The sequence below is a fragment of the Castor canadensis genome, chromosome 9, assembly GCF_047511655.1.
Source record: "Castor canadensis chromosome 9, mCasCan1.hap1v2, whole genome shotgun sequence".
NCBI classification, from domain to species: domain Eukaryota; kingdom Metazoa; phylum Chordata; class Mammalia; order Rodentia; family Castoridae; genus Castor; species Castor canadensis.
This window is the reverse complement of record NC_133394.1, coordinates 37,439,316-37,511,404: the sequence shown is the minus strand read 5'-3', so window position 1 is coordinate 37,511,404 and position 72,089 is coordinate 37,439,316. Positions and strand designations below refer to the sequence as shown.

The following is a 72,089-nucleotide window of genomic DNA, read 5'->3' as shown; positions in this document are numbered from 1 at the left end:
CCTCTTCTTAGCTCCACTTCAGATAACTCACTACATAACAGTCGGAGTGATCCTTGTAGAAAGTAAGTGAACTGGTGTCATGTATCTCCTCACTGTCTTCCAAGGACTTGCTGTCTCATTTAGAAAGGAACTCCAAATCTCTCTTATGGCCTACAAGGCTGCCCAGGGCTAGCAGTTATCTACCCCTGGCCATTTCGCCCTCACTAAGCAATGTGGCCTTCTTATTGGACTGTGTACATCTCAGGAATGAAGCACAGAGCCTTTGGACTAGCTGTTTCCTCTGCTTAAAACTTGCATCCCCCAGACGTTTACATGCCTGCTGACCTTCATACCTTTGCACAAAAGTCTTCTTGTCAACAAGCCCTCTTCTGATTGCCCTTTCTAAAATGATCTGACCTCCCCTGACCCTATCATTCTTTATTCCCTTCATTTTACTTCATTGTGCTTTTAAGCTCCTGACAGATTTTGAATTTGATGATTACTTTCTTGCCTGGAATACATTTATATGTCAGTGTTTTGACTATTTTATTCACTGCTCTATTCCCTTCAGAGTGCCTGGCACATAGTAAGCATTTTTACTGGGTAAAAGAGTAATTAATGAGAGAATCCAATAGCACATAAATTTAAAATTTTATGTGAAAAGCAGTTGTAGTGGGTATATACAATTTGTTGAAATGCACTGAAGATATTATAATTAATATTGATAAATTTCACTTTATATTATTCTTCAATAAAAAACCCTAAACATATTAAAAGTAATTATGGCCTAAAGAAATCACAAGTTTTTTGGCAGTACTACAGGTTGAACTCAGGGTCCTGTGCTTACTAGGCAGGGACTCTACCACCTGAGGCATCCCCCCAGCCCTTTTTGTTTTATTATATTTTGAATAGGGGCTCGAATTTTCACCCTGGCCAGACTGACCACAGTCTGACTATACCACTTTCCCACCTAGCTGGGATGACAGGTGAACTTTTTGCCTGGATTGGCCTCAAACTATGATCCTCCTGATATCCACTTACAGAATAGCTAGTCTTATAGAAATGAGCTTCTGTGCTCAGCCTGAAATCACTTAATTTGATGAAATTTGTTTTTAGACTAACATTAGGAGCCCATGATTCTACCATCTTTAAAAGTGTATTACTCTAGATCAGTTAGACTTTCTAATCTCATTTCTTACTATAAAAAGAGACATGCATTCATACATACTAAATAACATACATTATCCTTTCTATACTCCCAAGAGTTTAGCATAAAGTCTCATAAAGGGCTTACTAATGGTTGGCCATTTCAATCCACATGATAAAAGAGAAAATGAAGCAGGTTGTCTCTAGCAACCACAGATCCCAGGCATTCCCTACCCCCACCCCCACTTCTCATATGAAGAGTCAGCAACAGGGATTGTGATTGGGAGGGGGGCATTGGGGCCAGAATACCTTGCTCAATCAACAGACAACCACTCACCAGTTGGTTGCTAGTGAAGTTGGGAGGGCTTCCTAATTTTTCTAGTAAACCTCATATTTCTTCTGTTTAAAATAGAAGTAGAATAATCACTATCCTGTTCATTCATTGGCATGCTGTGAAGAACAAAGGAGCTAACTCACAAGCACAAGCTCTGGTCTCTTTTTATCATAGGACTGTCTTTCTTCTTTCTGTGAGTACCAGTGTACAAGGGTACTCAGAATAGTTTGGACCTTCTTAAGAGATACAGGAAGATGGACAGATCTGGGCTTTCTTGTTTATGGATGAAAGGAGACAATATCCCTTCAATGGAAGTGAGGCAAACCAGGTGACAGGAAAATTACCCTGGCTACCACTCTTAGATTGAACACTTCCCAAATGAATGTCAAGAGTTTGAGTGACAGATACAAAATCATCTCCCAAATTCTTAACTACTTGTGGGGTTCAGTCAGTAGGGGCTGATGGAGGAAAAATGACAGAGAAGCCTGCTATAAAGCATGCTTGATTTCCCACCAAAGCCTTGCACAGTATTAAACAGACACTTGGTGCCTGGTGTGAAGTGTTGTGCATGGATCACTGCTGTTAGTGTTAACTCCGACATGAGGACACACATCCCTGGATTGGATCAGATCAGCTGGATCAAAACCTATCCCCAGAAGAGCCCATCCCTTCTGAAACCAAGGGATCTGCCCAAAGACACATTAGATTCCCAGGGGACTGGAGGAGGAGGAGATGCCAGTACAACTATAGTAATACTGTTTTGTTTATTCTTGGCTTACTAAGTGAAGCCTTGTACAGAATGCACAGTTAATTTTATTTGCTGGATTAAAGTAAATTAATGGCAACAGGGTGAGCTAAAAGGCAATTAAGAGGCATTGGCTGAGACCTCAGAGTCCAAAAGAAAGTAGATTACCTTCTGATTTTACACTCAGCACTCAAGAGACCACTGAGAGCTGCTCTTGACCTCACAAGTCTGCTCTCCCTTTCCTCAGCCAGGCATTCATTGGGCTAGAAGAGTCTGTTTTAGTGACATGGCCACAGATCTTAAAAAGAGAACAAAGCTGCTACATGTTTTCTTCTGGGTTGAAACCATTTTTAGAAAGGCTTTGGTTTTAGGTTTTGAATTTATGTAGACACCAATATTTCTGCTAGCATGACTTAGCTTTTAGTGGTCCCATGCAGACATGAAGCAAGCATCTCCATGGTAACAAATATCTACCAGGGTGAATCTTTTCCCGTGCCCTAGTAGTGTGAAGACCAACAATTTGAGACCCAGTCCTGACAAGTTTGGGAAGAGGTGAGGACTGATGAGCTGACAAAGTTAAGGGGCTGCTATCCAAGGGGAAGTACAGTTAAAACAGTTGAATATCAAAGCTAAATATAGTATAAATTATTGCACAATTGAATTTGCAACCTGAGGTTTATACCCAGCATACTTGGCTTGATTATTTTCAGTCAATATGTTTTTGAAATAATTTCTTTCTAAGTTAGTTCTTCATTAAGTGTACATAAAGTTTAAATAAAATGTTCTATATTTTTTAAATGGCATAAATCATTTTTTTCTCATTGTACACTTCTTCTATGAGAATAATTTACCTGACACATAATAATGTTCTATTATGCTGGTAGTCAGACTTTACATCTCTGTGATCAAATACTGAAAAAATCAACTTAAGGGAGAAAAGCTTTGTTGATTTTTGTGAAATGATATGTTAATAGATAAAAAAAGCCTCAAATTCAAGAACTGGATAAAACAAATAATGAACAGATATTAAATAGAATAAAGCTAAAGTGTCATATTCCTAAGAGTTACTCTAGTCATTGCTATTTCAGTGTATGGGTTATAAATGTCCTCAAGAGAAAAAAATAAAGTAGATTTCCATCTCTGTGTGGATGATTGCTGATCAGACATCTATAAAAAGTGAAACATACACATTGGCGGGCATTTGGCTTTTAGTGAGTTTATTATCTACTTTTGCTGATACTAAAACAATTCCCTTTAACAAAAACTATTGGTATATCTTAATTTTTAAATTCACAGATATGCAAAAGAATTTTGACACAGAAAATATATTAGATAAGATTGTAAAGAATAACAATAACCAGAATTCATTAACTAACCCTGATGCCTACATTACAAGGAAAAGAGGCTCAGTCTATGTTTCAAGCCCAAGTCACTGTTGTGACCTTCATTCCATTCCCCATGGGTTGCTAGTTTGTAATAGTGAAGAAAACATTTCTGTTTTTAAAGAGTACATTTTTTATTAGAATGATTAACATATGGTGATAGTTTTTCACCTCAGATTATTTGATTTTCACTTTTTTTAGGATTTGGAATATGATTAGAGAGCTAGACATGAAATTTTGTTTTCCCCATCTTTGCTATGTAGGATATTTGAAAAGGTGGCATGGCATATTTACTAATATCACAATATATTGGGGTCACTAGCCACAATGATATAGTATTTAAGAAAGTGAGAGATCTGGGGCCAAAAAGTAGAGATTCAAAGAGCTCTTTTGTATCACCTGCATGATCTTATGTTACTTAAGCTATCTGTGTTTCAGTTCTACCATCAGTTTATATAAACAAAAAGGAATAATCTATCACATATGGTTGTTTTTGAGCATTAGAGGAGGTTACAGACATAAAGCATATAGAACTGGGTCTAATCCATACCCAGTAAGTATGATTTATTACCACCTCAGATGACATCCCTGGCACTAGAAGCCAATTAACAGGAATGGAACATTTCCAATATTAACTGATGCAAGTCACACATTGTAACATATTGCAGATCTGCAGAAGACTCTTAAGAAAAATCTAAAAATAATCTTGAGGTTTAATGGCCATTATTAGTCTCACTTTTCCCATCTCCCCAAAGAAAGAACTGTTCAGTTTATTATGGAACTGGGAATATGAGAATCATTGAGAAGTCAGGAATTGGCAAAGCATTTTGAAAAGGGACAATATTAGCTCCTATAAACCACTCATTGGACCTAATTATTCTTGGTCAATCTTCATTATCTTCCTTACAGAGGCAGATACTATAGAGTACAGCATTCTCACTCTCAGATCCCACTGACCAATGTGAGGTTTTTAATTGTTCCATCTTATGATATTTTAAAGAAATCTGCTATATATTCAGTGACTCTATGAGGCCTTGACTACAGAAAGAATGGGAATTAGGTACCTGTAAAAATATTTATTTAGTAATAAATGTAGATAATAATATGTATTCTAAAATATAAATTTCAGAGAATAGAGTTTATTGTAAACCATGACCAATTGAAAGAGCTGTATTTATATTTTAAAGAATAACACTAACAATGCAAGTTACATCTCATATGTGAGAGATTTTTAACTTGACACATTGAACTAGAAATTATGTGTAAGTAACACTGAGTAGGTTGTAAGCAGCAATAGTACGTGAAAAGAGAGAAAGGATGATAAAATGAGGGAGTTAGAAGTGAGTCACTAAGAAACAAAGATAAGAGATGAAAAGGTAAAAGGACAACAATGGAGTCAGCAATATGGTGGCAAAGATGACAAAGATGACTTCCTGTGTGACCTGCAGGCATCCACTTCATATTTCATCTTAAAATTCTGCTTGACAGACTCACTCTTTCCATCTCTTTCTGGCAGTATTTTACTGCAGTCTGAATAGATACATCAGTTGCAAATGTATGAATAAAATCCACTTGGTCACACTTCTACCTAGCATGATGTCAGCTGATTTGTGCACAGTCACTTACCTGTTAATGAAGGGGTTGTTCTGAGAAATGTGTTGTGAGGCAATTTCATAATTACATAAACATCATAAACTTACACAAATGAGGATGGCTATGATCTCAGTCAGTGCTACAGTCTTATTTTTTGTGATGTAATTTTAAGCTATTTTTCAAATAGGCTATTACATTTTTGCCCTGGGCTGACCTAAGACCACAATCCTCCTATGTATGCTTCCTGCTTACCTGAAATGACAAGTATGTTTCACCATACCTGGTTTGTGCATTGAGATGGGTCTCCCTAACTTTTAGTTTGGTCTGGCCTAGAGCTGTGATTCTCCTGATTTCTGCCTCCCAAGCAGCTGGACTAACAGACATTAGCCACCACCCTGGCTCAGTGATATAATCTAATGGAACCCTTTTCATATATGCAGTCTCTCATTGATTGAAATGCCATTATGCATCCCACAACTGTATATATATATATATATAGATAGATAGATAGATAGATAGATAGATAGATATATCTATATATATATCTCATGCATGCTCTGACATCTCAAAAATTATTCATTCTGGAAGCTTATCAGCAAAATTTTTGAAAGTAATTCTTAAAATTTTTTTCATAAGACTCCACAGTTTAAAAAATCCTGAAGATGAGGAATACTTAGCTTTGAGAAGCTAAAACTATCAACAAGTACTAAAATAAGACTTTTCAAGGTTTGTACTAGTTACATTAAGTACATTCTCAATATCTTGAGGGTTTCACAAATAATATCTGAAATCTGGCATACTATGTAGTATAATAAATATTAGACAATAATGAAACCAATTTCAAAGTTAAGAGTGACCAACTTTATGTAATCTGGTATAATGCTTTTTGTAGAAGAAAAACTATAAATAATCAGAAACTACCCAAACAATGATTACAAAAGGTCTGTCACACCTGTTAGAATAATTAAGTGAAAGGAAACACATGACTTAATCACCAATAAAACTGTCAACTAATAAGATCTCAAGTTTGTTACAAGCATAAAGCAGCAATTTTACAGTTATAATCACTTATATCCCCCACCATAAAATCAAACTAAGCACTTATACATCAATACCTTTTGGGTAAATAAAAAGAGGTACCATTAATCTAAATTAAAACCAAAAAAGATTATAAATTAATAAATAAATCTCTCATTGAAGAATTAGTTCATTATTCAAATAACATAGTCTTTAATCATTTATTCTTTAGTTAAATATTAGTATGTATATAACCCTATAGAATCTCTCTAGTCTTTAAAGCACATAGCCTGAACAAAAGAGACCTTTTAGTCCACAACTGTATAATCTAGACCAAACAAATAAATACAAGTCAATGATAACTTTTATTGAGGCAAAAGTATTTCTGCATGGTATTTCATCATATGGACATACTATAATTTCTTTATCCATGAGTAGACATTGGGGTTATTTCTACTTTGGTGTCATTATAAGTGAAGTTAATGTGCATATTCATGTACAAATTTTTATACAGACTTATGCTTTCATTTATTATGAAATATATATATATATATTGAAATGGAATATTGCCTTTTATAGAGGCACTAATCCCATCCAGAGAGCTCACCCACATAACACAATCATCTCCAAAAGGTCCTATTTTGCTAATCTCATCAACTTGAGAGTTAGTATTTCATTTTACAAATCTGTTGGGGACATAACCATTTAGTCTGTTGCAGTGAACTCATTCCATTTTGGTTTTCTTTAATTTTCTTCAAAAGCAACTTTAGTTTTCAATGTATAGGTCTTACACATCTTTTGTTAAATTTATTTCTAAGGTCATTATATCCTTTTACTTGACTGCTGTGGTATTTTTTTCCATTTCAACTTGTAATTGTTAACATACAAAAATACGGATTTTTTGTATATTGATTTGGGAGCTGTAAACTTGCACAACAAATTAGCTTTAAGAGTTCATAGAGGGGGTGGGGGGAAGGAGGGAGAAATGACCCAAACAATGTATGCATATATGAATAAAATAAAAATTAAAAAAAAATGAGTTCATAGATTACACTGAGTTTTCTACAGGGACAATCTTGTCATCGAGAATAAAGAGTTTTTACTCCTTGCTTTACAATATATACATCTTTTGTTTTGCTTTTTGCTTTCTTTCTTTGCATGGATAAAACCTAGAGTATTGAATAGAATAACAAGAGAGACAATTTGTGCTCCTTTCTGACTTCAGGGAGGAATATATTCAATTTTTCATTGATTATAATTTTGATTGTAAGTTTTTTGAGTCATTATGGGGTTAAGGAAATTCCCCTTTTTCCCAGTTCTGAAAGATTTAAATTAGAAATGGATACTGGTATTTTTCAAATGCTTTTTCTACATATTTTTTTCTACATATTTTCATGATCTATTAAATTGGTAGATTTTCAAATTTTTTTTTTCAACTTAGACTTGGTTTATTGCACTGCTAAGCCCTGGAAATACAAAACTTTACCGGGAAAGGATAGAAATTTGGGTAAAAGATCAGTGGGACAGATATTTTCTTGGACCATAAGGTTGATAGGCTTGAAAATAATAAAAACATGCTGTTTGCTGGATAAAAAGGGCCTGCTTTATGTGCGTATACTTTTAGTGCAACTTAACATTGTAATTTCACAATGGTGTAATTTGAACAGTACGAAATTTTTTTTTTCATATGGGAAAACAAAATGCCTTTGAAAATTCTTTGTGCTGGGGGTTTGGCTCCAACAGCAGAGCCATTCTTTGCAAGCATGAAGTCAAGTTCAAACCACAGTCCCACACATACACACACAAAAATTATTTGAAGCTTGGACACAAATTCCACATCTGCATTCCTCAGGATCATCCTGTATCCAAGTTCAGATGCATGGGAGGCTTCAATTCAGCCTTTCAGAGATGACATTCCAGCCCTCGTGATTTCATCAACCAGCAGAATGTTGGTGGCAATCACAGTGCAGGAATGAAGAAGCTGTTTCTTCACACAGTAGTTATCCCATACACCCACTTCTGCTGCTACCATTGGCTCACCTGTGTTCAAGTCCACACCTACAAGTTGACCTGATTCTGAATGTTCTGCTTGAATTTTAACTAGTGTTCCCTGAAGGTCAAAACCTGAGTTCTGAGCAAGAACCTCGGGAATAATGAGCGATGCATCAGCAAATGCTTGGACTCCAAGATGGGCCCTGCCCCTTACACTGGGCTTATATTTGATCAGGGCTTCTGCTATCACCACTTCTACTGCACCAGCACCTGGAACACACAGCCATCATCAATAGCATTTTTGACAGCCCTCAGGCCATCTCTTATTGCATCTTTGATTTGAATGAGTGTATGCTTATTTGGCCCTTTGACCAATAATGTGACAGAACGGGGATTGTTACATTTCTCAATAAAGGTGAACTTTTCTTCTCCCAATGTATACTCATAGACAAGTCCTGCATATCCCAAATAGTCAGGATTTAGGTCATCAAAAGAATTTAGAGCTACTCCACCACAGGCAAGAGTCAGCCTCTCCATATTCCTCCTTTTAGCTCTGTGCAGAGCTACTATGCCTTCTTTTGCAAGAGCATCTAAGGAAAATGGGTCAATTCCCTTCTGATTAATAACAACAAATCCTTTATCTGAGTCACCACAGACTTTTTCAGTTCTATTATTTTTTTTAACTCTGTCCTCAATGAATTTTCTTTCAGCTCTTACTAGTTTTTCTCTCTCTTCTGCACTCTTGTAAAAAAAGCCAGGATTCACTTCTGTCTTCTCATATTCTAATGACACATTGTATGTGAGGATGTAGATATTTTCTATTCTTTTCTTCATATCAGGATGCCATGCCCCATGATCCAAAACAAGCCCTCTGATTAAGCTTGTGTCTCAGATTTATGTTTCATTTCCATGATCTCAACCATGAACAGGTCAATAGGTTCATCTTTTTTTTAATGGCCAAAATGGAGTCCACTACAGCCTCTGTTAAGACATCTGCAAGTTCAGCATGAACTTTAGTACGAAGAGATGTTCTGGCCACATCTATAAGGGTTTCCCTGTCCATCTCTCTGCTTACTTTGATTTGTTCCAAAAACTCAAGGGCTTTTTCCTTTGCAGCCTCAAAACCTTCAGTGATTATTCTAGGATGAAGACCCTCAGAAATGTAGAGATCTGCCTGCTTCAGCAGCGCTCCAGTGATGAGGACATTGGAGGTAGTACCATCACCAGTTGTCATCCTGGGCCGTTGCTACTTTTGCTATTAAGGAGGCTGTTGGATGTTGAATTTGCATTTCGTGAAGAAGCACGTCTGTCTTTGGTCAGCTTGATGTCTCCAGAGCCAGAAACGAGCATCTTCATGGTGCCCTTAGGCCCCAAGTTGGTCCTCAGCACTTCCTGCAGGCCCCGCACAGCGCTGATGTTAACCGACAGCGCCGCCTGCGCTTGGGCCACTTCGGCCTTGGGGTTCAGTGTCTTCACGGCCGCCATAGCTGAAGAACAAGGCCGAGACCAGCGTGAGCAGTACGCAGACCCGGCTCAGCGTGGCCCTAGATTTTCGAATGTTAAACTCAACTTGAATCCTAGGTTAATCATGGTCACAATGCATATTACTTTCACATGTTGTATTTGACTTTCTATAATTGTGTTAAGAATTTTTGCATCTATGTTTATAATAGACACTGTTTTGTATTTTTCTTTTTCTGGTTTTGGCACAGGGTAATGCTGGCTTCATATAATAGTTTGGAAAGCATTCCCTCTTCTTCAAATTTTGGATGACTTTACATAAATTTAGTAAAATTTTCCAGTGAGACCATGTGGCCATGTGGCCATGGTGTTTTCGCTGTCAGCAGGTTAGTAACTACAAACTCTGTTCTTTTAAAAATATTTAATAATGGGCTATTCAGGTTATATATTCCATCTTTGATGAGTTTGTATCTGTTAAGGAATTTGTCAATATTATTTATCATACTTGTCACTGTAAACCTATACACAACATTCCCGTAGGATTTTTCCAAATATATCTATAATCTATAATGATTTTGCTTTTCTCTTTCTTGGTATTGGCTATGTATGTGTCCTCAATCTATTTTCCTTGACTAGTCTTGTAGAATTTTATCAAATTTCCTAATAGTCTCAAACAGTCAATTTTTGGTTTGATTTTGCTACTACTATTATTTTATGGATTTATGCTATTGTTTTTATTCTTTTGCTAACTTAGGGATTAATTTGGTTCCATACTAATTTCTTGATCCATAAATCATATGACTTAATTTCATAAGTCAAAACTTATGAAATTAATGATATTTATTCTTTCTTAAAATGTGTTTAGTGCTAGAACTTTTTCTATATTTATGACTTGGCTGTACTCCATAAATTTTAATGACTGTGTTTTAGTTTCATTCAGACCAAAATACATTCTAATTTTCCTTTGTATTTATTCTGTGAGACATAGCTTAAAGTATGTTATTTAGTTTCCCAATATTGGAGATTTATCTTGATTATTTTTAGTAATTACTAATTTGATTCCATGTGATCACAGAACATTCTTCATATGATTTTGATGTTCCTAAAATTTTACTAATCAGTTTATTAACTATCTTGATAAATAATCCTTGTGCACTTGAGAAGAATACGTAATGTGTTGCTGTTTGCTGGAGGTTGTTAGAAAAATAAGTTAGGTGAAGTTGGGTGATGGTGTCCAAATATACAAACTTCCTAATATCATTTCCTCTTTTTTATTAAGTATAAAGAGCAAGTATTTACATTTCCACCTATAGTAGTGAGTTTTATCTCCTTCTTTTATATGTATCTCAGTCTTTGTTTCATGTATTTAGGAGTTCTTTTATTGGGTTCATCAGTGTTTAGAATTATTGTGACCCTGCAGTACCAAGAAGTAAGATCCTGATATAACAAACACTAAAACTGAGAAGTGGCTCTGGAACTGGGTAGTGGATAACAGCTAGTGTTTCTGAGGTACATGTCAGAAATATAGACATTAAAAGAAAATAAGGGATCAGAAAGAAAGAAGAGAGCTATAGGGAAAGCTTCCATGATCGTAAAGAATACACAAATAATCATGAAATACAGATGGTAAAGAACATTCTGGTAGTGGCTCATATGTAAATGAATAATATGTTATTAAGCTCCTGAGGAAAGTTTATCCTTTCAACAGAGTTACAAACAAATTAGTTGAATTGTGTTTATGCTCAGAGTTTTATGGATCGCAGAACCTGTACATGATGAAACTGGATATTTTTCTGCTGTGATTTCTAAGCAAAGTGTTGAAGCAGTAGATTGGCTTGCTTTGACTCTTAAAGTAGAATAGGAGATGGAAAAAATGAAGAAAGACTTGTTGAGTATAAAGGAATCAGAACCTGTATTTCTAGAAAATTCTCAATGAAGCCATATTGCAAAAAATGAGAGAGGCTGTTCATGAATTTGTTTTACCATTTCATCAGAGGCTTGGAATGCATAAAGTTATACCTGCAGACGCTGCCAGTTTGAATTAAAGGAGACAGAAAATGTGGGTCAGAATGAGGTCTATTATAATTTTGGAATTGTATAAAATAAGACTGTGGAGTCACTCATATGGGAACATGTACCATGCATGAAGAAAGGGAAAGGACAAGAAAAGTGACTTAATGATCATCACTCATGCTTCTTTAACTGTTGGTACATAGTGCACAGGTACAAGGGACAAATCTGCCCAGGGGAAAAACTGGTTTCAAGGTATGTACTACAGGGAGTCTTGGCACCACCGACTAAAAAGAGCACAGCAATGCCACTAGCCAAGGGTTGATGTTGCCACCCCAGAGTGACTGTAGGGGAAAGCATCAAACCAAAAAGAATTATAATCACACTTTCATATCTAATGGGATTTTCCCTGCCAGATTTGGGACTTATTTAAGAAGTATTATCTATTCCATCTTTCCTATTATTCCCTTTTGGAATGGGAATATGCTTTATATGCATACCCTACCATTGTATCTTGTAAGCATATATCTATCTAATTTTCCAGGATCATAGCTGGAAAGTAATTTTACTTCAGGGTGAATTTTAACAGAATCATCACCCATATCAGATTTAGAATTGTACTTAGATAAGACTTTAGGCTTAGACTTTTGAGTTGATGCCAGAATAAGTTAAGACATTGGGGGCTATTACGAAGAAACACATTCTGTATGTGAGAAGATTATGAATTTAGGGGAATCAGGGATGTAACATTATGGACTAAATGTTGGCTCCTACTCTTAATTCATGTATTGAAATCTTCACTCCTGATTTGATGGTATTAGGAAGAAGGGTCTTTGGAAGGTAATTAGGTGCTGACAAGGTCAAGGTAGAGCCCCTATGGTGCTATTCATGTCCCATTAGAGGAAGAAACAGAGGATTCTGTTTCTGCCATATGAAAATATAACAAGAAGATAGAAATCCTGAAGGAAGACCTTAACCAGGAACTGAATCAGCCAGTACCTTGATATTAGGCTTCCCAACTTCTACAACTATGAAAATTTCCTATCTTAATAATACCTATCATTTCTATAATTTGATATAGTAGTCCATGCAGACTAACACAATCAGTGATATGGACTTTTTTTTTTGTTTTTTGTTTTTTATGGTTTTTTCAGTGGTACTGTGGTTTGAACTCAGAAAGTACTCTGCAACTTCAGACACTCGGCCAACCCCAGTCAATAATATGTACAGCATTCCTTATAATGTAAGAAGTACCAAGGTTGGAACTTCTTATAAAAGATGGAGTCTTTCCTAGCACTCAACATGATGCCTGAGCAGCCACTGAATAAACCTGTGATATTGAAAAACGTTGATGAAGAAGACATCTCACAGGAGGGTAGGATAAGCAAAGGTTTTGTAGGTAACCATTAGTCTGATGTTAGGAGAAAGTTTACTTTGGCTGAAATAAAAAAGGAGAATATGAATGGTGGTTCTGCTTCTTATAGGATTTTGATAAACAGAAAAAAGTATGAAGATAGATTCTAGGAAGAAGGAAAGGTAAGGAAAGCAATGTAAAATAGAAAGCAAGAGGTAGGTAAAACAGTATATAAATCAATTTTCTGGCAACAGTAAATTCATGTAGAGATTACAAAAGGTAACAAATTATAGACATTTGTACAAAATTGTGTGGGGACTTAAACTACTGCATTTGAACATTATCGCAAAAGCCATGAAAGAGTCTTCAAGAGGGTACAGACATTATATGAAATCTTTACTCTGCTGAATTTTCTTTGCTTTTTCTCCAAAGCTGAATGGACTATTGCAGGTTAAGCCCCATAGTGGTTTACAGCCTAAATGCCATGATCATACTGACTTTTTCAGATGTTATTATCCAGCACTGACAGCTGGACTGCTTCAAGGCTATGGCCTCCTTCATCACTAACCAAACCCAGGTCCAGTGAATTAGGAATAAGCCTGGGGCAGTCACAGAGCCATATTGTGTTAATCTAATCCCCCAGAGTGAGTTTTGGCTCTACTCTCCCTCTTTACTTTCTTGTGGATTACCTGGCTCCAAACACCATCCTCACATTCACCTTATTCCATCATGTTCCATACCTAGGCTGTAGAACTGGAATCTTGGTTTGAACCAGAACAAGAGTTGAGTGTGAACCTCAATGAGAGTCAAGGAGGCCAGGGCATAGAATAGATCTAAACTCTTAAACATATAGGAATTAACATTACATTTCAGATTGAACATTCTCTCTCTCTCTCTCTCTCTCTCTTTCTCTCTCTCTCTGTCTGTCTCTCTCTCTCTGCCTCTCTCTTCTCTTCTCTCTCTCTTCAATTGCAAATGCATGCAGATTATTCATCCACTAGCCCACGGACTTCCCAAGTCCTGGCCCAGAGACCACCCAAGCCTCTCTGCATGCACTGATTGTTGGGAATCAAAAACTGCTCAGGTTTTACCCCTCCCTCAGGCTAATGAGATCTTTTTAAAAACACTTTGTAACAGAGAACTCACTCTCTCTTCTTCTGCTTCCCACCTGGCACATTATGGCCTTTGGTAAATTTTTCACCTAATATTTAATAAACTTATTATTACCCTTGCCATCTACATGTCCTGCCTGGAAGCATTCATGTATAATATAAGAATCTGCAATTTCTGTGTAACAGTGACTACAACAAGAGGATTCTGGTCTGCTTTTGCAATCATGATAAACCCTTTCCTTAGCCCGACTACTTGTACTTTCAATTTATTCCTTACTTGTGAAATGCACTGTGACTTCCTGACTACAAGGTTGCTATTAATGTTTTGTTGTTGCTATTCCTCAGAATGATTCCTGTTCCTGTTATTTTCCCATTTACTATGTAAGCTTCCTAGGCTTCCCATGGAGGTGGGGCCTAGTGGAAGGTCTTCAGGACACTGTGGCCATGGCTTTGAAAAGGTTAATGGGTGGCAATCCTCTTCTTTTTTAATTTCCCACACTTGACTTGATACTTTGCCCTGTGACATACTCTTCCCATGATGTGCTTCCTCACTACAGGCCCCCAAACAATGGGGCCAATCAATCATGGAATGAAAACACCAAAAGTTAAGTAAAATAAACCTTTTTTCTTATATGTTGATCATCTCAGGTTTATTGACAGTCATTGAAAGCTGATTTACACACCCTTCAATTACAGTCGTCCTCATTTCAAAGTAGACCTAGCAATGGTTACTGGTAGAATGATTCTTAACCACATAATTCAGTAATCTGGCTTAGTCTTGGACGCAAGATCAAGAAAGATGTGAACTAAATTAATATTAAAATTCTTTGCATCCCACTGTGTGGTTTGAAACCAATTTGTGGGGCAGGGTATAGTGGCCCATATCTGTAATCCCAGCTTCTTGGCAAGTGGAGATTAAAAGGATTGTGATTTGAACAAAAAGTTATTGAGAACTCATCTCAACAAACAAGCTGGTATTGTGGCCTACACTCGTAAGCCCAGCTACTGGGAAATATAAGTAGGAGAATCATGGGTAATTGCTGACTTGGGGAAAAAAATGCAGCACCCTACCTGAAAACTAATCACAGCAAAATAGGTTGCAGTATGGCTCAAGTGATAGAGTGCCAGCCAACCAAACACAAGATCCTGAGTTTAAACACCAGTAATGACATAAGACCAAAAATAAAGGAAGTTTGTGTACTTTTTATCTTATTTGATTATACATTTGTCCTATGAATTAGAAAAATTCTCTATTGGATTATTCTTATTGCTACTTTTATTTTTCTTGTTAATCTTTTTTTAATCTTTGTAACAAAATACATGAGCAAATCAGTTAAAGGAAGAAAGATTTATTTTGGCTTACAATGTCAGAAGTCTTAGTCCATGGTCAGCTTTCTCCATTGCTCTAAGCCTGAGGTGAAACAGAACATCATGCCTGCAGCAGGACTGGTGGAGCAATGCTGCTCACTTCCTGATAGCCAGCAAGCATAGAGGGAGATAAGAAGGGGCCAAGGACAGCATACATCCTTCAAAGGCATGTCCCAGTGACCTACTCCCTCCAACCTGGCATATCTCCTAAATAATGGGAGTAACCCATTGATGAGGTTAGTGCTCCTCTGGTCACCTCTCAATAGCACCACCAGTTGGGGAGCAAGACTTCAATACATGAACATTTTGGGGAGAACTTCATATTCAAACAGTAATACCTCATGCCTAAAAAATGACAAGCCTCCTCTTAAACCCACTTCTGCCCAAATAGTACCATGTTGCATGCTACCCAGTTGTACTAAAACTCCGCAGAAGACCTTTTAGAAAGCAACTTTGCCTCACCACACTCACCTGTTGCCATGATGCTCTGCCTCACCACAGGTCATAGCAATGGAGCAAGCTAGTCATGGACTAAAACCTCTGAAACCAGGAAACAAATAAAACTTCCTCCTGTAAGTTGATTTGCTCAGATATTTTGTCACAGTGATGAAAAATGAATAACATATAAAGGAAAAAAGAGAAAGCATAGTGATGAGAATATTCCAGTAGAAAAAGTGCCCAACTGAAAATAAAATGTGTAATCAATAAGATAAATTGTACACCTTAGTCAGTTTTTTGTCTGAAGTACTCCTTAGAAAAAAGGTTTGACAATGTAACTGAAATTGATCAATTTTATACCTCATTCCAGAGGAAAAAGGTAACCCCAAAACCTCTCTGTCTATTGAAGAAATGGGAATGGTCATCAAAATCTTCTGACAAGGATTATGCCAGGCCCAGATATTTTCACTGCTAACTGTATCCAACCTTTAATAAAGAAAAATTTACCTTCTATACTTCTTTTGCAAACTAGAAAAGGAGGACACTTCCATATTCATTCTATGAAGTCATTATTACACTGAAACAAAACCAACTGAAGAGGCATTATGAGAAAGAACAAACCAATATCCCTTATGAACACAAATGCAAAAATTTTTTAACAATCTCTTAGCAAACCCAAATCATCATATACAAACAGGGTAATACAAAATGATCAAGAAGAGTTTATACAAGAAAGTAAGACTGGTGCAAAATCTAAAAATCACTGTGATTTTGGCTTCTAGTCAAGATCAAATAACAGGGATGTATATATCCTGAAAGATAGGGGAAACTTGAGGTGAGCCTTTGAATGTTTAGCTTAGTATCTCAAAAAAGTCCTTAGGGTGTTGTACAGGGAAGGAGAATCCAGACATCTATTTCCCATGGTTAAGGAGGCAGAACTCAGAGTTCAGAGAAGAGATGGTGGCTAGAGTTTGCATCTCAGTGTACTGGGAGGTACAAACCTTTACAAAGAGAGAACACAAAATACACAGAAGGAATCATTGAATAATCTGTGAAGTACTGATCAATGCATACAGATAGGGAAGCTAGCTGAGGCCAGATGCATTGGTTAGGATATGGTTTGTATCCGGGGCTTATGTGGTGGTCCTCAGTGTGAAGTGTTGAGAAGTATTGTGGAAGCTTTAGCATGTAGCACCTAGTAAGAAGTAATTTGGTCATTGAGATACTGCCCTCAGAAGAAATTCTGTAGTTCTCATGGGACTCTAGTTAGTTCACATAAGAGGGTTACTTAAAAAAAACAAAACTGAGCTTTATTATGTAGTCTTTTGACCTGCCATGTTATTCTCCCTCTCACCTGCATTTTTGCTGTGATGCCTTGTGGCATGATATGACACTTGGGGTTCCTAACCAGAGGTAATTTCCATGTTGTTTGGACTTCCAAACTATAAGCAAAATAATCACTTTTTCTTTATAAGTTACCAAGCTTCAGGTATTTTGTTATAACAATGGAAATTGGACTAACCCACTAGGGATAGAACCACATGAAAAGATTATTGGAAGCAGAGTGAAGAAGCCAAATGAAGGCAAGAAAAATACCTATCCAAATAGCAAGAGGGTAAAACCTATGGATCATAGTCAGAGTATTAGAAGGGTCTTGCTTTAGTAGTGTGAGAAAATTAACTCTAGATTAAACATAATCTTGCTTAACAAGCTTAATAGTAAGACCTACAAATGATCAAAGGCTTTGCAATTCCGGAACAAAAAGCTTAAGAATATTTAAAAGAATGCAAAGTGTTAGGCATGATAACACATGCCTATAATCCCAGCTGGTCAGGAAGCAGAGATAGGGAGGATCTGTTTTGAGGCCAGATTGGGTAAAAAAGTTAGTGAGACTTCATGTTGACAAACAAGCCAGATATGACATACATCTGCAATCCCAACTATGTAAGATGGGATCCCAACTAAGGTGTAGGTAGGATGATTGTGGAATCTGAGACTTGCCCAGACAGAAAGTGCAAGAAATCATCTAAAAACAAACTAAAGCAAAAAGGGCTGGGGGCATGGTTCAATTTATAGAGTACTTGCCAGCAAGTGCAAGGCCCTGAGTTCAAACCCAGTACTACTATATAATATATAATTATAATTATAAATAAATAAATATACATATATAATATAAAGCACCCAAGGAAATAGTCACATCTGAAATTAGAATTAAATATACTAGAGACATAAAGAAACAGGAAAATGTACGTATAATGAAGGGTTAAAATTAATCAATCCAAGCTAACACAAAAAGGATAGGAATATAGTTCAGTGGGACAGAACTTGCCTAGCATGGATGAGACCCTAGGTTCAATACCCACCACTGCAAAAAATACATATATATGTACATTAAAACCAAAAACCCCAAAATCTGATATGAAATGACACATATGATACAATTGATAGTCTAGTACATCAAACCTTAAATTCATAAATGTAGTACAGTCCTTATAATTGTATTCCATTTGTTGATGCAGTTAGAAAGATTGAATGTATTAAAATACACAAAATATAAAAATGACCCAGTGCAATTTCTAGAGATTAAAATTACAACACCTAAGGGTGAAAATATGTAAGATGGATTTAATAATAGACTACATATTACATTAAAAAAAGTTTAATGAGTTTGAATACATAGCAGTAGAAACTGCCCAAATTTAAACAGAGAGGAAAAAAATGATTCAAAAAGTTAACAGATTATCCATTAACTATGCAATGACTAAAAGGCAAATATTCATGAAGTTATTTGAATCAGTAATGGCTGAAAATGCAGGAAATTCAGCTGAAACTATCCATCCCCAGGTCCAAAAAAGTGAAAATATATCAAGAAGCATGAGGGCTGGGGCTGTGGCACAAGGGGTAGAGTACCTGCCTAGCAACCAGAGATGATAAGTTCAAATTCAAGTGCCAATGAAAAATTAAAAAAGAAAAAAGCATGAAAACAAACAAAACAACTTCACTGGCAAATAATAATCAAATTATTAACAATTAGTACTAAAAAGAAAATCTTAAAAGCAAACTGGGGGAAAAAACATCATGCAGAAGAACACACATAGGGTGATAGCATATTTCTTTTTTTTTGTTCATTTGTTCAATGTGCATACATTGTTTGGGTCATTTCTTCCCCCTTCCCTGCACCCCCACCCTATCCCCTCATACCCCCTCGCTTCCAGGCAGACCCAGTTCTGCCCTTATCTCTAATTTTGTTGAAGATAAGACATAAGCATATAAGAAAGACAACATTTTTGCTAGTTGAGTTAAGGATAGCTATACAGAAAGATTCCTAGCATTGCTTTCATGTACAAATGTGTTACAACCCAAGTTAATTCATCTCTATCTGATTTTTATGCTGGTTCTTGATCCCCTTCTTTAAGGTTTCTGTATTAGTTCTCTGGTGTGGGGACATCAAATGCTTTCATGTTTTGGGTTTTCTACCTATTCCCATACCTCCTGTATGTGTTCTCCCCTTCTCATGTGACCCAAGTCCAATCACATTACTGTATTTGCCCTAGATCTAAAATCTACATAAGAAGGAGAACATACAATTTTTGGTCTTCTGAGCCTGGCTAACCTCGCTCAGAATGATGTTCTCCAGATCCATCCATTTACTCGCTAATGATAAGATTTCATTCTTCTTCATGGCTGCGTAAAATTCCGTTGTGTATTAATACCACATTTTCTTGATCCATTTGTCAGTAGTGGAACATCTTCGTTGTTTCTGTAACTTGGCTATTGTGAATAGCTCTGCAATAAATATGGGTGTGCAGGTGCTTTTGGAGTAACCTGTGTCACATTCCTTTGGGTATATCTCCAGGAGTGGGATTGCTGGATCATATGGCAGATCTATGTTTAGATTTTTAAGAAGCTCTGAATTTTTTTCCAGAGTGGTTTCACTAGCTTGCATTCCCACCACTAGTGTACAAGCGTTCCTTTTTCTCCACATCCTCACCAACACCTGTTGTTGGTGGTATTTTTGAAGATGACTATTCTAACAGGGGTGAGGTGGAATCTTAGTGTGGTTTTGATTTGCATTTCCTTTATGGCTAGAGATAGGTGGTGAGCATTTTTTCATTTGTTTTTTGGCCATTTGAGTTTCTTCTTTTGAGAAAGTTCTGTTTATTTAGTTGCCCATTTCTTTATTGGTTCATTGAATTTGGGAGAGTTTAGTTTCTTAAATTCCATGTATATTCTGTCATCAGTCCTTTGTCTGATGTACAGATGGCACATATTTTCTCCAACTCTGTAGGTGGCCTCTTCAGTTTAGAGACCATTTCTTTTGAAGTGCAGAAGCTTTTTAATTTTATGAAGTCCCATTTGTCCATTCTTTCTCTTAGTTGCTGAGCTGCTGGTGTTCTATTGAGGAAGTCCTTGCACATATCTATTACTTCCAGAGTGTTCTCTGCTCCTTCCTGTACTAACTTTAGAATTTTGGGTCTGATATTAAGGTCCTTGACCCATTTTGAGTTGATGCTAGTACAGGGTGACAGGCATGGATCTAGTTTCAGTTTTCTGCTGGCAGATAACCATTTTTCCCAGCAACTGTTGTTGAAAAGGCTGTCTTTTCTCCATCGTATATTTTTGGCACCTTTGTCAAAAATAAGGTGGGTATAGTTGTGTGGATTCATATCTGGGTCATCTATTCTGTTCCACTGGTCTTCATGTCTGTTTTTGTGCCAGTACCATGCTGTTTTTATTGCTATTGCTTTGTAATATAGTTTGAAGTCGGGTATTGTGATACCTCCAGCATTGCTCCTTTTGCTGAGTATTGTCTTGGCTATTTAAAGTCTCTTGTGTTTCCAAATGAACTTTAGGATAGATTTTTCAATCTCTGTGATGAATGTCATTGGGATTTTGATGGGAACTGAATTAAACAGATTTCTTTTGATTTTACTATGTTGATTCTACCAATCCATGAGCATGGGAGATGTTTCCATCTTCTGTAGTCTTCCTCAGTCTCTTTCTTCATGGGTTTGTAGTTCTCCTTATAGAGGTCATTCACATCCTTTGTTAAGTTTACTCCTAGATATTTGATTTTTTTGAGGCTATTGTAAATGTAATTGTTTCTATATATTCCTTCACAGTTTCTTCATTGTTCGTGTAGAGAAAAGCTAATGATTTTTGTAAGTTGATTTTGTGTCCTGCCATCTTGCTATAGTTGTTTATGTTATCTAAGAGTTTTGGGATACAGTTTTTTGTGTATTTAAGGTATAGGATTATATCATCTGCAAATAGGGATATTTTGACAGTTTCTTTACTTATTTGTATTCCTTTTATTTCTTCTTCTTGCCTAATTGCTCTGGCTAGGAATTCCAGTACTATGTTGAATAGGAGTGGGGATAGTGGGCACCCTTGTCTCATTCCTGATTTTAGGGGAAATGGTTTCAGTTTTTCACCATTAAGTATTATGTCAGCTGTAGGTTTGTTCATATAGAGCCTTCACAATGTTGAGGTACATTCCTTCTATTCCTAAGAAAACTATTCCTAGTTTTCTTAGAGCTTTTATCATGAGTGGTGTTGGATCTTGTTGAAGGCTTTTTCTGCATCTATTGAAATGATCAAGTGGTTTTTGCCTTTGCTTCTATTAATGTGCTGTATTACATTTATAGATTTGCATATGTTGAACCATCCCTGCATCCCTGGGATGAAGCCAACTTGGTTATATTGGATGATCTTTCTGATGTATTGTTAGATTTGGTTTGCTATTATTTTATTGAGGATTTTTGCAATGATGTTCATTAAGGAGATTGGCCTATAGTTCTCCTTTTGGAGGTGTCTTTGTCTGGTTTTGGGATGAGAGTAATGTTGGCTTCATAAAAAAGTGTTAGGTAGTGTTCCTTCCCTTTCTATTTACTGGAACAGTTTACGTAGGGTTGGTATTAATTCTTCTTTAAACATCTGATAGAATTAAGTAGAGAATCCATCAGGGCCTGGACTTTTCTTTTTTGGGAGACTCTTTTTTGCTGCTTCAATTTCATTTTGTGTTATAGATCTATTCAGGTGTGTAATATCTTCTTGGTTCACTTTTGTGTGGTCATATGTATCTAAAAATCTGTCCATTTCTTCAAGATTTTCAAATTTATTAGAATATAGTTTCTCAAAGTAGTCCCTGATGATTTCCTTCATTCCCATGGTGTTGTTGTTATCTCCCCTTTTGCATGTCTAATTTTACCAATTTGGGTCTCTTCTCTCCTCATTTTAGTCATGTTTGCCAGGGGTCTATCCATCTTATTTATTTTTTCAAAGAACCACCTTTTTGTTTCATTGAATCTTTGTATTTTTTGTTTGTTTGTTTCTATTTTATTGATTTCAACCCTTATTTTAATTATTTTCTCTCTTTCTGCTTGTTTTGGGATTTTCTTGTTTTTGTTTTTCTAGGAGTTTGAGATGTAGTATTAGGTCATTGATTTGAGATCTTTCTGACCTTTGATATATGCACTCATTGCTATAAACTTTCCTCTCAGACTGCCTTTGCTATGTCCCGCAGGTTCTGGTAGGTCGTGTTTTCATTTTCATTAACTTCCAGGAACCTTTTAATTTCCTCTTTTATTTTATCAATGACCCATTGATCATTGAGCAATGCGTTGTTCAGTTTCCAATTGTTTGCATATTTTTTTACTGTGGTATTTTTTGTTGATTTCTAGTTTTAATTCATTGTGGTCAGATAGAATGCATGGGATTATTTCTATTTTCTTATATTTGCTGAGGCTTGCTTTGTGCCCTAAGATATAACCTATTTTGGAGAAGGTTCTGTGAGCTGCTGAGAAGAATGTATATTGTGCAGTAGTTGCATGAAATATTCTGTAGTCATCAGCTAGGTCCATTTGATCTATGGTGTAATTTACTTCTAGAATTTCTTTATTGATTTTTTTGTTTGGATGACCTATCTATTAGTGATAAGGGGGTATTAGAGTCTCCCACTACCACTGTGTTGGACTTTATAAATGTTTTTAGGTCATTCAGAGTATGCTTGATGAAATTGGGTACATTGATGTTGGGTTGATAATTGTTATTTCCTTTTGGTGTATTTCCCCTTTTATTAGTATGGAGTGTCCTTCTTTATCTCATTTGATCAATGTAAGTTTGAAGTCTTCTTTACCAAGATAAGTATTGCTACCCCTGTCTGTTTTGGGGGGGGGCATTGGCTTGGTGAATCTTCTTCCAGCCCTTCACCCTCAGCCAGTGCTTGTTTCTGTTGATGAGGTGGGTCTCCTGTAGGCAGCAGATTGTTTGATCTTCCTGTTTAGTCCAGTTTGCCAAATGGTGTCTTTTGATGGGGGTGTTAAGTCTGTTAACATTCAGTGTTAGTACTGATATATATGTGGTGATTCTTGTCATTTAGTTGTCTTTGTTATTTAAGGTTTTGTTTGTGTGCAGCTGAATCAGTGTTACTCTCTACTTTCTTGACTTTTCTTCTCTTGTGGTTTGGTACTGCCTGCCCTTTCATGGTATTGTTTGCTTTCACTTTCTGTGTGCAGAATTCCTTGAAGAATCTTTTGTAGTGGTGGCTTGGTGGTCATATATTGTTTTAGTTTCTGGTTATCATGGAAGACTTTTATTGCTCCATCTATTTTGAATGATAGTTTTGCTAGGCAGAATATCCTAGGTTGAAGTTATTTTCATTCAGTGCCCAGAAGACCTCACTTATGCTCTTCTTGCTTGTAAGGTTTCTGTTGAGAAATCTGATGTGATTTTGATGGGTTTACCTTTGTATGTTATTTGTTTTTTCTCTCTTACAGCCTTCAATATTCTTTCTCTATTCTCTGTGCTTGTTGTTTTAATGATCATATGTCATGAGGTAGTTCTATTTTTGTCAAGTCTGTTTGGTATCCTGGAGGCTTTCTGTACCTCAATAGGCATAGTTTTCTCTAGATTTGAGATATTTTCTGTTATTATTTTGTTGAATATATTATGAATTCCTTTTGCTTGCACCTCTTCTTCCTTTTGCTTGCCCATGATTCTCAGGTTTGGTCTTTTGATGGAGTTGGTAAGTTCTTGCATATTCCTTTCACAGGTCTTGTGTTGTCTGACTAATAGTTCTTCAGTTTTTTTCTTTAATTTCCATTTCATCTTCAGGTTCTGAGATTCTGTCTTCTGCTTATTCTAGTATGCTGGAGTGGACTTCCATTTTGTTTTGTATTTCTGTTTGATTCTTTTTTCTGAGGTTTCAATATCATGGGTTATTTCCTCTATAATATTGTCAATTTTGGCCTTAATTCATTTTTCTCTCTATTTATGGTGTTCTCTGTTTCACCTTGCTGTTTATTTAGGGTTCGTATGAGTTCATTTATTTGTTTTTGTGTTTTCTCATATTCTTTATTTTTGTTGCCTTGGAATTTCTTGAGTTCCTCCAGTATGTTTTGACTGACCATGTCTAGTAATATCTCTATGAAATTTTCATTGATTACTCTCAGGATTTCTTCTTTCAGAGTGTTCTTCTGGGCTTCATTGGGTTCCTTGGTATAGTTTATCTTTATTTTATTGGAGTCTGGATCTGGCTATCCATTTTCTACATTTCCCTCTGAATCCTGTACTAATTTATTTTGGAGGGGAGAATGGTTTCCATTCCTTTTTCTTTGTCCCATTATTCCATTTGGTACTGTTTCTGTCCCTGGTGTATGTATAATTTAGTATTACCTAGCTTACAATAGTAAAACTAATAAAATCAAGAAAGAAAGAGAAAAAAGAAAAAGAAAAAGAAAGAAAAAATGGAGAACCAAAGAAATAAACAGGGAGAGATGGTAGATAATCAAGCAGTGAACAAGACAAATAAACACTTAAAGAAAAGAATAAACTAAAAAGAAAAAAGAAAAAAAATCCTAGGTTCAGGAACAGTAGAATTTCAGTCTTAGTAGTTCTGGTGTTACTCCTGTAGCATCCAGTCCTGTTTGTCTGCTTATTTGTTCCCCTGTTGGTCTACCTCTCCCAAGTAGGTTTAGAGCCAGTGTCTGGCGGTGCTGGAGCCCTCCTGTTTTCTCAGTGTAATGTGGTAAGCTTTTTATGGGCTGGGGGTTCAGGGTTTCAGAGTTTTGTTTCTTCTTTTTGTTTTTTGTTTTTTTTTTGCCAAGTGTAGCTCCAGCAAGAAAGTATTCTGTTTGATCTGCTGAAGGTCTTCAAAACATGTTGGAGCTGGTGGCCAGCAGGCCTACAGGACAGCAGCCAGGCAGGCTGAAGGGTGGATGACAGCAGCATGGCGGTGGTGGCCTGCCTGTTGTTTATCATGGCAAGGAGAGGCCTTCCATGGGCTAGGGGTTCAGGGTGCTGAAGTTTCAGCCCTTCCTTGTGCTTTACCTCAGCCAAGTATGTCCCCAGCATCTCAGCAAGTTTCCTGATTCATGGAGCTCATGCAGTCTGTCTGTGTTCTGGTCACCAATTTGGATCCTCTCAAGATTATTAAATTCAACAATGTCACAGGTGAAAGTCAAAAGAAGGTGGAGCACAGCAAATTTGGTAAATGACTGGAAAGCAGAGTACGACAGGTACTTCCTGTGAGCAGCTTCCTGATCCAGCATATTTCTTGAGAAAACTATGCAAGCTGGAAAACAATTGAGAAAATTCATCCAAATACTGAAAGAAAATCATCATCCAGTAAAAACATTTCCACAAAAACACAGAGGTAAATACAGACATTTTTTAAGGCATAAAAAAGTGAGAAGTTTTCATCAGTAGTGACCTATAATTCAGAACATGTTATGGTCCTTTAAGCAGAAGTGAAATAACAGAAATCTGTATCTACACAACTTAATGAAGAGGAATGGGTAGGATAATCACAAGGTTAAATACATAGGTGGGGTTTTTGTTATTTAAAGCTTTTAAAAATATAATAACTGCTCAAAATAAAAAAAAAAAACAGAGCATTGTAACACAAGTAGAACATGTATTACAATAATAGCCCTAAGGAAGAAGGTGAAATAATGGAAGTATACTGTTCTTAATCTATATGTAATGTTCTAAACCACTACTTGAAAGTATTGTGATAAAGTTGAATACTGTGAACTCTAAAATAACCACTAAAATAATACAGCATAGAATTACAAGTGTTGAGCTCACTATAATCATATAGTTAATCTATAAGCAGTCAATAAAATTGGGGAAGACAAAAGTCAAACACAGGACAACAGGGAAACAAAGAGCACACTAATTTGTTGCAGTATACTTTTGATTTCATTCTGAACACGTGATATAAAATCAGTAAGCTTTTAACAGGGGAGTAAAATGTGTAAGACAGAACATTTGTTTAGATTCTTAATTGTCAAAAAGAATATTTTTCATTTTGAATAATCTTTCATCAATAAAATCATACATCAATACACAATCTATTCATTTAGTCTGGTAAAAAATAATGTGTATGTCTGATACTACCCAAAATATCTTTGAAATTTCACATTAGTTTTTTGTTTTGTTTTCTTTGTTGTTCTGGGGTTGTAACATAGGGCCTTGCACTTTCTAGTCAGGCACTCTGCCATGTGAGCCATGCCCTCAGCCCATTTTTTTATTCTTAATGTACTGACTATATAATCTTTCTCCACCTGCTACATTATAAACACTTCAAATATCATAGTTATGTTAAAAGTATAAATCAGCCTATTTTCTCACTAACAATTATATTTTAAATTACATTTGATTGCAATTTAATCAAATATTTTATTTGTTATATTCTCTAATTTTCAAATACTTACAACTATAAAAATATCAAAAACATAAAACAAATAATTCATAAAACACACAAGAATATACCCTCTAAATTACCTGTAATTTCCACATGAAATGGCAGGAACATTGGTTAGTGGCATGAAGAATAGGCTTATAACTGAGTGCTCCTGATTACTTTTTGCTTTTGTGTAATTCAAACTAGAAATAAAATAAGAAAGTCTAATCTCAGGAAATTTGATTTGACCTTTCTAATCTAACTTCCTGTTATCCACACTTGTACCTTTTTCCTAACTAGTAAGTTATCTGTATAGCTGTAGGAAAGATTATTTTTTTGCTCAGGAATGAGATTAGATGTGTTTCCAGTAGTTTCCACTGAGGGTTACTACATTGTCTAACTAAACTGCTTCAACATTGACAATCTCAGATTTGAGATTTTAGGGGGCTGAAATTACCTCTTACTTATCGACACATATATTAGAAAATATATCTCTTGGGAGGGGAGCCCTTGTGACTAGTACTGGGTTTCCATGTGGAAGTATAGCCACTGGAGTCATCTTTGTGAATTCTGTCCCAACCAACTGTGGAGGGACACATTTGATTAGAAAGTTTGTGAGAACTAATTTGCTTTTCAGTGTGGGCCATTTCCCTTTCAGTGGCACCCTGATCTCTGGAGGTATGTGCTGAGGTCACCTATCTGTGATGAGTAAGAGACTCCCCAAAGAGGAAAGCTTGTTCTTATACAGTTGTACCACTACTTTCTCAACACAAAACTGCTTTTGTAACCAAGTATTCATTGTCTAACACCAGGTAACTGCTGTTAAGGAGATTGATCATCTTTGGGCCTGACCGAATTGAGAGATAAAATATGGTTCTCTATTCTGGATGGCATGGTTTGTGCAGAAAAAAATAAGACCAAAAAAGAGCAACCTTCTTTTAAACACGTGTCCTTTCTAATTTTCTTTAAGTAGAAGCAATATTGCAAATGTCAGGTTGGTGAGATTGCTTTGTTATGAGTTACAAATTCATTGACTTAACCAGGTCATTTCCTTAGTAACAAGTACATATAATCACATAAACTAAGCATTCTCAAAGAAATGACTTTTTTGGTCAAATCAAATTCCATGGAATTAAGATGATGACATAATACACACACACACACACTCACTCAAACAGCCTTTTTTGCTGATAGTGTCATTTCAGTGTTTCTATCATAAGGTATCAATTTTCCCCTCAAATGCAGGCATCATCTCATTCTGTAGCTAATTGCATTTTTCTTCCTAGCTTTTGTAAACCAGACCTTCATTAATGCTATTTGCCAATACATGAGACTCAGGTCACCCATCCAAAATGCCACAAAAACCCAGATTCTCATATAAATGGCACTCCCCAAAGTACTATCCTCTTCCTCAATGCATATACACATCATAACCCTTCCATTTTTGTTCAGTCCCTTTGTTTTCACATAATCTGTCATGCTTGGAATAAGTGGTTATTCACAGGCTGTCAGACACATTATGCTTTATTTACATAATAAATTAAATAGCATGTTAATTATGAAGTTAGATTTTTTAAAAAAGAAATTAAGATAGCTTATTCCATTTGAACTTCAAAATGGATTCCTTTTCCAGAGTGGTTTCTATTCATTTTTTACCTCTTCTGGAACTCTTGAGATAAAACCAATTTAAATTGTCCTCTTCTACTGAAGATAAAAAGGGAAAAATAGTTTTAGACTAGAAGTATTCAAGCACAAGTGTAGGACTAAGTAATTCACCTTCTAAAGCCTTAAGTAACTTTAAATTCTATGCATACTAATAATTTTTCATCCCTTGTATATTTCACCTCACATATTTCAATATTAATTACTTTTGGACATAACTCATTATGAAAAGGCAGAATGAAACAGTTTACTCAGACAGAAACCAACAGCAACACTTTGGTATTTTAAGTTTCCTTAAAAACATTAACCTAACGTAGATGAATTTTGGGCCTTTATGTTAAAGGCCTTTAGCTTTAAATAAAACTGAGTAAAAATATATGAGGTAACAAGCATTAGCATCTTTCCTTTCAGTCACAAATATAACTGCACTAAATTTAATATACTTGTTAGGTGAAGTACAGTAAAAATCAACACTTTATTGAGTGCATGTGATATGGTGGCATGAAACATTAGTAACTATGAAAAATTGGCAAGTACTGTGGAATGCACTGTTAACATTGGGAGTTAATGACACAGGCCATGAGTCTATTGGGAGTCTCTATGGTGAGGATGACTTACACTTTTCTACTGCCGAATGAAGTATAAATAGAGCAGGAAGGCTCATACAAAAAGAGCAATGAACACAAGTACAAAATGGGGAGCTCTTTTGGCAGTGGGAACATTAACAGCATAAAAGGAGAGGGTGTAAGATCAAACTACTTCATATGCAGGTATGCAAATAGAATAATGAAACTCATTAATATTGCTCTAAAATCAGAGGACAGGAGCTGGCACAGTGGCTCACACCTGTAATTCCAGGTACATGGAAGGTAGAGATTGGGAAGATTGTCGTTTCAGGACAGACTGGGCAAAAAGTTAGTGAGACCCCATCTTAACTAATCTAAGCTAGAAGTGGTGGCACATGCCTGTCACTCTACCTCCATGGGAAGCATAAATAAGTGTATTATGGTGGAAGCCGGTCCCATAAATTTGAGACCTGATTCAAAAGATAACTAAAGCAAAAAAAAAAAAAAAACTGGAGGTGTGGCTTGAGTGGTAGAGCATCTGTACAGCAAGCACAAGGCACTGAGTTTAAACCCTAGTATCACCAAAAAAAATAAAAATTAAAAAGGGGCAGATGGGGGGATAACAACAGGTAATTGGAGGGTGATTTTGATCAAAGTTCATGATATGCATGTATGGAAATATCACAATGAAATTCCTTTGTACAATAAGTGTATGCTAATAAATAAATAGAGCACAAAAAAGAGCAAAGGGAGACAGATTAAACAAGGCCAAGAGAAGAGGACAGGAGTTAAAGAGGACCAAATATCAATGACACTGGCAGATAAGGAGAGTGGGAAATTGATGAATCTATGATAATGAAAGAAAACCAGGGCATTTTCTTGGTAATTACAGCACTCACTGGAAATAGTGAAGAATAATTAAAACACTGAAAGTCTTTGGTGTTTCATACATAGAGTGCAACCATACCTTTCTAATTCGTACTTCATATTGGCTATGATAAGGTTACTAAAAGATTACTTGAAAATTCCAAACTTTTAGCCTGCCACACAGACTCTCTACAGAAAAGACTCAGATGCAATCTGATTACATGAAAACTGTCCCTGGGATAAAGTGAGTTAGTTTGATGCTTCCATGCTTTTGTTCCACTGCCTTTAAATTATGGGTTTGTAATGTCCTCTTCTACATATCTACACCTAAAAATACTTTTTCCTACCTTTTATGACACAGACTGCACTTCATGTTCTCCATTAAATCTTCCCTAATAACCACTGCTATTAAACCACTCATCTTTTCCTGACAAAGTATTGTTTAAGTTTTAGATCTTTGAGAAACATTCTTTAGTTTTATTTATCTAATTTTTTTTAACTCAGGGCTTTGTGCTTGCAAGGCAGGTGCTCTATAACTGGAGCCACTCTGTCAGCCCTTCCTTTAGGTACTTTTAATTTCACATAGTATAGCATGAATTCATTTTATTTTTCTCCTTCTTACTTTCCCCCACCCCCTTTCCTTTCTTCCTTCTTCTTCTTTTACTCTCATAAACACAGTAACACACTGTGAGATAAACAGTACTTGTACTTAATAAATATCCACTGGGGAAGAAGTCTTTGTGTTTTTAGTTTTTCATTGATGACTTCTTATCACATTCTTCATAATGACTGCTACAAATGTCTTTTCAACTTTTTTCACTTATCTGACTCCATCCTTCCCCTTGTCACTTACCTTGTTATTTCCTCCACTAAAAAGCTAGAGATTATTTTTCACTTATGTTTCATGAAAAGTAAGAAATTTTCTATACTCCCACATTTCCTTTCTTCCATGTGTCCATTTTCCTGCGAGAGGTATTTCTTTTATGCTTATTCTCCATTTGGGTGCTTGGTGTGTCTGGCTCTATTAGTTATTCCTTTCCAACATTTCCTCTGAATATACTAAAAGTAAATTCATGGTCAGGTATATGTCTGCAATCTCAATATTTAGAGACTGAGGCATGAGGATCATGAGTTCAACGCCAGCCTGGACTATATAGCAAGGCTTCATCTCCAATCAATCAATTAACCACTCCAATTCCCAAGACATAGTAGACTTATCCCCACTTTCCATATCTCCTACAAACCTTTTACTTCCATTCTTTGTCCCTAACTTATAACAATTTGCAGAAGTACACCCCCCTACAATGTGACCTAAATTGCTTCCTATTAAAGAACTTTTAAATACAAAATTTAATAATATTTCCCCAGTCATTCTCTTTGGGGTGATTTGTGTACTAAACTAGTAAAGTAGTATCTGTTTTTTTTGGAGGTACTGGGGTTTGAACTCAGGGTCTCAAACTTGCTAGGCAGGCATTCTTACTACTTACCACTCCACCAGCCCTAAAAAGGTATTTGTCTATCTAACACAAGTTCATTTAGTAGGTTCTTACAACATTTGTCTCTCATGATTTGTTCCCTTCTGTTTATCTCTTCTAAATTTCCCTCACTGTCTCTTATCTCTCAATGTGTTATTTTATGAGTGATTACACTTTCCATGAAAATCCATCACTTCCTGTCTTAAAATTGCCAGAAAGAAAACTAACCCAATACCATAACTTGGTCATCATTTCAATGTAGATAGCTCCACCATGACCTCTAAGACTTTGTTCTTCAGAGTTCAACCAAACACCTCAAACAGATTTTGAAATACCTCAAATTTGTCATCACTTTATATTCCCACAGTACTATTCATTCTCATTTCTTTTGTTGGAACTACCAGCAAAGTCGATAGATCAAACAATAGGTTGGATTGCAATTGCCATTTTACACTGGTCAGAATATTTGTGTATTGTGATGCACAATATTTTTAAAATACTTTTTCTATTATTTTTATTTATTTATTTATTGCTATGGACAGTTTTTGTGGGGTTTAGTCTGATGCCTCAATACATGCATACAGTACACACTGACCAAATCTATTTGTAATGTTATAAAATATAAATTATTTCCAAGGTAATTAAAAATTAGAAACAATTAGTTCCTTTGGTTCCCAAGCAGGTAGAAAGTATTGTGTTTGGTATTTTTAACAAATGGATGAAGAAACTGCTTACTTCACTGGTCTACCTATCAAAACATTTTAATAGATCACCTTTTAAATTATTTTTTACCACATATAATTGGCAGCAGGAAAATGGAAATTTAATAAGTTCTTTTCAATGAATACTTTGGATACCATTATATCAAAATTAAAATTCAGAAGTATACTTTCTTCCATTTAGTCTTCCTATCTTTAAAACATATCTGTTTTTTGTTTTAGTTTTGATGACTAAAAACAAACAAACCACAAAACCAAACTATATTAATCAGACTTTTGCCACCATGACTAATAAAAAATATTTCATCAACTGAAGGTGGAAATACTAATTTTGGCTCATGGGTTCATAGGTTTCTTTTGGTTTCCTCCACTGTGGTGGGCCTGAGATGAGGCTGAACATCATGACTGCTTGCATATGGTGGACAAAGCAGCTCACCACATGGGGTATAAGAAGCAGTGAGAGAAAGACAAGAGGTGTAGGGATAACTTGCATCCTTCAAGAATGAACACACACACACACACACACACACACACCAAACTAAAGCCCTTTGGGCCAGCAGAGTGTCAAAAGGTAAAAGCACCTCCCTAGCAAGTGTGAGACCCTGAGCTCAAACCCCAGTGCAACCCCCCCCCACAATAACAACGAACTAAGAATAAAAACACTGTCATATTCAATCTATAAGTAGAAATATCCAACACAAGCAATAGAATGTGTATGATTAGTGATTGATCTCTAACCTGATAAATAAGGCTTGACCATTGTATTATTTGAATGAACTTAAACACAAGGCAAGGTAGATGAAATTTATTCAAATTGTAAAGCCAAGTTTATCCATAATAGGAAAATATGACAAATTTAAAGTCAAGCAATTTTCCATGTTTTTATAAAGTGTTTTCTTTTTACAAATGTTTTATACAATGGTATTGATAAATATATGAGAAAGACCTAAATTTATGATCTACTTTATGTATGGAATTATCTCAAAAATATTTTTCTCCTTAATCAACAACAGAGTTTTATGGCTAGTTGACAGACTTAGTAGAACTAATTTACCTGTATTTACATATTAGGCAATACAATAATCCAACATTCAATATATTCACAACCAACCGTCTAAAAATGTACTATAGGCAAAAAATATCTCACCAATTTAAATAAGTAGTTATAAAATAATTTGACACATTAAATCCATTTTTTATTAATAGGACCATGGTTTATTACTTCTTCACAGAGGCTTTGTGTGGGCATTTTCCATATCTGAAACTTTTATGAGCTGTTTTGAATTTCAATTATATTTTAAAATGTATACACACATAATATGTATTTTTTCAGCTTGTGTGGATTAAATGTGAAAAAATTATATATCTACATTTTACATTATACCATTTGGTACATAATCATGGTTGAGTTATGAATAGATGTCAATATATAGTACTAATTTGATAAAATATGGAATGCTTTCTGACTAGAAACCATGACTAAGAATTTCAAGAATTATTAGCTTTCAATACTTTGTTCTTAATCTTTACTGAAGATAAAAGGTTAATATTCTATGTATGTAACTGGATCCTTAAAAATTATGAACTCTATTGAGATATATTTGTTGTTTTTTAAAAAGTCATTGTTAATTAGTATGTCATGATTCAAATTCATTTTGACCTTTTGGAGCACCTGCACCACCACAGAGCCCTTAAGAGGAAAGTGTTAGGGGGAAAGTTGCATTCTGCAGCTTGATTTTTAAGCCAAGAAAAACCATATATTCATTAGATCTACAAACTGAACTTTAAGTAATCAGAATAGAAAATTACTGATTTATTTTAATTCCTGTTCTTTACCTAAAATGAAATATAATCTCTATAAAAGTAACACAGAAGAACACATGATTATCTCCCAGGAGAAGCCCATTGCCACGCAGAAATCAGGTTCTTCTCACGCAGCTCCTCTAGAAATCCCAAAGCATCTGGCAGAAGTTTCTAACATCCACCAGGCAGCACTGTGGCCGTGCCAGGCACAGCTGGCATGTTCACGTAAATTTAAAATGAAAATCTGAAACTCAGAGATGGTGCTCGCTCATTGTTCCGAAAACAGGAATAGGAAGCAGCCCGCCCACCTCCCAACCTCTAACAAGACAACTGCAGAGCTTGACCACCTGGAAGCAAGTACTAATGTCCACCCACTGCGCCTGCGCAACAGGCCGCTCTGAGGTGGGCGGAGAGACAGGGTTGCGCAGGACCTGGCTGCGTGGGGCGGGGCTGAGAGGCGCATCGCGCTTGCGCAGAGGGCCTGGCGGCGGGTTTAGTCGTTATTTTTGAAACGTCTGGTGGGAAACTGCCGGAAGCCCTCGCTGGAGCTGTCTGCCCACCACCAGCCGCGTTTAGTGAGCGGACCTCGCCATGGCCCTGCAACTTGCTCGGGTGCAAGCCATCACTCTGCTCAGGACTGCGGAGATTTTGGTGGATTCCTTCTGTCAGTCCTCGCTCAGGACGCGGCTGGGAGACCTGGGCTCCAGAGGCCTCGTGGGCCCGAGGGTCGGCCTGGGAGACCATGAGGCCCATGCCGCCCAGGCACTGGCCCCTCGAGGAACCTGGGAGTGGGATGCGGGCTGCTCCTCACTACTGACGCGCTGCTTAGGTGGGAGGAGAGGCCTGCGTGCTGATGATGTCTATCTGGCAGGGCCTCCCCCTCTCCTGAGCTGCTCTTTAAAGTGCGTACCCCCTACCCCAGTCTTAGGCCTGGTGTACCTGGTGGGGCCTGGCGTGGATTTTTACCCAGACTCCACCCCACCTGGGCTGTGGAAGACGCTGCACCCCACCAGGCCCCCTGCACCTTCTAATGGATCCTGAAGAGATGAGGAGGAATTAGAGGGACAAGCTTGCCTGAGGAGTGGGACCAGGAAGTCAGTCAGTCAGTTGCTAATTCCGAAGAAACAGCCTAATTTGATCTTCTCTAACCATATAATCTCAAGAGAGATTGCAAAGAGGTGAAATTTGGCAATAGTTTAACGTTATGGAAGCTCAGGACCTGCCTGCATGGAGCAGGGTTTAGAGTCGCGCTTGTGCAGAGCGCCCGGCGGCAGGTTGCTGAGTTGATTTTTACTATTTTCCCAGGCACCGTTCAAATCGTGGTTCTCCTGATCTCTGCTTCCTGAGTAGCTTACAGTTAGTCGTGAGCTACTGGCGCGTCGTTATTTTTGAAACGCCTGCTAGGGAAACTGCTGCGGAAGCCACAGCTGGAGCAGTCTGCCCTCTAAAACCAGCATCATGGTGAGCAGACCTCACCACAGCGATGCAGCTCCCTCCAGAGCAAGACATCACCCGGTACAGAACACCAAGATCGTGGCCAAATTCTTGTATGAATCCTCACGTAAGACATCGCGGGGAGATTTACCTGGGGTCTGGCGGCCTCGCGGGACCAAGGCTCAGCCTGGGCCTGGAGGACCTGGCCGCGCAGGTACCAGCCCTCTGGAGGAACCTGGGAGTGGGATGCAGGCTCCTCTTGAGAGACTGATGTGCTGCTCAGGTGCGAAGAGAGGCCTGTATGATGCTGAGGCCTGGCTCACAGAGCCTCCCCTTCTCCTGAGCTGCGCTTTAAAGTGCACACACCTTCCTCCTGTCTTAGGCCTAGTGTGCTGATGAGGCCTGGTGTGGATTTTCACCCAGACTCCACCCCACCCGAGCTGTGAGTGGCATTGTGCCCCACCAGGCCACCTGTATCTTCCCATGGAGCCTGAGGAAATGAGGAGGAATTAGAGGGACAGGCTTTTCTGGGGAGGGGGTCCAGACAGTCAAATCAGTGACTAATGCCGAGGAAACAACTTGATTTGATCTCCTCTGGCCATATAATCTCAATTTAGATACAGTGTAAAGAGGTGAAATTTGGCAATGGTAATTTAATGTCTTTTGACATTTTTCTCTTACAGCCACATAAATGCCACTTTGCTTTCCTTGGAGGCAAAATTTTAAGAAATTTCTATGTTACTTTTCTCTGCTTTCAGCAGACATACAAACACATGTTTAGGCATTTATAGCTGTAACATTTCCTTTGCTTTCAGCATTTGGCATCCACAGCATTTTCTATCAGCATGGTGTAGATCCACCTGACACCGTTACTGGAGGGCAGAAATCCTGACTCATCTTGCTTGTCGTTACTGATTCTGAGCTCATAAAATATCTCAGTAATGAGATGGAACAACTGAAAGGTATTGAGTTTTGCATGTCTTCTAGGGTCCACATTTTATACATCTCAAGGAGTTTTTTTTCCAGCTCTTTTTGTACAAGTAAAAAACTAACATCTCAAATACACTGATCTCAAGGGGACCAAGGAAAAAAACAGAGAAATTGAAAGAAAGCTCACCTTCCCTCAGTACAGTTTAAGTAAACTGAGTAGTTGATGTTGGAAATTTTATGTCTTAACAAAACAATCTATTTTTTTTCTTTATTCATATCTTCATATGTGCATATATTGTTTGGGTCATTTCTCCCCCTGTCCCTCCCTTCCTCCCTCTCCCCCTCACCCCCTTGCTTCCAGGTAGAACCTGTTTTGCCCTTTTCTCCAATTAACAAAACAGTCTCTTATCATTTCTCTTAGAAATGGCTTTTGCAGTTAATATATCCAAATGAAAGAAGTTGGAATTTTTACACAATTGTGATGATATCGATTATCTGTTTGAGAAACCACTGTATATTCTTTTTTATACTGTCTGCTTTAACTATGATAAATTAATTTTCTGTAACCAGTAAACTGGTGTTTATTGTCATAATATTGAGATCAAAGAAAATAAAATTTGATCCAACTAAGAAAAGAAATTAAGAACAATGAACTAAGTAGAACATCCAGTGGAGTTTTATTTTTCAACTATTTCCATTCAACTTTTTGAAAAATATTGCCGCTTATTCAAATCAAAACACGTTTTCTTTTTGTTAATTCAAGAAATTATTGTATCACCTTTTGGATCAATGCTTGTTCACCATCATTTCTTTTTTCATTCTAGTATTCCTATTAGTTCCTCATGACTCTCTTTGCTTAGGAATCTCATTTCTAATTAGTTATAGCTTGTTTCTCCCCATCTTCCAGAATTCCAAAAAGCCCTTCAGTATCCATCTTTTTCCTTTTTAAGTGTTTAAATTCAGAAATCATTGTTTTTCAGAATTTTTAATTAGTTTCAATCATAGCTTTATTCTTTAAATTATAATTTTCATTTTTGTTAGTCTTAAGAGAGCCTTCCATTGATGGCCATCTGAACTTTGTTAGCTTGAAACAATTTTGTTTCCTTTTTGCACTTGTACTGGGATTGAACAGTTTAGGCAAGTGTTCCTCCACTTGAACCATGCCTAGCCCTTTTGTTTGTGTTTTGTTTTGAGACAGTATCTGGCTAACTTTGCTCAGGCTGGCCTTGAGCTCTCCATTCTCTGCCTCTCAAGAACATTACATTACCATGTGCACCACTGTGCCCTGTGATATTTCTCTTTGAAGCCATATCCTTTAATGTTTCCCTACCCTTCATATCAATAGGAGTTAAATCCCTCAACACTTGAGCAGGTCAGTTCTCAAGAATGACAGGCAAAGGATACAGGGTTTATCGTTTGTGCTGTTGACATTTTGATCTGGTATTAAGTGTGGTGTGCTTTCTTGTGTATTATAGGATGTGAGGCAACATCCTTGACCTCTACCCACGATGTGACTAAACACACCTTTTAGCTTTCACCATCAAAAATGTCTCTGTATATTGCTAAAGGTACTCTGGGTACAAAATCCTGCTTGATTGAGAACTTCTGCTCTGGTAGTTCAGTACTAGCATAACAGCAAGATGAGAGCTTTGCTAGTCATGGGGATAGACTTGTATTTTCAAGTGCAAATAAGAAACACATAGATAGCAACAGCCTACCACTCTCAGAATAGCTTTCAAAAACAGAGGTCAGAATTAAGTTATCTGTAGTCATTCATAATCAGATCATCTGCTGTGGGTCCTCTAGGACACTGTGAATGTTCGTCTTCATCTTACTGAACTTCTCATTTTTCTTTTAGTTAAAATAAAAGAATTGCTCTTCTTTACAAGCAAATAGTTCCAGGTTTTTAAAAAAATTTCATTTCCTCTAACCTGTTAGAGACCTTATGTTACTGCTCCTCTCTAATATTTTCTATGTACTCTATACCTTGAATTATTTCTCTTAGTTTCATCTCTTTCTCTGAATATGCTGTCCCAATTTCAAGATTAATTCTGGGCTCGTTCTGAGCTTCTTCTCTTTATAACCTCTGTCTAGGTTATCTCTGACATCGACATAGCTTCACTAACAACTTTTGTGGAGTCAACCATTTGCTTTTCTCTAACCCAGATCTCTTCTTATTCTAGACCTGTGTTTCTAACACCTATATCTTGATGTGTCTAATCTGGAGATAACTTTGTACTCAGCACACTAATAACTAAATTTAGGATAGTCTTCCAAATTGATAATCTCTCAATGTAGCTCAATAGTCTAAATAGAAAGAAAAGTCAGAAACTTGAGAGCTACTTCTGAATCGTTACTCTTCCTTATTCTCATGGCTAATCCAGTAAATCTTAATAATTATAACCATGAAATGTCTTGGTGACATCTCTACTACTTATATCCTATAAGCTTTCATTCCTTTTTGACCAAATTACCAATGAACTAACTAGTATCCATAGCTGCTCTTTTAATATTTTTCAGTCCATAGTCTACATGATAGTGTGGATGATAGTTTCAAATACAAGTCTTAACTCATATTGCTCTGTTTCAAGTACAATAGTGATTTTCCTGATTCTTAAGTATGATTTCTTTAATTTGAGCCACATGGATTTGCATGCTCTGACCTCTTATTTTACCAGAATTAGTTAACTTTCCCTTTCTTCACTCTAGTTGTATTGGTTTGCTTCAATGCTCTGGTCCCATGCTGTCCACTTTGTAATGTTTAAAGCCTTTTTTCCCTCTACTTTTGCATGCTTAGTTAGTTAATCATTAGAACTAAAACCAATGCTTTCCTCACCTTCCTGAATGGGCCATATTTTCCTATTATGCTCTCACTGTTCTATCCCTCTCTCTCCATAACAGATATCATAATTACAACTTCACATCTCTTGTGTTCATAATTATATTAATGTCCCTCTCCTAAGTTCTTACCTCCATTTATTCAAAAGCACCACATGCTGTATCCTCAACATCTAGTATATACCTGCTCATAATATTAACAATTCAAAAACAGAAGCTCTATTATTGATGGGGCAAACTTCCTTAAATGTGAGAGGCAGTCCAAAATACCAGTGGTTGAAATTTACTACAGATAGAAAGTGTGAGCTTAGGAAAGAGTTGCTTTGCAATAAAGTGAACCACAAAATACTGGCTGTACAACTGTTCATTCAGAAACTGGTGGTAGTCATCTCAAATACTGAAAAGTGGCAGCAGTTAGATATTGAATGTGACAAGACTGCAAAAGATGACAGAGAAGTGTAGATTAAATTATTCTTACCTTGATGTATATTTTCAAAACTTGCTATAATTGCAAATGTGTTCTAACTTACTGAGGTAGTATGTTTCTAAGGTGTATTTTCTAAAATATCTTCAAGGAAAGTATCCTAGGCTATGGTGGTACCTCATAGGTTCGCATAGATAGGATAATTTTAATATAATTGCTTCCAGCCTAAATCAGTAAATTTTGAATTTGAATATTTTTGGTGATATATGCAGAACTATAGGTGATATAGTATATGGACCAGTTAGTCAGTTATTGAAAGGTACTGTTAACTATACAAAATGGCCCCAGGTCCCCTCACAACTTAAGATGTGGCTCTACTCTCCTTCATTTATTGTCCTATGAACTTCCTAAGATACTTTACAACCTCCTAAAGCTTGCAAACTCTCTTAAATTAAAACTTAAAATGAATTAACCAACTTGGTTTCTTTGCTATGCTCCCAGAGAAATGGCTCAGAAAGCTGTCCAGGAATAAATCCATTCAGTGATCAGACAGATCACAGTTATAGTGACATTTCTGGCACTATTAAATGTTTTTTATATGTATTATGCAACTTATTGCCTTAGATTTATTCAGAATAAGACTAAGCTACTGTTGTGTGAACCACACTTCATTAATTTTTTTCTTCATTATCATTGCAATGTAGAATGTGTGCGTGTGTATATGAATTCCAGAAAATTTGTAAATATTGAAAATGGAAAAGGATTCCATAACACCCACTGTTGAACATTTTAATGTAATTCTTTTCACTACTTTTATTTTCTACCCATTATTTCATATAATATGACTCTAAATATTATTGTATCTTTCTTTCATTCTTAGTTACTCCATTAATGAAGTATTTACTAAATGCCTTCTGTGTGCCAGCCATTGATATGAACAGTAGTATATAGATTTCTTGTGCCTAATGTTCATTTTTTATGTAATTGTATGCTTACTATATTTCAATGGTTTTCTCCTTACAGAAAATAAAAATTTGTATTTCTCATAAAAAAGTACACAACTGAGCCCTGGTGGCTCATACTTGTAACCCTAGCTGCTTGAGAGTCTGAGCACAGTGCTAATGTGCCTGCCACTGAGACTACAAAGCAGACTGAAACTGGTAAGATCACAGTTCCAGGCCAGTCCATGCAAAAAAATCAGAGCTCATTTCAAAGGAAAAAAGTGGGGTGTAGTGGCATATGCCTCTCTTCCTAGCTAGTCATGAAGTGTAAAATAGGAGTATTACCATCCAGACCAGCTTGTGCAAAAAGCATGAATCTCCAAAATAACTAGGACAAAAAAGTGGTGGAGTTATGGCTCAAATGGTAAAGCATCTGCCTCATAAGCACGTCCTGTTGAGAGATTTGTGGGATGGTTTTGATTTTGAAAAGTAATGTACTTTCTTATCCCTAACATAGGCTCATTTAATCTAATGATTTATACAAAGATTTGATTGGACCTGAAAAATGGGACCTCAGTTCACTGCCAGTTCTGAAGATATCCATCTTCCTTTCTTTACTACCACAATCCCCAAAGTAAACAACTTGGTGACCATCAAAGTCCTGTCAATGACTAAAGGTGAGATGGGGACAATAATGTAATTCTCAAATCTTATATTCCTAAAACAAGATCAACAATTAATGTTTTTTTTTCATTGTTAAATTTTCACATGGGGAAAGCCAACATTATACTTTGATGAATGTGCATAATTTTTCCATTTGTGGGGGGACATTTTTGACTTACTATGGGTTTAACATAATTCATTTAGTGAACATTGTTCAAGAGGAACCAGAATAGTTTGTAAGCATTGTAATGTGAAGTTCTTTAAAGTTAAATTATACATGGAAAATTTTTGCTACAAGGCTAAATACTTAGTCATTTTTTTCAGCTAAGAACTCAGCACCTTGTTTCATTCTTAGCAGTTTACACACAGTAATATACACATTAATAGATATTAAATATGTGATTTTTGCATGAAGGATGCAGGCTATGTGCACTTGTTTAATAATAGGAAATGTTAAATGAGTAAATACAGATAAAGAGCTTAGAACAGTGTTTAATCAGTGTTTAAACAGTGTTAATACTTGATTAAATACTTAATCAAGTATTTAATAAAATGAGTAAAAATAATGACTCAGAATATACACATAATTGAATATGAAATATAGTAAAAGTAGAGAAATACTGTTTTATTGGGTACTTTTGTCATTTGTTTTAGTGTGTAGATCCCATACTGAAAAAAACTACTGATTATTGGATTTTAATTTATAAAACTTAACTCTTGGAGCGATGAATATTTGTACTGTTTAATTCTTCTGGTAAAGAACTGTTAATGTTAATCAAACATTAAGTGACAATGAAGAAGTAGCGCTAAATGTATGTTTTTAAATTTTTCTTAAAATATTTTGATATTAGTGTATTAATACAGTTTAATCAGAAGAGATTCAGTATAGTAAATGATATCTTTTGATAACAGTGTCCTCATCTTACAACAATGTTCTTAAAATAAGCTTCATTTTAAAGGGATTAATGTCATTTATAATTAGTTCAATTTAGCAAATGTTATATTGTGGCACCTTTTTTCTCAGCCTATTGTCAGCCTAGTTTTTCTTATGTTCTTCATCATCATGCATATTCATAGCCTTCATTACTATCCTTATCAACTACATTGTCTCTATTCAGTTCTCACCAATTTTCAGCATTGTTTAGAAGTTTTGGAACTTCTAAAAACAATTCTCATCTCCATTGCACATCTAACCTTAGTTTTACTCATTTTAATAAATATTTGATTAGATGCTGTTCTAAGCTCTTTAATATGTATTAACTCATTTAACCTTCCCTATTATTAAGTATGTGCACATAGCCTGTATCCTTCATGGAAAAATCACGTATTTACCATCTATTAATGTGCAGAATATGGTGTATAAACTGCCAATAAGATGAAACAAGGTGTTTGTTTTTCTGAAGCTTGAGACCTTACAAGAGAAAGGAAAGTATATGATAAAGAACCAGGAAGTAGCCAAATAAGTTCATTTAATTATGCATTTTTCTGTCTTCTTTATCTCTGGATAAAGCATTATTTTGATTCAATTGTGTGCTTGTCAAGAGTAAAGTTTAGTGTGTTACATTTTTTTCCATTTTAGTGGTGGACAAAGAGATGCCAATATTTTCTGGTGATAAGTAGAGTAAATGTTGTTAGGAAAGCCTCTTCCTTAGAGTTGTTGAAGCTTCCTGAGGCCCAGTGGTCTATAAATGGTCACCCACACGTGTTTATTCCCTAATAAGAAAAGTAGTTTTGGACATATGGAACTGGTGGTGAATTAGGTAGGATGAAATGTGTAGGATTCATACAACTTCAAGTACAGTATAAAATGAATACTGTTATGATTACAACATTCATTTTGCTGGAGACTCAGATGGTAGTGCACTTGAGACAATGAGTTCAAACCCTTGTTCTGGCAAAAAAAAAATAAATGAATCAATGAATAAAACATTCATTTGAATTCTTTATTCATAAGCTCTAACAATTTAAATACAAGGTAAGAAGGAAAGCACAGGTAGAGCTTCAATAAAAATATACAGGTCAAAATTCTGTTCCTCTTTTTAGGAAATAGGTTTGGATATTCTTATATAGAGCAGTGAGTTTCAAAGAATAGAGAATGCCTTTCTGCTAATTGGTGGGCATAATTAAATGTGATTGTTCACTCTTGAAAAGCACAGCAGAAATATCATTCCTATATATTGTTGATAATACCTAAATTTCAGTCATTATTGTCTTTTGTTTGTCACAATAAAACTAAATGATCTGTATCATACCACTTTTGTGATTTACTACATACTTTATTTCTCTGTTGTTAAAGAGTTCAGAAATTAATGGTCTGGACTTCACTGTTACTCTAAATAGTAGGAGCTGCTACTATTCTTTTTGCCTACAATTCATTTTGTAGTTAATTCAGTTTCACAATTAGCCAGCCTCTTGCTTGTTAGAAAACAGCAAAACCTGACTCTGGAAAGATTAATGGAATAATATTAATGTCATTTAGAATCAAATAAAATGCTGAACTCCAGAGACCATGAGCAACTACAAGTTTTTGTGACAAATTTGTGACCTTGAATGCCTTTTTGGAATTAGTGGACCACTGATGTTACTCAGTTTGATGATTTCAAGAAAAAGGACAGTAAAAAGCTTGTTTATAGGCTAATAACTTGAGATATAAACATAAGAATTCTGAAAAAGTCAAAATTGTTAAGGTTTATTATACTTTAGTTTCATCTGAGCTAATCTTGCTAACAGTGTTAAATTCTTGGATCTTTATATCATTTTAATGTTACTGTTTCCTCCTGTGTAGTTTCAGAATTGTCATTATCTTTTGTCCCTTTTATTGTGTCAATAAAGAAATAAACATTCTGGTATAAAGAGCCAAACTGAAAAATTGTAAAAGCTTTGGCTTATGGCTCCATGTTGACTTGTTCCTCCTTCTTTCTGTTAATTGAGGCTCAAATAAGGAGGAAGACATTCAATCCAACAGTGGAAAAAATTGTGACTGACTTCGCACAATGTTAAGCTTAGGAAAGCCAAGATTCCACAGTTCTGGTAGACCTGAAATCTGATTCAATATTGCTTACCATATTTAGAGGAATAAAAACGTGTTCTGCTGAGCCAATCAAGGTATGAAGTAAGAGTCCAAAACGATTAAGTCACACCTGGTCTTCAGGATCCTACCAGTGTCATGAAATCTTTAGAGAATGCTTAAGAAGAGGTATAAATTTCCTCTCTTATTAGTTGGCTTTTCTGCAGAGCAAACAAACACAGAATGGGAAAAAAAAAAAGCATTTTTTTCTCATGCAAATCTGTAGATAAACTAGGGTGGTTCTCTTCCACACTTCTTATTCTAACAATGGAGGGACAATGGCTAGCCAGGCCTCAAGGCATAGCTTCAAAATTTGTACAATGACATTTCTCCAACATTCTACTAAACAAAGCAAGTCTCATGGCCAATTCCAACATCAATGGAACCACTCCTGCTTTGGTGTTCTAAGCAGCAGTTCAAAGACACCTGCAAATACAAAAATCCATGGATGCTCAAGTCCCCTATATGAAATGATGTAGAATTTCCATAAAAGCTACACACATGGTCCCAGTACTGTACATTTCTAGGTTACTTGTAACTAATCCAAGATAAATCCTATGTCAATAGTGGTTACAATATATTGTTAATGGAATAATGCAATAAGAAAAATCTGTGCATGTTTAGACCAGGGACAGTTTTTCAAAAATATTTTGATGTAAAATTGGTTTAATCTATAGATGCAGAATTTCAGATATGGTGGGCCAGCTGTATATTATCCCATGGTTATAGATATTGAGAGGTAAATTAATGTTTGCTAAGTGATCGTATGGATGATGGCTTGGCAAACTTTGTGTAAATGGCTAGATGGTAACTTGTTCAGGACTTGTAGGCTTATGGTCTCTTGCACCTAGTTATATAAGTTCTTGTAGCTTGAAAGCAAAGAGACAATATGTGAATGAATAAGCACAATTGTGTTTCAACAGCAAAAACCAGAATGGCCTGAATTTGACCCAATGGTTTTAGTTTGCAACCATGAGATCACAGTGTGCTTTGAGTTAAAAATATCCAAGCCCCTCCTTAACTCAGAGCATTTTGTTTTGTGATTTTTAAGGCTCTCTTGTAAAACATCATTTGATGTTTCTATAGGGTCTCAAATTAGATGTCTCTCCTAAGTTTATCTCAGTTCCATGTTCCATGCAGCACATATGCCTATTTCTTTCAGGTAGTATCTAGCACTTCCCACCAAGTATTTTGATCTAGGAATGGGAAGTTCTTTGGCAAGTGATGCATAGAAAAGCAAAAGAGGTCCACAAGTTTGTTTTTAATTTTTTTGTAACTCTCCTCACATGTTTATTATTAGAATACACTGGAGTCCCTTGTGCTCCTTATTAATATCTGTATTTTTGTAATACAGGCTTAAAAATTGCTAGCACATTCAGACAGTTATCTTTTTAAACATTCTCTTCACCTTTGTATTTATTTGCTTAGTATGTAATATTTATCTTGAATTTACTATACACAAAAGATCAGAAAAGGTATATAATGGTACATTGTAACGCCTATACTTTCTGTCAGAGGTCAGTAATGCTATAATGTTCAAAGTAAGGTCAATTTCTTTTGATTCTGAAGACTATAACATGTACTTTTTCTTAGTGAATAAGTTAGCACAGGGGTTTCTGCATACAAAAATAAATACATGAGGGGGAAAACAGCACCTATTATTTATTAGATACACTGCATGACCATTTCATGTAAGTCTCTTCCATTAGTGCAGAAGTAGAGTAGGGTCAGTGGGCATGCAACTTGCTGTGCTTCCTGAGGATTTGGTGTTCTTTTCCTTTTGTCCCTGGATAAGGAGGCTCATCCTCTGATTTCCTGGCAATCTCATCAAAACCACTATTCCTTATCTTTTCTTCTTATCTTCCACACACATCAAGCTATTGAGTGTCCAGAACAAACACTTTCCTTAATGCACTTTTCAAAACTTGTGCTTGTCTTATTGGGTGGCATTTATTTACACTTTCCTCAGCTATCCCATTCTCTTATGATTTGACCCATGAATAGGAGAAACCCAAAGACAGAATTTGATCGTCTATCTTATCAATCAGAAAAATTGTTTATTATGCAACCTTAGTTTCATCGAATGTATGAAGTTATATTTTAAGTTGCATTCAATGTGATTATATTGAAAGTTTATGTTGGAATAACTATGGAATGGAAACTGCTAATTTTCACATTATATTATATCCTATAAAATTGTATCTTTTGGGGCATTCCCATTCCACTTGATTACGGCTTTGAAAGTCAGCAGTGTTTGCTGCTGTTTATTAAAAAAAAAAACTCTTGTGGGCAAAATAAACTACATAATCTCCATTAGATTTGACAATTTTGTTCAGTTCTGTAAGAAGCATTATTGTGGTAAGTTTGTTAGAAAAAATCTAGATTGAAAAATGTCTAACCCTCTGATTTACACAAGATTGGTTTATGTTACCATGCAAGAATTGTTGTCCTCTACATCTAAATCTACTTTTATGACAGAGAAACATAATACAATTTCATTTTTTGTACAATGTCCATTTTCATCTATGTTTATCTGTGCCATTTTGCTATGTAAGCTTGTTTGCATAAAGCAACGTTTATCAATCAAAATCTTTATGCTCTTAGAATTTAATGCATGCTTAGAAAGGCCTCCAAATATAAGCTGGACCACCCATACTGCATTTCCATGAAAGAAAATGATCAGAGTCTTTAAAATTCTATTTAAATATGGAATATACAGTGTGTACATAGATGTGGATAGAATTTCATTCTGAAATGGCAGTTTCACTGACCAAGTTGAACTCCATAAGAAGCACACTGAGTCCAGTGTGTTTTCTATGTTTTCCTGGATTAATTTCACTATTTCAGGTCTTATACTATGATATTTAATCCATTTTTAATTGATGATAGTACAAGGTCAGAGACTGGCAACTAGTTTCAGTCTTGGAAATTCAGTTTTCCCAGCACCATTAATTGAAGAGGCTGTCTTTTCTCCAGCACATATTTTGGGCACCTTTGTCAAAAGTGAGATGGCTGTAGTTGCATGCATTAGTGTCAGAGTCTCCTATTCCATTGGTCTTCATGACTGTTTTTGTTGCCAGTACTGTGCTGTTTTCAGTACTATGACTCTGTAGTGTAGTTTGAAGTCAGATATTATGATACTTCCAGCATTGCTGTTTTGGCTCAGGATTGATATGGGTATTAAATATCTTTTGTCCTTCCACTGAACTTTAAAATTGACTTTTCAATCTTGGTGAAGAATGTCATTGGAATTTTGGTAGGGATTGCTTTGAACATACAGATTTTAGCATGTTATCTTAACCCTTATATTTAATGGGTTTTAACCAATTTGAGAAATATAAGTAGGTGACTGAAATTTAATATATGTATTATTACACAGACTGCAGTATTCTGTAGTAAAACATGGATGGTGAGTAAGCTTTTGACTTAGGCAGAAATTCAGATTTGCTCCTTAAGTGGACCAATCAGTCTGACACCTTCAGTCTTTTTCAGATCAACAATCTAGAAGTAAGCCCTGCATAGTATACTGTCAAGGGCAGGGTTAGCATTGCGCTGGAGCCCCTCCAAGTCTTAGAAAAATGTCTTCTTTATGCTGGGGATAGAATGAGAGAGAAGGTGGAGTGCCCTAAAATATTTTCGAGTGCTGGTAATTGTCATCAGGATTGGAAACTTGAAGGGTGGAAGAACAAGAACTCTTTCCAGAATTTGCCAGCTTTTTCTTCTAGTATCTTACAGTATTGTAACACTGTCATAAATAATGTAAGTTTATTTTAGGTGGCATGCTTATAGGCATTTTAAAATTGTTAGTTATTCTAATCTGTATTCAGAAAAATATGCAGCTAAAACACTTTAACACATTATGCAACATGAACAAAGGATTAAGCCCGAGATTTCATAGGAAACACTAAGTATTGAAAGAAAAATACCATATCAGTATTTATATAGGTGATGTGTAGACACAGAAAAATCATGAAGGCACCGTACATGATGGGTTATTGAGAAACAATGTTGTAACCCACTGGACCATACAAGCAATTCAGAAGTAAACTATGGTGGCTATTTTTCCCAGCAGGGAAATTTGCATATTCACAGCACAATTTGTGTTCTCAATCTTCTAAAGCCTGCTTCTTTGTTAGTAGGTCTCTCTGGGACTGCTGGGGGCTATTTCACTTTTTTACCCACAAAAGACTATTCATTGTGTCGGGCAGGACTCCACACAGAACTCCAATACATTTCCTATTCTATTATTAGTTGTGTTGCCTCTATGTTGCCTGAAATAGCTAACTAGATTCTATGAAATGAATTTAAAGCCTGGAACAATAACAAAAGTGTTCCAAATTTGAATAATATGAAATTCTGTTAATTTTTCAGTTTCTCCCAAACGGAATCCTGTTGCAAATGAAAAGATCCAAATTCCTTCAATCCCAAGTTTATATAATTGGCTGTGTCCCAGCCAGAAATTCTTACTCATCTGCTGAGATTCCTATAAATGCATCTGTATCCTGGGCTATCTTTCAAAGAGAGAGTTATGATATCTTTGGTCTCTTCAAAATTAAGTAATTCAAATCTCTAATTACTTAGGCTTTACAAGGATCATAGGCATAGAATAAACTTCATCCCTATTACTGAAATTATCACAAGGAAAATTATAGTCATTCCCAGAATTAAGTAAATGGTGTGATCTTGGTTGACATGGCAGTTGCCAGCCAAAGAGCCTTTGAATTAATTTAGTGAGACCTGTGTTGTAGACAGAAGGATCTGGGCATGGCTGGCTGTGTCAAATCAGTCAGCTGCACCACTGTCAAGAGTCCACAGCCTATGATGTACATTAACTAAGCAGAAACTACCCATTGACAATTGTGCTCCCCTGTGTGGGTATGTCTTTGTGTGTTGTGTCTGTGTGTTCTTTGTTATGGTATTTATAATGATGAAGCTTCTGGGAAAGTCCATATTTATTCCTAGCTTTCTTAATGGGTGACATTTGAGGTACTGTTCCTTCTTAAAAGTTAGATGTTCTGATTTCTTTATTTGCTTGTGTCTAATAAAATGTCATTAGCATTTCAATGCAAGATTGTGGTTTTTCTAGAGAAAATTTCTACCTTCAAATGCCTCCAGGTATGTTCTTTCTAGGAATCAGAGGGAAATGTACTCTTTGTGAGGATAACATGAGGGATAGAGTAATGATTTACTCTATACTTCTTCAGCACTGTCTTAAAGAATCAGATTTTACTTATTCTGATAACAGTAGTTTTCAAAAATTAACAACAACAAAAAAACACATTTAAAGAAACACAGAAAAGGCCAGTGAATTAAGATTTACCCTTGTCAAGAAATAACAGATCCAAAAGTTTAGCAAATCTTCAAAGACATTCTAGATATTGTGGTTAAAATAGTCAAAAGTTAATGTTTCTAAAGGTTGGGACATTAAAAAGGTAGAATAGCAGCACAAGCAATAAAAGACCCCAGAAAATGTGAACTTCAGAGCAGAAACTTACTCTGTTGTCCTCTTTTATTCCTTCCTGTTCCAGTAGAATATGATATTGACCATAGGGGAAGTGACTGCAGCTGAGGAAGGAAAGAAAGAATGCCAAGAGTTGCAGCTGCACAAATTTTAGGATCTGGGGTTTTTCCTCTCTTTTTCTTCTTTCTGGGATTAAACTAAAATATGCACAAGTTTGAAAAATCAAACAGTACCAAGTGATACCAAATGAAAAATAAATTCTCCATGTGAGTTCCCTAGTCCCCATTTCTAATCTAGCTCTCTATTATAAAAGTGTTCTGTTGGTGGTCTTCACATACCTTTAAGCATATGTTAATACTTGCATTTCCTATTTTCAATTTTAGGGAATGTATTGGACAGTTTTGTACTGCTATCACAGAATACCAGAGACTAGGTAATTTATATATAAGAAAATTTTTTCTAACATGATCTGCCACATCTCTGTGCTTTCATAACACTCATAACCCATTTTTTTACATTGTCAGTTTTAGTACTTATTAGTGATATTCTCTGTAGTAGTTATTATTATCTTCCATGTTTTCTTTCTCTGTTGACTTATAAATTGAAACAGCATTTAAAGTGTTCCAATAATTAACTTACCCCTTTTTGATGAACCCAATAGCATGAGTGTACATATTGAGGAAAAAATGTAATCTTATCCCATTATAACTAAAAAAGAATGTCCTAAAGGTTGAAGTCAAATGTAATTTCTTAAACACAATCTTTAAGCCCTTCTATTAAACTATTCATTCAGACAATGATATCCTTTATTTCTGTGAAATTAAACATAGAACACTGAACATCTTTGGTTGTTCTTGATTCAGAGCCCACCTGACCTTTAGCTTCTTGACTCTGAAGATGTTGATTTTTTAAAAAACAATTTTTCTTCTATTATCTTAATTAGCCCATTTCTTCATGAGTTAACTGTTATCTGTTCCATTTGGATCTTCTCACTTTTGCTGTTGGTTTCTTTAAATTTTATGAGTCTTTTTTCAACTGCATGAAAGATGGAAAAAGTTGACTGATAGTGGTAGCATCATTTTTCTGTGGTATTAGAACTCTCCCTGTAATGAAAAGATGGATGATAAAGTATAGTTGTATATAAATCAGAAGTACTATTTTAGGATTCATTTCAATAGTTTGTTCATCATGTATTTGTATAATTATTTTGACTTAAAGTTTTTTTTTGAAATTATTGATCTCATTTTTGTGCACATCCTCAAATTTTTGTGTTCCATGCTACACTCCTTTCACTATAGTACCTCCCTTGGACCAAAGGCCTGAAAGGTTACTTTCTATTTGTGATCAGCAGAGGGCAGCAAAGGGCAATGGAACAAGTGTTTGCTGTCAGACTCTGGGAATCTTTAACTTTGTAGGGGGGAAAAACAGACATAGCTAGTGGAAAGGGGCTCCAGAGCTCTAGAACCAGTAGGGAAGTTACTCACAGTGACAGTGACCAAGAATAGGGATCTGGGTAAGCAAGGACTTCAAAGGGTTAGTCACAGGGAAGCAATTCACAGCATGGTATCTGTAACAGAGATTTGAACAAGTAATTAACAGGGGCCAACCATCAATTAGAGAGCCCTTTAGCACTGCTGACTGCTACTCCCAGCCTGTTGAGGGATTAGAGCCTGGCTTCTTAAAAGTGACAGACATCTACTATCAATGGAGGGAGTTGATGTAAACCTCCTTTCTGACAGTTGATACCATACTGCCAACAGTGGCAAAAGTTCCAGGGCCAGCCCTTTTGGTGAGCAGAGATTGAGTGGGGTAAGAGCACCAAATACAAACTTGCTGTTCTATGCAGATATTTCATTATAAATTTACAAACTTAGAGGAAAAATAGACTTAAGAACATAATTTTATCTTTGTAATATGCTTAAATATTGGTATCACTGGTATATCATCTCTTTTATACTATGTCTTTTAGTTGATGTTTAGGGTGAACACTTCAAGGTTCAATGAAATAAATGAAAACAAATGGTATACCATCTCTTTTATACTATGTCTTTTAGTTGATGTTTAGGGTGAACACTTTAAGGTTCAATGAAATAAATGAAAACAAATTGCTATGGATGCATCGTGTTCTCCCTAATTCCTAACATTGGAACCATAACATTTCTTTCTCTCTCTCTCTTACACCATGGAAAAACAGTAAGAAGATATTTATTTACAGTCAGAAATACAACTCTTACCAAAACCAGCCATGCTGGCATCTTCTAGTCTCCAGAACTGTGAGAAACAAATTTTTGTTCTTAAAGTCACCCTGTCTATAGTATTTTGTTATGGCAAGTAGAACTAAGAAACAGACCCTGTCACTCTTGTTCCATTTACTGCTCTTCCATTAAATTAAAAGAACTGACAATGGCACTGTTTTTTTACTGGTTTATTTTTTTCTCTCTATTCCCCCAGATTTTTATTGTAGCAAAATATACATAATGTAAAACTTAACATCATATCACTGTAAATTATATAGCCAGTGTTATTAAATTCATTCATAATGTTGCACAACCATCATTACCACCCATCTCCATAATTCCTTAACCTGGTAAGAAAGAAACCCTATACTCATTAAATAACTACCCATTTCCTCTTTGTCCAGCTCCAACATCTAACATTTTCTCTCTGCTGTAATTTTGACTCTCTGACTAAGTCATATAAAAGCAATTATAGCCGATTTTTTCCTTTTCTGACTAGTTTCATTTAGCATAATGCCCTCAAGTTTATTACCCATGTTGTAGCATATGTCAGAATTGCCTCCCTTTTTAACTGAGCAATATCCCTTGTAATTATACATATATCTCATTTCATTTATCCATTACCCATAGATGGACATGTAAGAATGCTTCTAAGTTTTAGTTATTGTTGATAACACTGCTATGAACATGGATACATAAATATCTCTTTAAGACCTTACTCTCAGGTATTTTGGGAATATACCCAGATGTCAAATTCCTAGACTTTTTTCAGGAGCCACCATGGTCCTTTTTTCAGTTCTAATATTGTTCTTTCTAATATTGTTGTGTCAAATGTTCTGTACGTATCTAATACAGCTAGTTAATTTATGTGTTGTTTAAGTCTTCTCTTTTCTTATCGTCTGTCTGTTAGCCATTATTTACATTGGGGCTTTAAAGACCCTGTAATTGTAGAATTATCCATTTCTACCTTCAATTGTTAGTTCTTGCTTCTTGTATTTTAATGGCTTGATTTTAGTTGTATTGATGTATATACTTGTTTTATTTTATTTCTGTATTGAACATACAATGTTCTTCATTTCCTTTGTCTTTCATCCTTCTTATATTCTTTTGATGTAATATCTTTTTTGTCGTAGTATAGCTACCTGTATTCTCTTCTGATTACTATGTGTGTAGAATGTCTTTTTCAATCCTTTCAGTTTTCAATCTATTTCTATCTTTAGATCTAAAGATTCCTCCAGTGTATTGTTGTCTAGGTGGGAGATAAATTGCTAGTGTTTCCTACTCATCCCGGAATTCCCTCAGCAATGGTATTTCAGAGATATTGTTATCTATTACATATAAAAGTAATGAATACACAACTGAGAAAAGCTCCCGTGACTTTTTAATAAAATGTTCTCATTACAAGAGCTATACATCTTTCTTAATGGCTACCTTAGAAACTCATCAAAAATCCTGGTAATATATAAAAATCTATTGGAAAAGATTTTTGTAAATGCAGTTTTTCTGTATCTGGTTAATTAGAACCTGTAGGAAGTGGAGGGGGTGCCTAAAAACTCCCCAAAATTAATTTCATGCATTATCACAATTTGTTACCAGATTCTAGAAACACAAGTCTATAATCTCTCTTAAAGAGAGGGGAAGAATGGAAGAGTGGCCCTGCAATAATATGGGAACTGCAAAAGGTACAGTTAAGTGTGTCCATATTCCTTACCTTAATTTGGTTCTGACAGATGCTTGATGGGAGGTCAGTGTCACCTAATGAACCCAGTTTAAATACAGTTAAACTTGCCCAGACTAGTATAGTCTCTCAACTGTTATCCCTGTCTCTCACCTTGTAAAAGTCAACTCAAGATGGATATGAAACCGAAAGAGCTAGAAGAAACTTGGAGGGACTATTTCTAGAAATTGGCACAGGCAGTCATTCTCTGGAAAGAACTCTAAATGCATGGGGCAAAAAAGCAAAAATTGAAAATGGAATTACTTCAAACTGAAATCCTTCTGCACTGCAAAGGAAAACAAAATAATGCAGACTACCTACAGAATGGAAGAAAACATTTGCCAACTATCTGACAGGGTTAATGTCCATAATATATAAAGAACTCAAAAAGCTTAACAATAGAAATCAAGCAATCCATTTTTCAAAAATAGGCAACATAAACACTGAATAGTCACTTCTCAAAAGAAGAAATAATAATGCCCAATAAATATATGGCAAGTACTTAATGCAAATCAAAACCACAATGAGATACCATTTCACTCCAGTAAGAATAGTTTCAAGAAACCAAAATGCTGAGATTATAGGCATAAGCCACCAGTGCCTGGCTTCAAATGAATTCTTCAGGAAGCTTTACTTGCCAGCCCTTTTGACAATCTGTCATATCAAATCCCACTTTAATCTCTCACTTCATCCTTTAACATTTTGCACTGTGTATGAGTGCCTGGTGTTACACAGTTACCAGGGTGACTATGTTGAATTTTCAGTTTTTCTCATTCAAATCTCATTTTGTGACAGTTGAGTCTGGGTACCTTTTGTGTGTGCTGCCCAGAACTATCGAAGTGCCTTTGACCTAGTGCTGGTTCAGAAACTGTATTAACTGATTTAAGTAAATGAAAGAGAGACTACTTTAAAACATCATGCTTTCTTTCCCATCTATGGCAGAAAATTGTTTCATTTATTCACTCAAGAAGTTTAAAAAATTTCTCCAGTTGACAGAGGTCTGTGAAAATTAAGTCAGATATAATCTCTTGCCTTGAAGTCCATAGTGGGAAATAACAGATATGTATTCAAATACCTATTAAAGTATAAGGGAAACCATAGTAAGATCAAATGGCAGTCCTACATGGTGGTCATGGGAAGAAAACACTCCATGTGAGAAGATTTAAGTTGCCTCACTGCCCTTTCCTCCTGTGACTTCCTGAGTCCAGTGGATTTGAATCTTTATTGTTACCTCATGGCTGCTTGGTTTCTAGGTATTTAGAGTACCTGTATAGCAACCTCTTCATCTATGAAGCAGCCAATTTCTTTTTGGAGAAAAGGGAAATCTGTCTTTAAATAAAATGTTTTGGGAAGAATATCATAAGTTCCATGATACTGAAAAAAAAATAGAGATGGCAAGTAAGCACTTGAAAAGATGTTCATCATCCTTAATTGTCAAGGAACAGCAAGTTAGATACACAATGAAACATCAATGTACATCTACCACAATGGCTGAAACCTAAATGTGCAACTATTTTATGGCCTGGAAATATAATTATTGAGTATTTATTCCAGAGAAATAATGACTTGTCTCAATTTAAAATGTTTATAGCCACTATTTGTAATCACCCAGTGTAGAAACAACACAGAAATTCTCCAAAAGGCAAATAATTTAACAAACTTTTGAGTTATTAAAGTAAGTTATATGTATTGTGGAAATAATGAAACCCACTAAAATCTGTAAAAAGGGGAAAAAGTGAATTTGATCAAAGTACATTTTATGCATGTACAGAAACACCACAGTGAAACCACTTGTATAATTAATATATGCTAATAAGAAAAGAATAAACAGTAGTGAAGAATATTACTGACAAAGAAATGAATTTATAAATATCTGCAATAATATGAAGGGATCTCCAATTATGTTAAGTGATAGAGAAGAATTAAAATGCTATATACTATATGCTCCTGATTATACAACATTCTTGAAAAGACAAAATCACAAAAATGGAAAACAGATGAATGATTGCTAAGGGTTAGAAAGGTGGTGTAAGTGGGAAGACAGTGGTGGGACTGTAATAGGGTAATGTAAAAGACATTTGTAGTAATACTAATATCCTGGTATTGTTTGCATGTGATTTGGCACCTGAGAATTCATGTGTTGTAAGCTTGGTTCTCAGTGTGGCAATGTTAATGGTGAGACCATTAGTAGGTGGAAGATCATCAGGTGATTGGAGTGCTGCCCTGTGAAGGGATTAAATCCTTGAGACCCTGGTGAGTTCACACAAGAGGATTGTTATAACACAGCAATTCTGGCCCCACTCCATTCTGTGTGACTTTCTTTCTCACTGTATGATCTCTCACATGTTCCTTCCGTCTTGCCATTCATTGTGATATGACACAACCAAGATGGCCCTGAGCAGAGGCCAAATCAAGGTGACAATCTGATCTTGGACATTCAACTCCTCAAGACTATGAATGAAATTAACCTCTTATCTTTGTAATGTACCTGTCTTCAGGTATTTTTACAACAGTGAAAATTGGACTAATACACTTGGTTATGATATATTGTACTATAGTTTGGGGGTATATTGGGGGAAAGGAATAAAGATTGATATAATCTCTCCATAGTAGTTCTTACAACTAAATATGAGGCTACAATTACCTCCAAAAGATTAAGAAGTTAAAAGAAGTAATCAAATCTGAAAGAAAATGGGTGTGTTAATCTGTCACTATGACTGAGCCTCAGTATTCTGATGTCACAATGGTGAATGAGCTTAACTACTGCAGTAGCCTCAGAATTCAGATAGTTATTCACAGTGCTCTGCCAAGTGCACTATGGGTTGTGTTCAGAGTCGAGAATTAGAGGAAAATGAATATTTATGTCAGATACAAAGATTTTTACTCAATGCTTCACTGAGCCAGGTATTCTTTTACTATACTACTTTTGAGTTTGATCATCAAAACAATATTGTGGTCCCAGAAATGATTGTCTTGCTTCCTCTTAAATATGTGAACTAATTGCCTTCAGCACTGGTTTCATGAAAAACTACTAATGTTCATACTATTTAGTACTGTTGAACTCAACACCATAGGCTTCGTATTATCAGAAAAGACACGTTCTTGGCATCATGGAAGGTAATTTTGTAAATGTTGATGAAGATAACTTCCCTAGTTATGAGTAGCATTTTGTGTTGTGTTCAGTCTAGTTGGTTTTAGCTATTATAATCACAGAGCACTATTGGAAAGCCATCATAGCTCAACCAAGAGTCTAAGCACTTCAATATGTCTTGAAAGTTTTTGATGTTTCCAGTATTATTTGTTATTATTTAGAAACTTTTCACCCATAATTTGAATATTAATATATATATAAGATGGAAATCAATTTTCCAGAATCATCAGTTACCTCAGTTTTCATGCTAACGTTACACCAAATTGAAACTACTTTTTCACAGGTCTTCTATTCCAAAAAATTGTTCTTGTCATGTTTACCAATGACTTTCATGTTGATAAAACCAATGTCCAATTGTCAGTTTATATCCGTCTTGGCCTTGCTATAGCATTTGTCATGGCTGATTGTTCTTATCATTTAATACTCTCAGAATAGGCAATCCCCAAAGCTCTGTTTGTGAATCTGTCCTCCATCCACATTCCTGAGGGACATCATCTCTTCTGCAAGCAATTAAAATCATTACTCGATGACTCCTGGATTTCAGTGATGGAGTCTTTATTTGTGAAATGAGACTATCATTTTTAGCATGGTGTCCCCTTTCAAATTTTCCATAAACCTCTATACCATATTTTACCATTGACTAACTGTTCTGTGGTGTTTGATGTATATCACTAAGACATTTCTATTCAAATGATAATACAGGATGAAAAAATCCTGTCTTCCATGGTCACCTATAAAAACCTGCTCATCCATGGCCCTGTGGAACTAGGAAGTGGCTGGCATAGGAAGAAGAGGCATCTGTTCCTATTCAGAGATTACTTACTTATAGCAAATACCAGGTACATATACCCTACATCCTCTCCTGATTATTACAATATGCATTTTCAAGAATGTGGATTTTCACTAATAATTAGTTACTATTATAATTATAAGTACTTATAATTAATTACTATTTGACAAGGAATCGTAAAGTTTTTTTCCATGTTGTTTGTAAATGTTTTGATTCCTCCTTTATTTCACAAGCATTTGTGGAGATCCTGTTCTGTGCCTTTATATAGAATACAGTCAAGAATCAAGAGAATCTGGCATTGTGCTTCACATCTGTAATCCCAGCACTCAGGAGGTTGAGTCAGGAGTATCACAAGCTTCAACAGGAGTATTCAACCTTGGCCACACAGTGAAGTCCTGTCTCAAAAAAAAATTAAGAAAATCAATCACAAATATGACAGGCAGTTATCCTTTTCCCTGTGCTTATTTACAGATTAACAAAAAGGGGGGAAAGTCAGATTATGACTTCTAATAAGAAGACATAGTTTGATATGTGGAGAAGATTGGAAAGTGTTAGAGAGGTTCATCCAAGTGATATTCTGTACTGATAACATTTAAACTTGACCTAGGAGGTAAAAAGCAGTGACCATCCCAACACTAGACAGAGGTAGCAGCAGGGCTGAGGTGAGTGCAGCTTGGTTCTTTAGAGGGAAGGTTTTAGTGAAGTCTGATATGGTGTGATATGATCCTAATACATGGGGGCATGATGTCAGAGAGGAGACTTAAGAATTGTTAGGAATTTGTTCATATACAGTCTCCATAGGTCAATCTTAAGGGCTTGGGATATTATTTCAAAGGACAGTTAACTAGAGGATTGCTCAAAAATGTTAAGTTTTACTGTATTGCTCTCACTATTTTTAAACAGTGGAAAGGAGGGCAGGCAGCATTGGAAGTAAGGCAAGCAGTTAGGAGAGGCAATATTCCTGATCACCATGGGGTAACAGTCCTGATCATCTATCAGTGACAGTGGAAATAAAAGATGCAAAAGACAGGCTTACTTGGCACATTTTCCTCTCAACCTTGAACACAAATACCCAGCCTAAAGCATGGTGATTACTTAGTTGACTGCAGGGAGATGGAATGAATTGACTAACCTGGGTATCTCTTTATCTTTCCCTCTCTATTTTCATTATTTATCAAATATCATGAAAAACAAAAGATATCTCATCCAGAAGCTTTTTAGTCACTCGAGAAATCAATGTTTTCCACTGTTGTCCTCCTCCTACCTTTTTAGCTATGCCATGTCATGGTAAGACGTGCAAGATGATATATAAACTTTGCAAAATTCTGTATTTCATCTAAGTAACAATGATAGGTATAATTCATCAGGAACATATTTCCTGTGATGTATTATGTTAAGCACCTTATGTATCACATCTTGTCCACCCCTCACTTCTCCCCTATGACATAAGATTATTTTCATTGTTTGACAGAGTGACTTGATAATCAGAGGTCTATTGGCTTACCCCAGGTCACTGCACAGCAGTCACTGGAGTCCACATTTAACACTAGATGTGTTTATCTCAAAGCACAGGCTTTTCTTTCTTTCCTTTTGGGTCTAATCAAAGATTCCACAATCATTTTGATTCTGTCTCACAACCAAAATCAAACTTTCATTAGTGACAAATAGAAAACATAACTTCTGTATACTTGGTATTCAGTGAAAAATGGAGCAGAATCCTTAGTTAACAGAGACATGAAAAAGAAATCAATCCATCCAAAGTGTAGAGAAAAATATAAAGATAATATGGGGTGGCCAGGATGAGGGAAATTGCCCAGAGATTTTGTGGTAGAGTCTGTAATGTTATAAAAAGGACAGAGAGAAAGACCATGTAGGCCCTGGCATGAGGTCCCTGGTAAGTTCCCTGACAAAGCCTGATAGAGGATGTCTTGCATTTGTTAGGCTACTTGCATTCTCTTATTACCAAGGTGAATTTACTGGAAGGTTATCAAAAACATACTAGGAGCATCACTTATGGCGCATGTAACTTTCCCAAAGATCTCATGCAGATGTTAGAAATCCAGGTTTTATTCATTTTTAAATTGTTGTACTGGGGGTACATTGTGACATTTACAAGTTATTATAATATAACATAGCTCATTTCATCCTCTGAATCATTCTCCTTTTTCCTTTTCCCCCTTCTTGGAATGCTTTCAACAAGTCTCATTTTTCCATTTACAAACATGAGTACATTGTATTTCCACCACATTCACCCTCCTACACTTTCTTTATATTCTCCCCCCTCCCACTAGTACCATCCCCCAAGGGAGGACCTGCTTTTGCCTTCCTGTTCTCTGTTTTGAAAACAAGAGACATTTTTTATTGTTTAAAATAGATATACAGAGTATATTTATTGTAAAATTTCCCTGTGTATATTTATATAACTTAAATGGATTCATCCCCTCTATTTTTCTTCTTTCTACCTTAATCCCTTTCTTATGGAGATTAAAACAGGTTTAAAAGTTCAATATTCATTCTTGTATGGGAAGTACATTGACCATAGTCACCTTAACTTCCTTTTTTTTACCCTCCCTCTCTTGTATGTGACCCTCCATTATTATAACCTGTTTTTCATAATATTGCTTGTATTTGTGTTCAGGATGTATTCCACATATGAGAGAAAACATGTGGCCTTTGGCTTTCTGAATCTGGCAAACTTTGCTTAAGAAATTCCATCCATTTCCTTGCTAACAACAAAATTTCATTCTTCTTTATGGCTGAATAAAATCCTAGTGTATGTAAATACTACATTTTCTTTCTTTTTTAAAATTCGTTTATTCCTATGTGCATACATTGTTGGGACCATTTCTCCCCCTTGCCCCCCATCCCCTCCCTCTCCCCCCATCCCCCTCACTTCCAGACAGAACCAGTTCTGCCTTTTTCTCCAATTTTGGTGAAGTGTAAATACTACATTTTCTTAATTCATTCATCAGTGGTGGGGCATCTTTGGCTGTTCATTCATAGCTTTCATAACCTTCCCCCTTCTCTGGAACATTTTGATTTCCTTATTTCTTGGATGACCCAACTGATCATGGAGTATGTTTTGTTCAGTATTTAGGTGTTTGAGTATTTTCTGCTGTTTCTTTTGTTTTTAAGTTCTACTTTTATTGCATTGTGGTCAGACAATATGCAGGGTGTTACTTCAGTTTTCTCCTATTTGTTAAGTCTTGCTTTGTGACCTATAATATGATCTATTTTGGGGAAAGTTTCATGGGCTGTTGAGAAGAATGTATATTGTGGGTGTTACAGGATGGAATCCAGGTTTCAGATAAGAGAACAGGGGCTGGGAAGATCTCAGTAATTTGTCCAAATTCAAGTCCTGGGAAATTCTAGGGAGAGACTCAAATCCAGGTCAGCTCTATCCACATGCCAATCCACTTTTTTTTTTGTTGTACTAAGGTTTGCACTTAGGGTCTACACTTTGAGCCACTCTACCAGCCCTGTTGTGTGATGGGTCATTTTGAGACAGAGTCTTGTGACCTATTTGCCCAGGCTGGCTTCAAACTGTGATTCTCCCAGTCTCTGTCTCCTGAGTAGCTAGGATTGCAAGCATTAACCACCAGTGCCCAGCATCAGTTTACTTTATCTGTGTTCAGCCTGAGAAGAGTGATAATCTACCATAATGTTCATTCTCAAATTCTTAGGGCCTTGTAGAACACTTGAATCCTATTTTTAAAGGAAACATGTTTTCCACCACTTCTGTTTCTTAACTTTTGTAATTATGCAAATATTTAGGGAGAGTAGACCTTTGGTTTCTTACCAGAAGCCATTTATTATCCTGGATACTGCTGATCCCTTAATGGGTTTTACAAAACTTAGTGTTCTCTAAAACCTTTTCACATAAAGAAAATGTTTCCTTTATGTTAGAAAATTGCATCTATTCTAGAACTGAATTTTTGTTTTGATTTGTCCATTATTCTAAAAGATGTGCAATATTTTTTCAATTTTCATATACTACTTTTGAGGTAGTCCTCTACATCCACTGAAAGGATTTCTGTAATATTCTAAAATTTATATATATATATTTTTTAATGTGTATATATAAATAAATTCAATAATGTCCTTGTTTCAGAGACTTAGTTCTTAAAAGATTTTATGCTAGGCACTTCTGCCTTACACCTTAATCTTAGCTATTTGGGAGGCTGAGTTTGTGAGAATCACAGTTTGATGCCATCCCAGGCAAAAAGTTTTTAAGATTCCATGTCCAACAATACAGTGTGTGCAGAGTTGCCTACCTTTCATGCTTTCGGCTGTGGCCAGAAGCATAAAAGGATGGTAGTCCAGCCTTGCCTGGCTACAAAATGAGGGCCTTCCAAAAATAACCAGAGCAAAGTGGGCTCGATGTGATGAACAGGGGATAGAACAACTGCTTAGAAATTGTGAAGCCTTGAGTTCAGACCCTACTACCGCCAAACAAGTAAAGAATATTTTATATTCTCTCTATATCCATTTGGAATTTTAAAAACTATAGTGACTTTGTGCATTTGAACAAAGTTCAAAATCACAAGGCCCTTGAAATACAGAAAACAGAATTCTTTTTGAGTAGGTAACTGTCAGCACTGAAGGCAGATACCTTTTGCAAGAGTTTATAGATTTTAGGAAAAGAGACATAATTATCATTTGGGCATAATCATGATCACAAATAGAATAATGAATTTTTTTTGGGAAAAACATCTACTAACCTCCTGCAGTAACAAATGTTTTCTTTTCCCTCACAGGTCCCTCTTAGAGAAAGCATGTGTTGTGCCCTCCATAAATTCCTTCAAATGAATGATCAGAATTTAGTGGCTCACTTCCCAACTTCTCCACATAAAGGGAGTGGGTGATTTGTGTTCCATTTTACCTCAGCTCACTTCAGACTTCACTTAGAAAGACTTACTTGTGAAGTCGATGAGCCAGTAACCACCTCAATGGAATAAAGAGTTCTACAAATGCCCCATGTATTTTATGGAAACAAATAAATTTCACTTTGTGTGTAGGGATTCATGCAAATTTAAATGTTTATTTGCTCATATATGCAGTATATTTTCTCTACTTGTGCTGAATGTTGATAGTAAATTTTATTTTGAGAATTTTATTGAAGAGGTTGATTTAGCTTACAAGAGATGGTCATTGTTTTAATATTGCAGATTGAGGATACTCAACATTATCTAAAATTCTTGGGACCAGAAGGGTTTCAGTTTGGAGATTTTTTTTCAGATTTTGGAAATTTGAATATACACACAAGAGTTCTTGGGAATGTGATGCAAATTGAAATGTGAAAATCATTTATATTTAGTATACACTTCATAGACATAGCCTAAAGGTAATTTTATGTGATATGCCTGTATTTTGACTTCAATCTTTCACATGAGATCTGGTGTACAATTTTCAACTTATGGTATATCATATTGGTGCTCAGAAAGGTTTGTATTTCATCACATTTCAAATTTTGGAGTTTTGTTTTGGGGACTCTTAACCCATACATTAGAAAATTCTGTTCCCAAGAAGATGGGGCCTTCATGATCAATTTTGATAGTCATTAGAATGCTAGATAGGAAGTTATTTATTTCATTGCATTTGACTTATGTTTTTAAAATAGATTATGCTTAATAACTATTAAAATATTAATAGTAAAAGAGTAGCTATGAAATTGAAAAAAACATACACCTTTTTAGTGTGCAACACTCACATGGAGTACCTTGTGGTCTCTACTGCATTTTGCCTGTTGTGTTTCTTCATTTGTGTGTTTTTTTTAAGTAGCGTTCATGTTGTAGGCTACAATTTTTTTCAGTGTAAAGAGAATCAATTGGAAAATGATTATGAACAAAATCTTTTTTTTTTGTTTTATCATTTTTACATTTATTCACCTGTGAATAAAATCTTAACAAAGGAAATTTACAATAACTTGTATGCTAACAATAATAAATCTTATATGAACTAAGATTGAAATGTGTTTCAAAACCCTTGAATCCAAAGTTATATATTTCTAGCCCTGTTTGTCATATAAAAACTTTGTTTTCATAAATCATATACTTTTGCATTTTGGTCAGCCCTTCAAATTATTTTTGAGTCCACAGAAACTAAATCAATTAATGGTTCTCTAAAACAAATCTTTAAAACGTAGAGTATGATGCTTGCTCAGTACTTAACATTCTGAAAGATAGCAGTCTACAGTTGTTTGGTGCTATCCACAAAGTGTGTTCAGTGTTTCCTGGTTTAGGCTTCACCCACCACACCCTTGGTCATGGCCCATAGAGCTGTTCATTGGGCCAGACCCCAAAGCTGCTAGAGGTGGAAGTGGCATGCTTTTGCTCTGCAGCAGGCAGAATTAGTGTCTTCCCATGATCAGAGCTGCTCCCACAATTAAGACACAAACAGAGATTGTGCTTGATTATCTTTCTAGGTGTAAGAATATCGTGAAGATCAAATGTGTCATCCCACTGCACATCATATGGATGGACAAAGTGGAGGAAGGCGATTCTGATGCCAAGAAGTCCTTTCTCTTGGGGTGGCCAAGGGAGAACTTCAGGGCCACCTTCCCGTAAGACCCACAACTAGGCCTTGTATTTATATGGGCTACCTATGACAGAGCACAGTTACCTTTTATGTTCTATTCCAGATCAAAAATGCCATTAAAAATTTCCTACAACTTATTCAAAATAGGAAAATATTTAAGTCTGACTGCATATTAAGCTGTAGATTCATTTTTTTGGACCTCCCATAAGATTGTTCATTTGCCTTGTATTTTCCCCTAAGAGATTTTTACATGCAAATATGTGCAAATGAGTCAATAGTCAAATAGGCTTTAACCAGTGGTTGTTCAGCAGTACTCTAGAAGTTACTTGGGGTGGGTGGGTGTTAGGGACTGTGAGAGACAAACCAGTGAACAAGGGACTAGGCCTTTCCTCCACCATTCTCTCTCTCTAATGATCAGGTATTATCTGTGTTTTAAAACTATATGAATAGATCTTTTTTCAGCAAGTGTCATTGCATAGTCCAATTAAGTTTGAAATTTTCCTTTTGTTCTCTCAATTTAATTCTTTACAGAAAGACAGTATTTAATTATACAAATAAAAAATTTTGTCATCAAAATTCAGATGCCTGAATTGCCATGTGACAGATTTTCATATTTGTTGTCTGTAGACAATATGTATCACTCATGGTGTCTTTAGACAATCTGAAATAGAGATTTATTCATGCAGTACAGATTAGTTTTCCAACACATTCATAGGTTGGCATGAAGATGGGAATGTGGCTATATACCTAGCCATCTTGAGCTCATACACTTGATTTCACAGTTATTGTGTAACACAAACCTGGTGCCACATTTCATATATATTTTACTCATAGAGGGTTCATCACATGTACTCAGCATTCTTCTTTACTCTCTTCACCACTCTGTGCCAAAACATGATGCACCATCTCAAAGTTGAAACAACTAATTAAAATTTTAGCAAGTTTTATAAATTTAGTAAATTCTTTGATGCAGCTTTTGACTCAAGGAAAATTTCCAAAGATTATTGGGAAGAAGATTATGTTTGTATCATTGTCTTCTCTTCCATGGCAGATTTATCTAAACATTATCACTTCTTATTGCTTAATATTCTCTCCATGTGGCAGGTTAGAGGAAGGAGTTTAAATTGAGAATATACGAAGCCTTTGCTGAGATAGTTTAAAAAAGCCTTTTATATTTTTGATGAGTAGATGACATGTCAAAATTAGATTTACATTGTTATAATACAAAAAAGCTCAGCATCTATTGCTTTTCTGTTTTCTGTTGTTGTGATTCTTTAAACTGGCATAATTAGAAGTGATATCCATGTACATATGCAGATTAGGGGCCATCTTGGTCATCAACATTCCTGATGAAACCCATCCCAACAGCACAGAGCTGGAAAGTGGACTTGCTGCTCCTGATAGAAATACAAAATGTGGCAGTTCTGGGGAAAAAAGTCTGATGTTTCCATAGTAATTTCAAGATAGGATTGCTCAATGACTCAGCAATTCAATCCTGAATGTAGATTCATGAAAAATGCAAACATACATCCACACTAAACTTTGTGCACAAATGTTCACAGCAACATTGCTTGTAATAGCCAACATCGAAACAAACCAAATGTTTAACAATGTGGTGTTGGATAGGAACAAGGGAGAATGGGAATAATGATCAATAGGTTAGGTAAAGGGCTTGCTTTTGGTAAAAAGATATTGATGGTAGATAAACAATATTGAGAGTACTAGAAGTCACTCATGGTCAGTTTCATGCTATATATAATATGCCAGATTTTTTTTAAAAAATAGCTAACAAGTGATCAATCCACATATGAATGATTCTCAAAATATTTTTATTTAGATATTTAATACAAGTGTGGAATAGCAAAGGGGATACTAATCATTAGCAATTTAGGCACAAGTGAATTGATCTTGGTCAGAGGGTCACACTAATGAATGTTTTCTAGGAAGTAACTTTCATTTTACAATTCTGAAATTTTCATAAAGGAGTAAAACATTGTAGGTTTCTTTCCTCTAAAAAGATACTCTTGTTCCTTGTGCAAGAGTAGTCCATTCAAAGAACAAATTTCTCAAGTAATATTAAATCTGAACAGTAGTTTTTATATTTGAATAGTACTTAAAGCTCCCCAAGGTTTAATTACCCTAATTATCAGTTGTAGTAACTGAATCTTAGACTTGGCTGTGACACATAGCTTGTAGTAGGGTATGGCTGAAATCCAGTGTTTAAATTCCAAATCAACATCTCTTCCCCTCTGAAATGCACTTATCACTGGAAGATCACCTGTAAAGAGCAGGGTCCCTCAAACTCAGTTATTAGTGGGATACTACTTCCACCTGTACCCACAGCGGTAACAGTGGGCGCTAATATTTTCATTTGGAATGATGCTCTTAACATCTTAGCATGAATATGTTGTGCTTAATTTTTCTTACTTTTTATATTACAGATCTTTGGAGCAAAAAGAAAAGTGGTGCTCATTCCTTGAAAGGTATTTTGCCAGTGTACATATTTTAATACTTTAATTTGTGATAAAAGAAGGAAAGTCCCTGAAAGCCAACACCCTTAAACTATTCCACTTTTTAGTCACAGAAATTATCAGACTATCCTCAAATAAAATCTTATTTGCATTTACCCTGGATGCTACTATAAATAGTGTTCTCTAATTAATAAGTATGCTTTGTTTATATTTGAGGAAGTTTTGGTTGAAACTCTTACCTTTTCTGTTCTTCAACTTGTAGATTGGAACTAATATTCTTGAAACATATATTAAATTCTCATAAACACAGGTTACTTACTCTGTTGAGTCAATTCAAAGAAACTGCTGCTTCCTAACTAATCTTGAGTCCAGGAAAGTGTTGAACCCTGTCATGCAGGCAAGAGTGCTTAGAGGACTGGATCTGCTTCCCATATCTCACATCCCAGGGCAACCTGGTATCCTCAGGGCCACAAATCATTTTCCTGAAGTATTTTTGTCTATTTTCAAACATACAATTGATTTTGCTGAGTCTTTTTGTATGTTCTTAAATATAACATAATAAAGATAGATAATTTTAACAACATAGGTTTTGAAAGTATGGTACTAACTAATTCATTTTACAATTTGTGGTTATTATTGAATCATTAGAAACATCAATCTAACAAAAGAGAAGGACAATCGGAAGACCATTGAGATCCAGATCTTCACCAAAGACATACAGCATTCTGTAAGTGTTTTTAAGACCAAAAATGAAAATTTCAATTTCCTGACTTACAGTGTGTTTGAGGGGGAGAAAGAGAGCAGAGAGAGAGAGAGAGAGAGAGAGAGAATTTTATAAAGTATTGGAGGAAAAAGAGAGAATTTATAAAGTATCACATGGAACTTAATCTTTTAAAAAAGGAAACAAGTGGGGGATGTAGTAAAGCAGGTTAAGAAATAGTAATAGAGGTGAATTTGATCAAAGTACATTATGTACACGTATATAAACATTACAATGAAATATTGTTACATGTGTTATATATGTTTCGTATAACACATACACAACATACCTGCCTACATGAAAAAAGTGTATATTATACACACACATAAAAAGTATTTTATTTTAAAATACTTTTGTGTTTTTCAAAATCATCAACATGCATTGAAGTAAAAGTGTGACTAGTATCATATAGTCCTTATATTCACTTATTTGATAATACTTTGCCTTATTCATTTCCTTAAAAAACATTTATGCACATTTATTTTTGAAGGTCAGTTACATTTACCATGGCCTCTATCCTTAAATACTTATGTATTTTCTAAGAATAAGGATATTCTTCTAGGTAACTACTATTCAGCAACTTCAGTAAATTTAATATCATATACATACATATATATGATAAAATATATTTTATATTATACATATATGATATAGTGTGTGTCTGTGTATACAGTGCTGATGTTTGAGTTCAGGGCCTCACATATGCTAGGGAAGTGCTTTATGACTGAGATAAAATTTAACCAGTATAAAATTTTATCTAATATTCATTTTCTTATTTTCTCAGTTCACACCAATAGTGTTCCCTTTCTAATACTGGATTCTTTAGGGACAGGCATTGCACTTAGCAATTAATTCAAATACAGAGTTTTGATACATCTTTCATTCCTAAGAAAATCAGGAATCAATTGAGCTAGCTATGAAAGATGACACTTTTAAGGAATCAGCATATGTCTACTTCATGTGTTTTAATGCTATTGAGAAAAAAACCCCATATCTTCAATACTTTGTGACATTTGATTTCTGAAATTGTAGTAAAGTAGCCAGGATGTTCATAATGATGAATAAAATAGGTATTTTTATGTCTCTTGTTTCTATATAGTGGTTCTAGTGGAAGTCAGGGGTTTTTGTTTGTTTTTGTCACATTGAGGTTCTGAACTCAGGGCCTGATGCTTGCTAGATGGGCACTCTTACCACTTGGGCCACTCTACTGCCCTGAATAGTGGTGCTAAATTATACAAAATAGTAATTGAAGGAGGAAAAGCATAATGCAATAACATAGTCACAAGATTGTTCTGACCTGTTTCCATGTACCAGATGCATTGCAGGAGAAAGAAAAGACTAGACAGTTCTTGTAAGGAAGCACTGACATGTCTCTGCTGGCTTGATTTCAATGGTGGCAAGTGGTTATATTTACAATTTGTCATGGAATACATCTTGACTTCTTTCTATTTTTATTTTTTTTATTTCATGACTTTTACTTTAATTGTACATTGTTTGGGCTGCCTCCTCCCTCCACCCCTGCCCTCCATGCCCTGTGACCAGCCAGAACCTGTTCCTCCCTCTTGTGTCTGATTTTGTTGAAGAGTAAACATTAGAGATAAAAAGAAAGACATAGCATTTTTGCTACTTTGAGAAAAAGATAGCTATACAGAGAGGTTCCTAGTGATGCTTTCATGTACATGTGTATTGCAACCCACATTGGTTCTTCTCTACCAGATCTCTTTGCTACTTCCTAGTCCCCTTCCCATAGTGGCCTCTGCCAGTTTAAGATTACTATATTCACTCCTCTACAGTCAACCACATTTAAGGTTTAGGTTCCTTTCCTTTCCCTATTCCTCCTTTGCGTGTTCTCCCCTTTAGTGTGGGACCCATGCCCAATAATATTACTGCATTTGTTTTAGGTATATAATCCACATATAAGGGAGAACATGCAATATTTAGCCCTCTGAGCATGGTTAACTTTGCTTAAGATGATGTTCTCCAGTTCCTTCCATTTACTTGTGAATAACAAAATTTCATTCTTCTTTGTGGCTGAATAAAATTCCATGGTATACAAGTACAACATTTTCTTAATACATTTGTCTTGATATTTTAAAAAATCTAATTTATTTATGTCTAAGTTATAAAAAATAAACATCTTGAATGCATGTTTTTGTGTCTCATTAGTTGACCATCTATATCATCTTAAGCTTGGCCTCAGTTCTTAAGAATTGGGGACATTTGCATTATTTGCAAGTAATATTCAACTCATATGCAAAAATAGTTATTTTCCATTTGGAAACATGTAATAAATATTTTTAAATTTTGATAAATATTTTTAAAACTTTATTTGTTGCTGGGTGCTACTGGCAAATATCTATAATCCTTGGTGCTTGGGAGGCTGAGATCAGAAGGACTGCAGTTGAGGCCATCCCAGGCAAAAGTTAATGAGACACCATCTCAAATAATAGCTGGGCATAGTGGCACATGTCTGTTACCTGGGAGGCTTAGATAGGGAAGATTGTGGTTCCCAGCCCATCTATGGAAAATTAAGTTTTCAAGATCTCATTTCAACAGAAAAATGGTGGGCATGGTGGCACATGCCTTCTGTCCCAACAAGGGAAGAAAGCACAAGAAGGGAGTATTATGATGCACTTAGTCCTGGGCAGACATTGAAAACCTATTTCTGATATAAACAAAACAAAAAGGACTGGAGGCATGGTTCATGTGGTGTAGAGCGCCTGTTTAGCAAATGTGAAGCCCTGAGTCTGTATCTCAATATCAAAAAAAACCCTACTTTTTTTTTTACAAAGAGCTCTATCTACACAAATTTACCTGTTTATCTACAAGAACACCATCTGGAATGAATACATATGTTATTGTAATTATTATTTTGTTCTTACCTGGTTCCACATGTCATGAGAACCTATTATCTTCTAAACCACATAAATTAGAAAATGATGAGACTTTCAAAGGGTTTCTTTGTAAAAGATAGTGGAATTTTAACATTATAAGGAGGGGCTTTCTGACATCTTAAAAACTGCAGAACCTTTACTTCTAACTAAATATCAAGCTATAGCCCAAGTGTTTGTACCCTCCAGATATTTTAGCATAAGAGGCTCTGACTTTGTTGAATTTGAATGATCTGAGCCCTACTTTTGGGTATTGTGAGAAATTTCACAATTGTTAGGCAATAAGAGGCACAATGAGAAATGAATGAATTTGAGATGGTTTGTTCATAAAAATCCATTGAACTCTGGCCAGGCTTGTTTGATAATACTGTAATCCTAGATACTTAGAAGCCAGAGATTGGAAGAAATGTGGTTCAAGATCAGCCTGGGGAAAAACAAGTTTTAATAAGACCCCAATGCATAGCTAACCCTCAGTGATAGAAACACTTGACCATATGTGCTAGGCTGTGGGTGATCCTCAGTAACACAGATACACACACACACACATACACAATTAACAATTTTGGGTCCAGTTGTCCCATGAACCATTTAGTCCATGATAAAGTAAAATACAAAGAATCATAAAAGGGTTTCCTTAACTTGATTTTTTTTAGTATCATTTTAAGGCCTGTGGATGCCCACTTAATGCTGTTTGTCTTTTTAGCCAGTCTCCTTATGTAGCTCAGGTTGGCCTCAAACTCACAATCCTCCTGCCTGAGTCTTTGGAGTACTGGAATTACAGGAGCCTGACACCATGCACAGCAGCTTTTGTCTTTAAGCAGTGCTTATCAGATGACACAGACCTGATTGTGGATTTATGTGATATTGCAAAATCTACATGCATAGTAATTTTCTTATTTTATGCTAACGTATTTTGAAATTCAGGTGGTTCAATGGCATCAATTCAGAATCCCTTCAATCTTTTTCAGGTTTTCTACAAATTTTCTTCCTATTTTTCTAGAACACATCTTAATGTGTGATGTAGTAGAAATGATTTTATTCATTGGCAGATGGGAATGGAGCTAAAACTATGAAAGTTTTCATTCTTGATTGTTAGATTTATTATTTCAATAGATATCAACAATGAAAATCTAGCTAACCCTGAAGGGAAGGTGCTCTCTACATAGTGTTTTTTGAAGAAGTCTTTTATAGCCAGTTTTTATTCTGATTTTAGTAGAACTGAATATATGACAAGTAAAGGAATAAAGCCAAAGTATCACAACCCTACTTGGGTAGAAAAGGAAAGGCTTTAGCTCCTCCTTTACTTTTTAATCATTTTATTATTGTTGTACTGGGGGTACATTGTGATGTTTGCCACAGTTCACCCTCTCCATCATTCTCTTTTATCCCTCATCCCCCCCCTATTGCTGCAGCAGTTTCAGAAGGTCCATTTTTCTACTTTCACATATGAATACATAATATTTTGCCGATATTCATACTTCTAACTTTTCCCTACATCCTCTCCACTCCCAATGATGCCAATACCCAGAAACAAGACATGTTTTACCTTCCTGTTCTCCATGTTTGAAAAAAAGCATTTTTGTATATCTCTGTATAAGGGAGTTTCAATGTGACATTTCCACATATATATTTTTTATATCCCAAATTGGTCTGTCTCTTCTGTTTTTCTCCTTTCTATCTTAGTCCCCTTCTTTGATTATTTCAACATGTTTGAAAATTCTATATTCATTCTTGTATCGAGAGTACATCAACCATACTCACCTTCTTAACTTCCTCCTTTTACAACCTCCTCCATCTCCCATTAGTGGCCTCTGCTTAGTGTGTCCTGTTTTTCATAATATGAGCTTCTTCTTTTGAAACTACTCTCCTCCTTTATTGAAACAACTTCACAGTGCTCAGAACCAGTCCCCATACCCTCTCTGAGTGCTGAATTTTTCTCAGTTAAGCTGCTATATTTGAAGTGCTACAAATCCTTTATTTGCAGAGAAAGGTGTTATACTGAAATGCTTTCTACTGACTTCATGTTATAGAATGTTATAGAATGAAAAATATCTACAGTCAAGGTTT

At 35.7% G+C, this 72,089-nt stretch overlaps 1 long non-coding RNA gene and 2 pseudogenes across 1 annotated transcript; 2 read left to right on the top strand and 1 right to left on the bottom strand.

Annotated features, from left to right (window-relative positions):
• Window positions 1-7,844: 7,844 nt before the first annotated feature.
• On the bottom strand, window positions 7,845-9,709 carry LOC109685287 (T-complex protein 1 subunit zeta pseudogene; annotated as a pseudogene).
• Window positions 9,710-34,253: 24,544 nt separating this feature from the next.
• On the top strand, window positions 34,254-48,485 carry LOC109676943 (mitotic spindle assembly checkpoint protein MAD2A-like; annotated as a pseudogene).
• A 15,416-nt stretch (window positions 48,486-63,901) lies between these two features.
• On the top strand, window positions 63,902-67,098 carry LOC141410730 (uncharacterized). Its single transcript, XR_012435519.1, has 3 exons — window positions 63,902-63,925; window positions 66,342-66,383; window positions 67,020-67,098. It is a non-coding gene; the product is annotated as an uncharacterized lncRNA (long non-coding RNA).
• The last annotated feature ends 4,991 nt before the right edge of the window (window positions 67,099-72,089 follow it).